This window comes from Petromyzon marinus, chromosome 44 (assembly GCF_048934315.1).
Source record: "Petromyzon marinus isolate PM22_M1 ecotype Great Lakes invasive population chromosome 44, UKy_Petmar_22M1.pri1.0, whole genome shotgun sequence".
Classification (NCBI taxonomy): domain Eukaryota; kingdom Metazoa; phylum Chordata; class Hyperoartia; order Petromyzontiformes; family Petromyzontidae; genus Petromyzon; species Petromyzon marinus.
The window spans coordinates 11,355,416-11,426,731 of NC_133710.1; the positions used below are offsets into that span (position 1 = coordinate 11,355,416).

General features: G+C 48.8%; 1 protein-coding gene across 2 annotated transcripts; it reads left to right on the forward strand.

The window, feature by feature from the left end:
- The first annotated feature begins 2,204 nt into the window (after window positions 1-2,204).
- On the forward strand, window positions 2,205-33,806 carry LOC116951882 (uncharacterized). 2 transcript variants are annotated; one of them, XM_032970691.2, is made up of 3 exons: window positions 2,205-2,324; window positions 10,132-10,169; window positions 27,951-33,806. In XM_032970691.2, the coding sequence occupies exon 3, from the start codon at window positions 27,957-27,959 to the stop codon at window positions 29,298-29,300; it is 1,344 nt and encodes a 447-aa protein (XP_032826582.1). In that variant the 5' UTR covers window positions 2,205-2,324; window positions 10,132-10,169; window positions 27,951-27,956; the 3' UTR covers window positions 29,301-33,806. The 2 variants fall into 2 exon arrangements, with proteins under 2 accessions (XP_032826582.1, XP_032826583.1); XM_032970692.2 differs by lacking the exon at window positions 10,132-10,169 and having other exon boundaries at window positions 2,220-2,324.
- The last annotated feature ends 37,510 nt before the right edge of the window (window positions 33,807-71,316 follow it).

Here is a 71,316-nt window from a genome sequence, read left to right on the forward strand (position 1 = left end):
TAATACACAAAGGGGTAACTGCCCCTTTACCAGATACAGCCTATCTGGTAAAGGGGCAGTTACAGCTACGAAGGGTCGGACCCTCACTCGGGTCCCGGCCACGTGTTGATGCCTTGTAGAGCTTCCAGCTTGTAGAAAGAATCGACCCCGGTCCCTCTCAGGGACCCACCTTATATGCTCCGGGGTCGGGGCTGCCTCCGCCCAGGCCGCACCCGCCTTCTCGAGCGTTCTAGCTCCCTCTCGGTCCCTCTCAAGAGCTCTCCTCAGACACGTGATCACCCCCTAGCCCCGTCACCTGGGGCCCTCTCTGTGGACACTCCGGATCAAGTGTCTACGGGGTCAACTAGAGTGCCATGGCCCGGGGCAACCCGGTCCCTGGGCTGACACTCTCCCGCTCCCCCTTGTGGAAGCCCGCACTACACGCTATGCACGGTGACCGCACTATCCCAGCGTATCTACGGGGTGTACGCGATGACGGTGCATCGCACGCTGTGCTATAGTAAAGCCGGCATCATACAGCAACCCACCCAGTGCTGTTCGCTATGTAGGAACATCGCACGCCACGACCCTCCCGGGCTGGCACCATCCAGTGACATCCCCGATGTCACTACATATCTGTACCCCACTCACCCCCCTCCCTTCACTCATACCCCCTCCCTTCACCCCCTCCCTTCACTCACCCCCTCTCTCCCTTCACTCCCCCCTTTCACTCACCCACCCTCCCTTCACCCCCCCTCCCTTCACTCACCCCCCCTCCCTTCACCCCCCTCCCTTCACTCACCCCCCTCCCTTCACTCCCCCCCTTTCACTCGGCCTTAAGATTTGCATTGAACTGCCCATATAGGACCCACCACTGTAATCTCTACATTGGGTCAAACTTAACATCTCTTAATGTTCGGCGGCTTGTGCATGAGATCTTATTTATTCACGATGTACTTACAAAAAAATCCGCAGACTACCTGCTGGATCTCCTCTCTGTTTCGAAGAACAAATGTGACCTAAGGTCTTCGCTCATTTACCAGCTTCATATGCCTTATTGACGTACAAATACTGGAGGAAGGGCCTTTGCTATTGATGCCCCCAGGGTCTGGAATGCTATTGCCAATAAACTGCAACTTGAATCACTACCTATGAGATCTTCACTCAAAACTTCTCTAGAGGAGTTGTACACCCCTAGCTGCCACTGCTATTCAGTGGCCTAAAATCAAATGTTTCGCTCCGGATGACCGCTACAAAGTATGATCTTGTGTTTTTATTTAGTGTGCTGATCTTTAAAGGCGCATTGAAAAATGTTGATACTCCTACTGATGCTCCTGCTGTTGTGGAGTGACTCATGTAGCCAGCTATGGCTACAGGGTTTGGTGGTACATGTTGTTTATATCGTTTATTGTGTAATTTCGGTCACAGTTCCTATGATCACTGTTACATTGCTTTTATGGCTTTATTTTGGTGATTTCGAAAATGTTTTTTGGTTTGGCCATGTTTGTTTGTTGTAGTACGGAGCTAAACGGATGGCTTTAATCTAAGTTGTCTTGTTGTTCATAATAAAGGTTTTTGGGTTAGATCGTGTTATTTATAAATGTGTCGTAACCCTCCACTACCCGACACGGACAATCAGCAAAAAAAAGTGTCACGTTGACAATAGACAAATAGTTCACTACTTTAGCCCACCGGTGTGTTGAAGAGTGAATCCACAACATTTACAGTTTGAGTACGACGTTGTCAACGTGACACTTTTTTTTGCTGATTGGCCGTGTCGGGTGCTGGAGGGTTACGACACATTTATAAATAACGCGATGTAACCCAAAAACCTTTATTATGAATAATATTGGTCGCGAAAGCTTACGTGTTAAACTGTCTTGTTGTTTGACTTGCATCCCACTGAGATTTTTGCACACAGCGGTGGTGTACGGTGCTTTTTCTGGAAGATTTTGCTGTTTTTTCCTGGATTTTTCTGTTCATATTTTTGTTATTTGTTTGTTGCGGTTGCACCCGATTCAAGAGCCGAATGGCTCACAGGGCTATACCAAATAAATGAAACTGAAAAAACTGAAATTCACTCCCCCTCCCTTCACCCCCCATCCTTCACTCACCCCCCATCCTTCACTCAGCCCCCTTCCTTCACTCACCCACCCTCCCTTCACCCCCCCTCCCTTCACTCAGCCCTCCACTCACTCCGCCCTCTCAGTCCCTGCGATCACTACTCCGCATGACGTCATCAGCACGAGACGCGCTCAGAGAGCCCCCCCCCCCACGCGCCACCGCACTCGGAAGTGGAGCAGGGTCTCACATCCGTGGCGATGCTCGCCTCAGTTTGATCCGAGGTGAGATGTTTTCACCGTTGTTATTATTACGATTATTTATCCAGTCAAGTATCGCTTCTTTTTCTTCGTAGGGATGTCAATTGAATAGTACAACTTTGCAATCGATTTTCAGGTTGTAATTTCACAATGTGGGGCCGAACCATTGCAGAAATGGCCTGCAGCCCTTGTTTTTATGGTCATTGATCCCCATTTAACATCTTCGCCTGGCTTATCACTTCACCTCAGTGTGGGGCCTAACATGCAGACGTGGGACCTTTCTTGCCAGTGTCAAAGTATAAGAATAGGTTTTGCCCTTTCTTGCCTCGTATATAGGTAAATTGAGGGGCTGTATGGTACGTGATAAGTAAGTCAAATTCATTAAAAAAGTGAATGGGTTCCGAGTCGAAATCTAAATATGATGAGGGGTAGTATAGTGAAACGAAATCCTTAAGAAGATAGTCTCGTGTATAGGTTAATTTAGGGGGCTACATGGTCAAGAATGTGGTACCACAAACAGGAAATTAACGGGATAAGACATGAGACTCGTGACCTGTGGACACTGACAGCACCACTGAGTGAAGAGACCCCCAGCCCCTACAGCTATCGTGGTTGTGACGTGAAGTGTGATCAGTGGATAGCCACGAGGCAGTCCGTTAAGGGAGTTGATGAGGGTTGATGTGCGGTTTAGGTAGTTAATTTGCAGTTAAGGGTAAAGGATTTGAAGGGCAGAAGGGAGTTAACGGAGTTGAAGGGCAGTTAAAATAGGTGGAAGAGAAAGTTAAGAGTGAGTTGAAGGAGTTGAGGGAAGTTAAGAGAGTTGAAGGGCATATAAAGAGGGGATGGAAGGGCGGTTAATGGGGTCGTCCATAAATGGCGTCACGCGATTTTGGCCGATTTTTGACCCCCCTCTGTTGTATATATAGGTGTTATGAAAATTGATGAAAATAATGCAAATTAAATGAAATTTTAGATTTGCATAATGTATCCGAAATTATGTTAATCAGTGTAATTATGCGCATAAATTATGCTGATTCGAGAGATAATCGTATTAATTTATGCGAGTGGACGTGGTTATGATAATACAGGTCGTTATGGATTATCAGGTCGAGCCTCGGTGACGAGGATTGTCTTCTTTGGTTCTTTCGGTAAAGTCACGTAGAATGAGAATAAAATAATAAATTGATAAAATAAAATAACACAATAATATTCTCACGACGTTTCGGCCACAACACAAGCGGCCTTCATCAGGTGAAGGGACGAGACTGTCTGGTAGGACAGCGCTGGAGTGAAAGAGCCACGTTCAGATCACGGCCTTTAAGCTGTGTGAGAGGAACAAAGCGCCTTGACAAAGGAATTAGCATATAATTTAGCATTGAAATGGCTGAATGATTAGCTTGTGACTGGTCACAGAAATAGGTATGTTAAAAGTTAAAGCATACACATCCGCAGAGGCACCCCTTGACAATGGAATTAGCATAGAATTTAGCATTGAAATAGCTGAGTGATTAGCTTGTAACTGCTCACAGAAATAGCTACGTTAAAGTCAGACCATACACATTCACCGAGGCACTTAGTACAAATCAAACAGGAGAATTTAGCATTGAAATAACTAGGCGAATTTAGCATTGAAATAACTGAGTGATTAGCTAGTGACTGGTCACAGAAATGACTATGTTGAAGTCAAGGCCTACATATCTGAGCTATTCACAGTACTATATAGTGAACCAATAAAAACTAAAATATAAATTACCTTAATGTTATCAATAAACTCTATATTCTCCAATCAGCTAAGCTACCAACAATAAGTCGTTATATATCACAATGCTATATGGCGAAAAAATGGGTGGATTCTTACCCTCAACTTTAGCACCACGGATAGCTACGGGCCCCGTTCAGACGGACGAGTTCGTCCATGGTCGGAACAGAGGAGGGGGAGAGAGACAGCTGCGAGGCCCTAGTATACTCCATGTTGTAAAACCATACCATTAACCGTGGTGTGAGAGGTATTAAGAGGCAATGCTGGCGAAAGAGCTGCGGTCTGAAGGTCATCGTAAAAATACAATTAATTAAGAAGAGAAATTATTTAAAACATCTTTCCAGTGGTTACTAAGCCAGAATCCATCTTCTCGGTTGAAATTGTCTCTGTGCTTGTATATGTGTATGGCCTCATGAACGAATCTCTCATGGTAGCCGGTTGGTTTGCAAAGAACCTCCGTCTTGGAGAAGTCAATGTCATGTGAGCCCACTGAATTATAACAGTGATCTGCCACGGCAGAGGAGTTCGTCCTACCGTGTTTCAAGTCTGCTTTATGTTCGCGGATGCGAACATAAAGCAGACTTGACATTGACTTCTCCAAGATGGAGGTTCTTTGCAAACCAACTGGCTACCATGAGAGAATCGTTCATGAGGCCATTCACATATACAAGCACAGAGACAATTTCAACCGAGAAGATGGATTCTAGCTTAGTAACCACTGGAAAGATGTTTTAAATAATTTCTCTTCTTAATTAATTGTATTTTTACGATGACCTTCAGACCGCAGCTCTTTCGCCAGCATTGCCTCTTAATACCTCTCACCACGGTTAATAGTATGGTTTTACAACATGGAGTATACTAGGGCCTCGCAGCTGTCTCTCTCCCCCTCCTCTGTTCCGACCATGGACGAACTCGTCCGTCTGAACGGGGCCCGTAGCTATCCGTGGTGCTAAAGTTGAGGGTAAGAATCCACCCATTTTTTCGCCATATAGCATTGTGATATATAACGACTTATTGTTGGTAGCTTAGCTGATTGGAGAATATAGAGTTTATTGATAACATTAAGGTAATTTATATTTTAGTTTTTATTGGTTCACTATATAGTACTGTGAATAGCTCAGATGTGTAGGCCTTGACTTCAACATAGTCATTTCTGTGACCAGTCACTAGCTAATCACTCAGTTATTTCAATGCTAAATTCGCCTAGTTACTTCAATGCTAAATTTTCCTGTTTGATTTGTACTAAGTGCCTCGGTGAATGTGTACGGTCTGACTTTAACGTAGCTATTTCTGTGAGCAGTTACAAGCTAATCACTCAGCTATTTCAATGCTAAATTCTATGCTAATTCCATTGTCAAGGGGTGCCTCTGCGGATGTGTATGCTTTAACTTACCTATTTCAATGCTAAATTCTATGCTAATTCCATTGTCAAGGGTTGCCTCTGCAGATGTGTATGCTTTAACTTTTAACATACCTATTTCTGTGACCAGTCACAAGCTAATCATTCAGCCATTTCAATGCTAAATTATATGCTAATTCCTTTGTCAAGGCGCTTTGTTCCTCTCACACAGCTTAAAGGCCGTGATCTGAACGTGGCTCTTTCACTCCAGCGCTGTCCTACCAGACAGTCTCGTCCCTTCACCTGATGAAGGCCGCTTGTGTTGTGGCCGAAACGTCGTGAGAATATTATTGTGTCATTTTATTTTATCAATTTATTATTTTATTCTCATTCTACGTGACTTTACCGAAAGAACCAAAGAAGATGAATCATTGCGGTCACGAAAGCTTTAAGACGAGGATTGTGTTATGAATTGGAATAACGCAATTAATCGTAGGCAGTGACGCAGGCGTTGTGAGCGTGAATGAGAGAGAGTCGATTCGACTCTGCTCTTTAATTCCGTATTATCGATAAGGATACGATTACTCTCGATTGAACATTATGAATTATGTGTGTTATGGATTATGTGTGGTGATAGTGTGCTTATGATAGGTCTCCAGGATTCAGATCTCATACGCAGAACAATATTATGCAGAATTTCAGGAAGAATCACACACAAACCTTCTGCTTTGATCAATTTTATTTCTAGCTAACTTAAATTTTTGGATAATATGAAAACTCAATCTCGGGATTTTGGAATTTCAACACAGCGTTAACATGCTACCATCACGATTGCGTTGTTTCACCTCGATAGCGGCACCTGTGGTTAATTCCCGACGCGTAACGCAATCGATTGGTTGTTGAGAGAGAGATTAAAAACATGCAAACTATTCTAACAAACCTTAACTTAATAATATGCAAACTCATATACTTGAATTGTTACACAACACGGCACTTGGTCTTTGATTCGTATCCAATCCTTAATACATTCTGATATACGAAGTTATTATGCTTGAAATCGTCAGCACAGTACCACGTTGATGTTCGTTCATTGATTCATAACGATTATGAATTTAAAGCGTTCGACTGAAATACTTCTAATTGCCTTATCAACACCACTCGATGGCCGCAATGCTTCGTTACTTGAATTGTCACACAACACAGCATTCGGTCGTTGATCATGCGCGGCCCTTAATGCAATTATTGTCACGTTGTTAACAATAGGATGACTGATTATTATGCAACGCTACTCGTTGAAAGGGCACTCCAACCAGTATTATTCTTGGAGGCACAAATATGCGTTTGAATTCGTTATTTCATTCGTGGATACCAGCAAGATTATGTAGAAAGAAAAATATTAACGAACGACTCAAGTATTTCTAATCGACTTAACGCGACTCAATGGGTGGCGATGTTTCCTTTTGAGATCCTTATCTCGGGCCAATCTTTTAATTAATTGTGGCCAGACCCCTGACAGGGAACCGGTTGAACACGCTCTTCACCCCGCGAGCGGCGCTCCGTGGTGAGGTGCCAAGAATTAATCCTTGTTAATGGGTCAGTTGGTAATTTATGCGGTTAGAAGTACAGCCCCAGCACAATATTACAGAGGAAAATTATGAACACTCTTAAAAACGATGGATTATTCACTCGGTCGTTGCGATGTTTCCACAATCACGGATGGTTCAATGGCTTGAGGTTTTAGGCTTTGTTAATGACCCGTGTGTGTGTGTTGAATGGTATGAGTGGTGAAAGAGTAGGCCAATGTTCGGAATCGATTCTTTGCGTCAAGCAGACGTCTGGTTTGTCGTGTAGTGGGGGGCAGTGTATCATACGTATCAGTTGATTCTTCTTTCAGTAGTTGGTTCGGACTCGACGGACGTTGGTGAACGAGTAGATACGTTGTTGTAGCTGCGGTGACCGTCTGCTGGTAGATGGCGTTAGAAGCACGCCCGCAGCGGCGCGGTTGTACGCGGATGGTAGGTAATGCGCACAGTGCGTCTGCGAGCAGCTGGCACGCTGGTGCTCCGTCGTCGGCGGTTGTAGATTGCAGGCTCACGATTCGCTCGTGGTGGCGCTGGCCGCTAACAGCGGCAGCGGGTCGCCAATCGGCGACACTCGCCAATTCGGCGAGTTGTAGAGGCGTCTCCGGCGTCGGTGATGGCTGCTCTTCTGCTGAGATGAGTTGAGCGGGTCTTCTGCTGAGATGAGTTGAGATGAGTCTTCTTCTGTTGAGCTGAGTTGAGATGAGTCTTCTTCTGTTGAGCTGGCCCCGAGGGCTGATGAGTTTTCTTCTGTTGAGCTGGCCCCGAGGGCTGATAAGTCTTCTTCTGTTGAGCTGGCCCCGAGGGCTGATGAGTCTTCTTCTGTTGAGCTGCCCCCGAGGGCTGATGAGTTGATTTCAATGCTGAAACGGCTCCTTTTTATGCCAAAAATCTCTCTCCTTCTCGGCTCCTCCTCACGAGGCGGAGCTATCTTTGATCTGATCGTATGTCGGTGGGGGGGGTTCGTGTGTCAGTGTGTATGTTTGTGTGTGTGTCATTTATGACACGGTTCTGTTCGGGTCTTTCCTTAAGCCATAAACATCAAGACAACAGACACTTCGATTCATCTCCAAGGCGTCTGTCTGTCTACGCTGTTCATCCAGAGAGAGGGGCGGGTCCCCCCCCCCGACCTTTTTCATACACATTTCCGACGCACAAAGAAATGGTTAAGATTTTTAAAGTTTAACATTTCACATCACAGTTGGTATCTTATCATACACAGTTATGATCCTGCTTGTGATTCATAGTATTTGATTTATTTCCAAGTGAAGATGCTCTTCCGAGCGTATGCATTTTATCACGTGCTGCAGGGAGAGACAAAGGTGGTCGGGAGTGCCTCTCTTTATACTTTCGACTTTATATTTCTCAAATACCATTTGGTCCCATGTTCGCCAAGACTCGTGTTTGTAACTACGTCCTCCCGACACCTCTCGGTTTCCCGAGGTTCGCATTGTTATGATGGAATTATTAAAGAGAAAAATAATTTTCATTCTGAGTTTAAGAGGTCCGTTTCCAGATTGTTGGAATCCATAGCCCTTGGTTCTGTAAGGTTCTATAATGGAATATCGTTTAAGGTTAACACGTTATTATTAATGTTATATTGCAATTTCTTTAAAACTTGTTTGTCTGGTTGCCGTGTGTGGGGTGGGGTGTGTCTCCTCATCAAACCCGGCTGGCTTTTCCAGATGGCCCCTTGTGATAAGGTGTAATTCCTGCTTCTCCGCGCTGTGAGAGAGACAAAGGTGGTCGGGGTTGCTTGGGATATTGTTTAAACTCTTTCGTAAGTTTGCCCGTTGTCTCATTCCTTCTCGAAAACCTTTGATGTGACTCTGTATTTTGTCTCCAAGCTTTGTTTTAACAGTAAAAGTATTAAAGGTGAAAATCATTTGATAGCGAATTAATTATTGGATAATAATTCACTGATGTATCTGGTGGCCTGGTCTTAATTGGAGTGAGCACGAGGACAGCTCACTTTAGCTTATTCTTGTTATTGCATTTTAAATTTTAACCGTTGTTTAAAAAAACAATGGTTTAACCCGTGGGCGTCCTCATTTCTGGCTTGCGGAGGGCTTCCCTCTGCGTGACCTCCCTTAGGGCACATCAAACTCTTGTTAATCTGGAGATCTTCGCAGATAGCTGCTAACATCCTCGCCTCGAGAGTTTTATTATTTATTTATTAATGGCCTGTTTATGACCGACATCTGGTTTTTCGTATGCCTGGCTTACGGGTTTTATTGATTATTTTTTTCTTTGAAAAAAAAAAAGATATATATATAACGGCAAATATTATTGTTAATATCAATTTTGGAAAAGGCTCATATACAACACCTCCCCCCCTCGTCACACGGCGTCACAAAAAATATGACGTCACAAAGCTCTGCCCACCCCCAAAACCATATTTCCATTTTAAAAATAAAACATGCTTCAAATTGTCATTGTAGTGCGTATTTAATGTGGCGCTGCGCTCTGATGTTGTAGGGGAAAACACGTATTAAAAAGGACGCGTTGGAAAGCTGAAATTTAGCATAACATTTACTTGAAAATATTCAACGTCTAACTAAAGCTGCAGATGTTCAGAATATTATATTGAAATTGTCTTATAATTATAAAATATAAGTAATTGAGACTATAAAAAATACTTGAAACTTTGTTGTAGAACGAAGCAAAATGAATACTACAATTATAACAATCACATATTCATTCAACAATTGAAAGCCCTGGTATAATCATTCGAATCAAAATATTTAATAACAATCATTAAAAAAAATTACAACATTTATGCTTACTCATTGTTTTTTTCGGTAAAGTCATGTATGTAGAAATACCATAAAATTATATTAATATAATTTAAAATTAAAAACCAATGTGTAATTTATGCAGTCACGAAAGCTTTAATTCTTTATTAACATTTACGCTTCTCCATTCTCCCAAGGAGAAGCAAAATGCTCCATGGAATAAATAAAAGGTGACCTTAGTCAATTTAAATAATCAAATAGTTGATAATGAAAATTAATCAAAGTTAGTGTTGTTATAACAATTCTATTTAAGAAATATTTAAAGTTGTGCATTTTTATGTGACGTCACATTTCTCAAACCCCCCCTCCCCCCCTTGTCACACATCGTCACAAATGTCTGACCCCCCTCCCCCCCTAGGTGCGTGACGTAATTTATGGACGGCCCCTAAGACGGAGGTAAGCCTGGAGAAGCAGAGAGAGTGACTGGGTTGTGAGAGCTTCTACATCAAGTATAATAACAGAAGTGTCACAGTGACAGACTCTTTCGATTTAAAGCTTTCGTGACTGCAGGGATTCATATTCTTGGTTCTTTCGGTAAAGTAACGTAGAAAGTAAATAATAAAACAATAAAAATTAAACATAACCAATACAATTCTCACGACGTTTCGGCCACAACGCAAGCAAGCAGCCGTCCTCAGGTGAAGAACAGAGCTTTCGGAAAGACAGCGTCCTAATGAACACTGCTAAGCTTGGCAGCGTATTTTAAGCTGGGTGAGAGGAGGAGAGTGCCTTGACAAAGGAGTTTACATATCAACAGAGGAATTTAGCATATTGATGACAAATGCAGATATGGGATTAGTCACTCCTTCTGGAATGTGTAGGCAGTGGGGGGTCTCAAAGTCATTATGCTAGTGTATTATGTAGGATTAGCAGTAATAAAGCGAGGGAATTTTTTTTATAATAAAGAACTGCAACAGCCCAACCCACGCGTATCAAGCTAGTGCATTATGTGGAAAACAAGAAAGGGAGTTTCATACCCTACTACCATACAATAAACCGATGTGAAAAAACGAAATATAAACTACATCAGTATAATCAATGTACTCAATATACTCTCCAATAAGCTGATCTGTTAACATTAAGTAACTGGGTATACACTACACTATATAATGACTACCATATAGTAAACTGATAAAAAACTAAAATATAAACTACATCAATATAATAAATGACCTCAATATACTCTCAATAAGCTGAGCTACTAACAATATAAGTCATTATACATTACACTTCTATGTCGAAAAAAGTGGCGTTTTCTTCTTTAACGTTAGCACCATGGAAAGCGGCGAGCGTTGTTCAGACGGACGAATCCATCTATGCTCGGAACGGAGGAGGGGGGAGATATAGAGAAACAACCACGGTGCGCTACTCTGTCCTGTACTGCGTTACAACTATGCTATAAACTCGACTACTATACATTACAATATTATACCTTCCAATCTAAACGACACTGTATGATATCGTATACACAGCCCAATATAAGCTCTAACATTATGCATTATATTGATATGCCTTCAACTAAACTTTTTTCTACATCACATGACTATACACCGTACTATACACTGCCATAGACAAACCCCAACATTGATTTATACACTGCGTTACTATACACTAACCTTATACTTTTTATTATTATACAATCTACTATACACCATACCATTGACTGTCGCATGAAAGGTACTAAGAGGAAGCAAATAAATATATCAGTGGGAGAGTAGTAGCAGGAAACTTGCAGCGGAGCAAATACCCCGATCCGTGAAGAGAATGCCAGCGAATGGAATGCGGTCTGAAAGTCACCGTAAACGTGAACACAATCAAGACCCGAAATGGTTTATCACGTCCTTCCAATGATTGCTGAGCCAGAATCCATCTTCTCGGTTGAAATTGTCTCTGTGTTTGTATATGTGGATGGCCTCATGAACGAATCTCTCATGGTAGCCGGATGGCTTGCAGAGAACCTCCGTCTTGGAGAAGTCAATATCATGTGAACCCACTGAATTATAACAATGGTCTGCCACGGCTGAGGTCTTGGTCCTACCGTGTTTCAGGTCTGCTTTGTGTTCACGAAAGCGGTCCGAGACGTGTCGTTTGGTTTCTCCAATGTTGCCTCTGCTACTACAGAGGCAACTTAGTTTGTAGACATTAGGGTACTGTATGTCTGGAATCACATCTTTTACAGACGGGACCAGATCACGGATTTTATGTAATGTGTTGAATCGGACCTGGATCTTGTGTTTATTCAGGATTTTGGAGATCTTTTAATGTGACCCCCGCAATGTAGGGTAAGGTGATGGTTTTGAATAGCTCCTCAAGAGGATCCTTCTTCATGGTTGGAGTGATGGCTTTGCGGATTGTGTAGTCGGAGTAACCATTAGCCTTGAGAGCTTGGTGTACGTGCTTGAGTTCACTGGCTATGGGTTCCTGGTCGGATATGCATTGGGCTCTATGGTGCAGAGTCTTGATGAGGGAATTCTTCTGGGATGGATGGTGGTGGGAATCCGGTTTTAGGTAAGCATCCGTATGGGTAGCTTTCTAGTAGACAGAGTGGCTCATTGAACCATCAAGTCTCTTTTTTATTAGGCTATCCAAAAAGGGTAGCTTGCCATCTTTTTTGACTTCCATGGTGAATCTGATGGCTGGGTGTATGGAATTGATGTTGTCGAGGAATTGATCTAGAGCAGGCCGGCCATGTGGCCAGATGACAAAAGTGTCATCCACTTACCTCTTCCATAATGTAGAGTGGCAGTCTGGATGGCGTCAGTCTCAAATTTCTCCATGAAAACGTTGGCTACAACCGGAGATAGGGGGGAGCCCATTGGGGTGCCCTCAGTTTGTAGAAAGATCCATTCCAGGTGAAGTATGTATTGGTTAAGCAGTGTCTCATCAGGGGGGTACCTCAGTATTCAGTCCTTTATGAACCAAGTCTTCAATGATTGCGATGGTGTCAGGTACAGGAACTTTGGTGAATAAGGAAACCACATCAAAACTGACAAGCAGGTCGTCTGGGGACAGGGAAATACCCTTTGTTGTATATGTGGTGTATGAAAATTTTGATGAAAATAATAAAAATGAAATGAAATTTGAAATTTGCATACTTTATCTGAAAGTATGTTCATTTGTGTAAGTATGCGTATAAAGTATGCTAATTCGAGGGATAATCGTATTAATTTATACGAGTGGGTGTGGTTATGTTAATGACAGCCTTTATGATAATCAGGCCCCGCCTCGTTGACGAGGGTCGGTTATCAATCGGAATAATGCAATTAATCGTATGCAGTTATGCTAGTGTCAACTCGGCTTCATTGTCTTCCCTCGTATTATCGATCAGTGTAATGCAATTATTCTCGCTTTAACGTTTATTGAGTGGATTAGTGTGTTTATATTTTAGGTCACCAAGTTCATATCTCATTGCAGGATACAGTCCTTATGCGAAAATTATAGGAAAGAATCACACGACCACTTCTGCATTAATCAATTTTATTTCTAACTAAACTTTAACGCTAGAAGATGCAACTCTCGGCTTGGAGTTACAACACAGTATCAACACAGTCTCATCAATGACTGCGTGGTTTCACTTTGACATTTCCCCCCGCATAATGCGATTGTTGTTAGTGAAAGTCGTTCAAACATGCATGCAAGCTATTCTAAAAAAAACCTTAACATTCTATTATTAATTATTATATTTGAAATCGGCCACACAGTACTCCCGGATGCTCATTCATTGATCCATAGGCAATCCTTATCACGTTGTTAACAGGGCAATTCATTCTTATGCAGCGTAACACGAACGTATGGAAAATATGAATAAAGTCCTTAATATTATGCGACGGTATTCATACAAAAAGACAATCAAAAATTATTATCATTCTCAAAGGCACAAATAATGGATTCGTTGGCAAGATTATGCCGTTGAAAAGAAAATACAAACACGTACGACTGAGTTGTTTTGTAACTCAATGGCAGCAGTGTTTTTCATGAATCAGTTGATATTTAATGTACCACCTTGGAATGGCAACTCTTCTTGAAACCGAAGATAACTTTAGAACAACCTTATTGTTGATTCGGGTTCGGCTGACGCAGCTGACAAGTTGACACGGTCCTGCAGTTGCGGAGCTCGGTCGGTAGATGGCGACCACAGCTCGCTCGCAGCGACCCTCGCCACTCCGGCGGCCGGCAGAGACCTCCTCCGCGTCGGTGTCGGTTGATCTCTTGCAGGGATGCGTTGAGCTGCCAAGCGGGTCTTGCCCGCTTGCTGATGAGCTATCGGCAAGCTGATGAGCCGAGCTGAGCTGAGCTCAGCCGAGCTGAACCGAGCTCCGATGAGCCGGCCGAACTGTTGAGCTGTTGGTGAGCTGAGCTCCGATGAGCTGAGCCCCGATAGGCCGGCTCCGATGAGCCGACCGAACTCAGCTGAGTTCCGGACGAACTGAGTTTTCAATGTTGTAGCGTTCTCTTTTATGCCAAAATCCTTCCTCTTGACTCCTCCCCACAAGGTGGAGCATCTTTTAATTTAGCTGTGTCGTGGTCTGGAGCGCGTGTCCGTATGCGCGTCCGTATGTGTGTCCGTCCGTATGTGTGTCCTTGTGTGCGCTATCTGTTGTCCTCCTCTTTCCATAAACCACCAAAGTAAAACAAACAGATGTTACAAACCGTCTCGAAGGCGTCTCTCTGTCTGCCGGTGTGAGAGGGAGGCGATATTCCCACCTGTGTGACCGACTCTCACCGCTTCCCAGACCCAGGCCTCCTCTTTCCATAAACCATAAAAAACAACAGGTGTTACAAATCGTCTCACAGGCGTCTTTGTCTGTGTTGCACAACCTGGGGGGAGGGGCGGCATTCCCTCCGGTGCGACCTTCACTGATGCACAAAGAAATGGTTAAGGTTTAAAGTTAACACTTATCCCTCACAGTTTGGTATCGCACCACTCGCAGCCATGATTCTGTATGTAACCCAAGGTCTGTTGTCAGCTTTCCATCATGGTGTTTGACTTTATGTCAAGGGAAGGTGCCCCCTTAAGCGTATGCATATTCTTACCCCGCGCTGCGGGGAGACAAAGACGGCCAGGATCTCTTTCTCTCTCTGACCCTGGGTTTAACATCGCTTAAGTCATGTAGTTTATGTTTAACGAAGTTGTGTAAGTGGAGTATAGTTTACGGTGAATAGAATTAACATTAATGTTATGTATGAAATTATGTATTGTGAATTTTTTTTTAACTTAACTTTGCCTGGTGTCTTTGCTGACATGCTGGCATTCCAAGCCCCGGCATCTCTGCTCGCCCCCCATCCTTATCTCTGCTCGCGCGGCGCACGCCACCCGTGGTGAGGAGTGTTGACTTTGGAATGTCAGTTCTGGTCTCTGTCTGCTCTACCACGTTGGCTAGAAGACAAAGACTCTTCCTCCGTTTTATTAATTTTCGTGTCTGTGGGGTTGGGTAACGGCAAGTCATTTTAAGGTGAATGGTGTTAATTACAATGTTTGCCTTGTAAACTCCCCAACTTAATTTATCTGCTGAGGTCTGCTGACGCCTTGTTAGCAAGGAATTTCCCACCTCTCTCTTATCTCTGCTCCCTCACGCTGCGGGAGGACAAGGCGGCTCTTTGGTTTACGTGTTGTTTTCAATCATTATTTCGAGGAGAAAAAAAACCTATGTGTACCGGCAAATTTCTTGTTAATATCAAAGATGGAAAAAGGGCATATATACAACACCTTGATTGTCGATACCAGGTGAGTAGAGTTTAGTACCACAGAGGTGGTTTTTCCAGTGAAAGGCCACAGGATTTCAGACAAAAAACGAGCCAGTTTGTAGGTGGGGGAGTTGATAGTAGAGACGATGGAACGAAGGGGTGTATTTTCTTTACGTATCTTTGGTTAGCCATACAATCTTGGTGACCTGGCCGCAGTGGGTTTCAACAAGAACTGTTTGGATTGATCAATTAATGCGGTTGAATCAGAAATTATTTTGTTGGTTTTAATGATGAGGCTGTTGGTGGGGTCTCTTTTTATTTTTGTATAGCTGCCATCGTTGAGTAGTTATTGAATTTTGTTGTTATATTCTAATTTGTCCATGATGACAGTGGCATTGCCCTTGTCGGCTGAGAGGATGACAATGTTATCCCTCTTTTTTAATTTAGATAATTCAAAACGCTCATCTTTGCTGATGTTGCTAGCTGGCATCTTAGCGTTTTTGTGGGTTGCAGCGATTTCAGATCTTGCTACGTCTGCAGCAATGTTACCCAGGCCCCTGAGAGCCACGTCTACTTGGGTAATGATATCATTAACTGGTATGTGTCTAGGTGTAACTGCAAAGTTTAGCCCTTTAGCTAAAACGGATTTCAGACCATTGGAAATAGAACTGTTACTGCGATTAATTACGACTTTGTTAACGTCTAGCTTTTTGGTCTGTGGGTCCGGTCTCTTGTTGGAGAGGTTAAATTTGGAAATCAAGTTGTCCTTACATTTTGTCGACATGGTGGCAGCTGAAGAGGCAGTCATTGTCTACATGTTTCCAATCCAATGTGGACATTGTTGCCGTCAATGATAAGTGTGATTTGTAGAGTGTCTTGTCTAACTGATCTAGTTCGGTGCGCGTAAGTCTGATTGTCTCTGAGATAAGAACTAAGCTAGTTCTAGACAGAATTCGTCTCGCATTAGAAGAAGTTACAGCAGCAGAGGTTAGTGTAAATGCGATTGGTATTACCTTAGAGTCGCGGCATCTCTTCAGAAAGGTGAGAGACTCGATTAGCTGAGCCTTCTTATCCCGGAGTTTGTTGAAGGATCTCAAAGTTATGTGGAATCCCTCCCCGTAGAGGCAGTACATTTCGATTTAAAGCTTTCGTGAATGCAGGGATTCATATTCTTGGTTCTTTCGGTAAAGTCACGTAGAAGGGAAATAATAAAATAATAAAAATGAAACAAAATCAAATTCTCACGACGTTTCTGTTGATATGTAAAGTGAGGGAAAAAAGTATTTGATCCCCTGCTGATTTTGTACGTTTGCCCACTGACAGAGAAATGATCAGTCTATAATTTTAATGGTAGGTTTATTTGAACAGTGAGAGACAGAATAACAACAACAAAAAATCCAGAAAAGCGCATGTCAAAAATGTTATAAATTGATTTGCATTTTAATGAGGGAAATAAGTATTTGACCTCTCTGCAAAACATGACTTAGTACTTGGTGGCAAAACCCTTGTTGGCAATCACAGAGGTCAGACGTTTCTTGTAGTTGGCCACTAGGTTTGCACACATCTCATAAGGGATTTTGTCCCACTCCTCTTTGCAGATCTTCTTCAAGTCATTAAGGTTTAGAGGCTGACTTTTGGTAACTCGAACCTTCAGCTCCCTCCACATATTTTCTGTGGGATTAAGGTCTGGAGACTGGCTAGGCCACTCCAGGACCTTAATGTGCTTCTTCTTGAGCCACTCCTTTGTCGCCGTGGCCGTGTGTTTTGGGTCATTGTCATGCTGGAATACCCATCCACGACCCATTTTCAATGCCCTGGCTGAGGGAAGGAGGTTTTCACCCAAGATTTGACGGTACATGGCCCCGTCCATCGTCCCTTTGATGCGGTGAAGTTGTCCTGTCCCCTTAGCAGAAAAACACCCCCAAAGCATAATGTTTCCACCTCCATGTTTGACGGTGGGGATGGTGTTCTTGGGGTCATAGACAGCATTCCTCCTCCTCCAAATACGATGAGTTGAGTTGATGCCAAAGAGCTCCATTTTGGTCTCATCTTACCACAACACTTTCACCCAGTTGTCCTCTGAATCATTCAGATGTTCATTGGCAAATTTCAGACAGGCATGTATATGTGCTTTCTTGAGCAGGGGGACCTTGCGGGTGCTGCAGGATTTCAGTCCTTCACGGCGTAGTGTGTTAGCAATTGTTTTCTTGGTGACTATGGTCCCAGCTGCCTTGAGATCATTGACAAGATCCTCCCGTGTAGTTCTGGGCTGATTCCTCACCGTTCTCATGATCATTGCAACTCCACGAGGTGAGATCTTGCATGGAGCCCCAGACCGAGGGAGATTGACAGTTCTTTTGTGTTTCTTCCATTTGCGAATAATCGCACCAACTATTGTCACCTTCTCACCAAGCTGCTTGGCAATGGTCTTGTAGCCCATTCCAGCCTTAATTCTCGATTTGAAGCTTTCATGACTGCAAGGATTCATACTCTTTGGCTTTTTCGGTAAAGTCACGTAGGTAAAATAAAATTTAAAATAAAAGTAAACTAAATTAAATCACGACGTTTCGGAGGCAACACAAGCTTCCGTCTTCAGGTGGAACAGTCACAGCAAGATAGCTGCAACTACAGCTACAGCTATCTTGCTTTCTTTTATTTAATATTTAATTTTACCTACGTGACTTTACCGAAAAAGCCAAAGAGTATATTCCAGCCTTGTGTAGGTCTACAATCTTGTCCCTGACATCCTTGGAGAGCTCTTTAGTCTTGGCCATGGTGGAGAGTTTGGAATCTGATTGATTGATTGATTGCTTCTGTGGACAGGTGTCTTTTGTACAGGTAACAAGCTGAGATAAGGAGCACTCCATTTAAGAGTGTGCTGCTAATCTCATCTCGTTACCTGTATAAAGGACACCTGGGAGCCAGAAATCTTTCTGATTGAGAGGGCGTCAAATACTTATTTCCCTCATTAAAATGCAAATCAATTTATAACATTATTGACATGCGTTTTTCTGGATGTTTTTGTTGTTATTCTGTCTCTCACTGATCAAATAAACCTACCATTAAAATTATAGACTGATCATTTCTTTGTCAGTGGGCAAACGTACAAAATCAGCAGGGGATCAAATACTTTTTTCCCCTCACTGTAAACTCCTTGATACGCGGTGGTTTGGGCTGTTGCAGTTCTTTATTATTAAAATTTCCCTCGCTTTATTACTGCTAATCCTACATAATACACTAGCATAATGACTTTGAGACCCCCCACCGCCTACACATTCCAGAAGGAGTGACTAATCCCATATCTGCATTTGTCATCAATATGCTAAATTCCTCTGTTGATATGTAAACTCCTTTGTCAAGGCGCTCTCCTCCCACCCAGCTTAAAATACGCTGCCAAGCTTAGCAGTGTCATTAGGACGCTGTCTTTCAGACTGCTCTGTTTCTTCACCTGAGGACGGCTGCTTGCGTTGTGGCCGAAACGTCGTGAGAATTTTATTTTTTATGTTTTATTTTTATTACTTCATTATTTCCCTTCTACATGACTTTACCGAAAGAACCAAGAATATAGTGACAAACTCGCTACGACTTGTTCCAAGTTTCAAACAGTATCTAACCTATACAACTAATTTTTTGTCTCTCTGTCTGTCCGTCTGTGTACGCTCGCTTGTGAGGGATTTGGCTCTCGGACCACGGGGTTCGTGTAGAATTTTTTTTGCCGGGCAGCACGCGCCCTTGGCATAGGCTATTCCGTTTTGCCATCCGTCACCTTTAAAGTGGTTTAATGAACGATTGAGGGCGATTTTTATTTATTTACTTACTTTTGCTGACCGGATCGCTGCTGCGCATGCGCGAAACGCCGATGCGAGTTGCCCCTGGCAACGCACTCATGCCGTCGCTGTGTAGGGTGGACGCCATTTCTCATTCGCGTTCAAAATGCAAAAAGTTTACACGCAACGCTGAGGTAAATTCATCAAAGTGTCACGTCTTCTTCTCTACCCCTCCACCCCAATGTGTGCACTTACTATTATAGGCTCGGTAAATACTAAAATTACAGCGATTAAATAGTATTATTGTAGCGCGGGGGGGGGGGGTAGCAGCCCAGGCCCCAGCCTCGGCCGGCCGGGCAATCTAGGCGAGGCCGGAGGCTCAGCGCGGGACTAGGCCTCGTCACGGCAATCTGTCAGGTGAATACTTTGTGCTATAGAGTCGATATATACTGCTACTAGCGGGGAAATATATTTAAAAACGTCTGAAAACTTAAAAAACAACATAAAAATGAAAAGATAACTCATTAATTTAAAATAAAACCCGAGTGCGCCAAGAATCGATTCTTTAAATCGCGCAAAAGAATTGAAGGTTGTAGATTACTTTAGAATTGTCTTGAAGCGACAACGCGCAACAGAAACATCCTAGATAAACCAACATATCTAAAAAAAACGTATTACAACGCTGTGTGCTCAAATCCTAGTGTGATGCAAGTCAAACAATACTAACCATAAGATAGATTAACCATATGTTTTCTAAATCACCAAAAAAAAGCTTCAAAAACAATGTAACAACAGTAATCATAGGAACTATGATTCTCATTTGACAATAAACGATATAAATAATATGTACGACCAAACTAGCAGCTACAGCTGGCAGCATGACACTCTCAGTGTATGATGTGTGAGTGAGTCAGCGTATGATGAGTGAGTTAGCATATGATGAGTGAGTGTATGAAGAGTGAATGGGGGTCATTGGTTGTGTGAGTGAGTGTGTGATAATATAAGTTGGTTGCATGTCGGCAAGAATGCTAAACATTTCGAACAGACACATTCACAAATTTTCCCTTCATATATACGATAGATAGAGTCAGTATGTACTACTGTAGTGAAAGCTGCAATCATAGCAGGAACCACCATAGTCGGTATGCACTGTTGTAGTCATAGCAGGATACCACCACAGTCAGCATGCAATGCTGTAGTGAAAGCAGGATACCACCACAATCAGCATGCAATGCTGTAGTCATAGCAGGATACCACCACAATATGCACTGCTGTTATCAAAGCAGGTACCACCCCAGCAGTATGCAATGCTTTAGTTTAGTGAAAGCAGGTACCACCACAATATGTACTGCTGTAATCATAGGAGGTACCACGACAGTCAGTATGCACTGCTGTAATAGCAGGTTCCACCACAGCAGTATGCATTGCTGTAGTGAAAGCAGGTACCACCACAGTCAGTATGCACTGCTGCTATCATAGCAGGTACCACCACAATCAGTATGCACTGCTGTAGTGATAGCAGGTACCACCACAGTCAGTATGCACTGCTGTAGTGAAAGCAGGTACCACCACAGCCAGTATGCACTGCTGTCATCATAGCAGGTACCATCACAATCAGTAAGCACTGCTGTAGTGATAGCAGGTACCACCACAATTAGTAGGCACTGCTGTAGTGATAGCAGGTACCAACCACAGTGAGTATGCACTGGTCTAGGGAAAGCATGTCCCACCAAAAGTAGGTTTGCACTGCTGGTGTCATAGCAGGATACCACCACAGTCAGCATGCACTGCTGTAGTCATCACAGGGTACCACCACAGTCAACATGCACTGCTGTAGTCATAGCAGGATACCACCACAGTCAGCATGCACTGCTGTAATCATAGTAGGTACCACCACAATTTGTATGCACTGCTGTAGTCATAGCAGGATACCGCCACAGTCAGCATGCAATGCGGTAGTCATAGCAGGATACCACCACAGTCGGCATGCACTGCTGTAGTCATAGCAGGATACCACCACAGTTGGCATGCAATGCTGCAGTCATAGCAGGATACCACCACAGTCAGCATGCAATGCTGCAGTCATAGCAGGATACCACCACAGTCAGCATGCAGTGCTGTAACCATAGTAGGATACCACCACAGTCAGCATGCAATGCTGTAGTCATAGCAGGTACCACCACAGTCAGCATGCAATGTTGTCGTGATAACAGTTACCACCACAATATGCACTGCTGTTATCAAAGCAGGTACCACCACAGCAGTATGCAATGCTGTAGTGAAAGCAGGTACCACAATATATACTGCTGTAATCATAGCAGGTACCACCACAGTCAGTATGCACTGCTGTAACAGCAAGTTCCACCACAGTCAGTATGCACTGCTATATTCATAGGATACCACCACAGTCAGTATCCGCTGCTGTAATCATAGCAGGTATCACCAGTCAGTATGCACTGCTGTAATGATAGCACGTACCACCACAGAATGCACTGCTGTAGTGAAAGCAGGTTCCACCACAGTATCCACTGCTGTATTCATAGCAGGTATCACCAGTCAGTATGCACTGCTGTAATGATAGCACGTACCACCACAGTCAGTATCCACTGCTGTAATCATAGCAGGTATCACCAGTCAGTATGCACTGCTGTAATGATAGCATGTACCACCACAGTATGCACTGCTGTAGTGAAAGCAGGTTCCACCACAGTCAGTATGCTCTGCTGTAATCATAGCAGGTACCACCACAATTAGTATGCACTGCTGTAACAGCAGGTTCCACCACAGCAGTATGCAATGCTGTAGTGAAAGCAGGTACCACCACAATATGTACTGCTGTAATCATAGCAGGTACCACCACAATTAGTATGTACTGCTGTAACAGCAGGTTCCACCACAGCAGTATGCAATGCTGTAGTGAAAGCAGGTACCACCACAATATGTACTGCTGTAATCATAACAGGTACCACCACAGTCCGTATGCACTTCTGTCATAGCAGGTTCCACCACAGCAGTATGCACTGCTGTAATCATAGCAGGTACCACCACATTCAGTATGCACTGCTGTAATAGCAGGTACCACCACAGTCAGTATGCACAGCTGTAGTCATAGGATACCACCACAGTCATTATCCACTGCTGTAATCATAGCAGGTATCATCAGTCAGTATGCACTGCTGTAATGATAGCACGTACCACCACAGTATGCACTGCTGTAGTGAAAGCAGGTTCCACCACAGTATCCACTGCTGTAATCATAGCAGGTATCACCAGTCAGTATGCACTGCTGTCATCATAGCAGGTACCACCACAATTAGTATGCACTGCTGTAGTGATAGCAGGTACCACCACCGTGAGTATGCACTGGTCTCGGGAAAGCATGTCCCACCGAAAGTAGGTATGCACTGCTGTAGTCATAGCAGGTACCACAACAGTCAGTATGCACTGCTGCAATCATCGCAGGTCCCACCACATTCAGTACGCACTGCTGTAATCATAGGTACCACCACAGTCGGTATGCACTGCTGTAATCATAGGTACCACTACAATATGCACTGCTGTAATCATAGCAGGTACCACCACAATATGCACTGCTGTAATCATAGCAGGTCCCAACACGGTATGCACTGCTGTAGTCATAGTAGATACTGCTATTCAGCTGGTAGATCATGCTATATAGAGTTAGTAGATACTAAAACAGTCAGTATATACCACTATGGTCAGTAAATACTGCTACAGTCAGAAAATACGACTACACAATAGATACTACTACGGTCAGTCGTTACTGCTGCAGTCAGTAAATACTACTACACAGTCAGTAGCTACTACTGGCTCAGTAGATACTACTGTACAGTCAGTAGATACAACTACAGAGTCAATAGGTCAATAGATACTACTTCCTCTGTTGTATGTAGGGTGTGTAGGTATATATACCTACGCGGGGATAATGATAATTTTTTGAGCCGGGGGGGTCGACAATTTTCAGAAACCTTTTACATCAACTATTTACCCCACACTTTCTATAACTTTTTGTACTTGTACAAGCCTCTTATAATTTTGTTGGTGGAGGAATGGACAAATGGCCCACCGGGCTTTCACAATAGCTTAGTGTCTGTGTATGTATATGTAAGGTTTTTAAGAAAAGTTTTTAAATATATTTTTCACCCAGGCAACACCGGGTACTTACCGCTAGTAGTTTATAAAATAGTTTACCCATTTGAGTTAAAACGTACACAATGGTTGGAGTCTTCTCTTACTATTTATATGTACAGAGTATAATTTAGGAGACATTACACCTGGATACTATTGGAATATGTATCGTTCCACATGCAAGCAGGTTGGCATATCCAGAGCTAGTGTATGTGCCCATTACAATGTATATATTTTTATAGCTTTTAGAAGAAAGCAAATATTAAAGAGAGAAAAACAACCCGTACTTAACAGGGGAGATCAAATATGAATTTAATGCGCAAAGGTGCCCTGAGTCAGGAATCGAAACCAATTGCTTTTGCTGTAAAACACAATTATTACCACTGTGCCAGCCTTCTGGCCTAGCAGCCGAAGGGTATAAATTGTGTACATTGTTTTAATCTTTAGTTTGGCCAATGGTTAAGGTTGACCAATCCTTTGGCCATTGCTTTAGAACTGTTTGTGTTCCTTCCCTCACATTTGCAATGATCACAGTTAGCTCTGTACAGTGTGAAATAAGTTTTACATACATACATACATAGCGGAAGTTTTAGGGGTTAATGCCCTGCACAACGAACCCGGCGACCCAATTCGATTCCTGCTCACGGCCAAAACCATTGACGATTATCTGAACCGGTCCTGGGCCTCCACTAGGTCGACTCAGCCTCAAATTAGTGCCTGGTGCGGTGTGTAAACATTGTCACTAGGGAGACGAGGGCGACTGGGCGTTGTTGGTCACCCATCCCCTAGTGTGCCATGCCGGCCTTCATAGGTGCTCGTTAATAGCACTTGTCCCGAAAAAGTATGTTAAGGCTATGTGAATTTGTAATGTCTTATGTGAATTTGTAATGTGGCGAGTAGTGGTACAGCAGTTATCATCCTGTGCAATGATTGCTGTAAACACTTAATTTTCTGCTCACAGCCACATATAGTTAGGGATTTTTTTTTTTTATCCCCTGCTGATTTTGTAAATTTGCCCACTGACAAAGAAATGATCAGTCTATATTTTTAATGGTAGGTTTATTTGAACAGTGAGAGACAGAATAACGACAAAAACATCCAGAAAAATGCATGCCAAAAATGTTATAAATTGATTTGCATTTTAATGAGGGAAATAAGTATTTGACCCCTCTGCAAAACATGACTTAGCACTTGGTGGCAAAACCCTTGTTGGCAATCACAGAGGTCAGACATTTCTTGTAGTTGGCCACCAGGATTGCACACATCTCAGGAGGGATTTTGTCCCACTCCTCTTTACAGATCTTCTCCAAGTCATTAAGGTTTCGAGGCTGACGTTTGGCAACTCGAACCTTCAGCTCCCTCCACAGATTTTCTATGGGATTAAGGTCTGGAGACTGGCTAGGCCACTCCAGGACCTTAATGTGCTTCTTCTTGAGCCACTCCTTTGTTGCCTTGGCCATGTGTTTCGGGTCATTGTCATGCTGGAATACCCATCCACGACCCATTTTCAATGCCCTGGCTGAGGGAAGGAGGTTCTCACCCAAGATTTGACGGTACATGGCCCGTCCGTCGTCCCTTTAATGTGGTGAAGTTGTCCTGTCCCCTTAGCAGAAAAACACCCCCAAAGCATAATGTTTCCACCTCCATGTTTGACGATGGGGATGGTGTTCTTGGGGTCATAGGCAGTATTCCTCCTCCTCCAAACACGGCGAGTTGAATTGATGCCAGAGAGCTTCATTTTGGTCTCATCTGACCACAACACTTTCACCCAGTTGTCCTCTGAATCATTCAGATGTTCATTGGCAAACTTCAGACGGGCATGTATATGTGCTTTCTTGAGCAGGGGGACCTTGCGGGCGCTGCAGGATTTCAGTCCTTGACGGCGTAGTGTGTTACCAATTGTTTTCTTGGTGACTATCGTCCCAGTTGCCTTGAGATCATTGACAAAATCCTCCCGTGTAGTTCTGGGCTGATTCCTCACCATTCTCATGATCATTGCAACTCCACGAGGTGAGATCTTGCATGGAGCCCCAGACCGAGGGAGATTGACAGTTCTTTTTGTTTCTTCCATTTGCGAATAATCGCACCAACTGTTGTCACCTTCTCACCAAGCTGCTTGGCAATGGTCTTGTAGCCCATTCCAGCCTTGTGTAGGTCTACAATCTTGTCCCTGACATCCTTGGAGAGCTCTTTGGTCTTGGCCATGGTGGAGAGTTTGGAATCTGATTGATTGATTGCTTCTGTGGACAGGTGCCTTTTATACAGGTAACAAGCTGAGATTAGGAGCACTCCCTTTAAGAGTGTGCTCCTAATTTCAGCTCGTTACCTGTATAAAAGACACCTGGGAGCCAGAAATATTTCTGATTGAGAGCGGGTCAAATCCTTATTTCCCTCAATAAAATGCAAATCAATTTATAACATTTTTGGCATGCGTTTTTCTGGATTTTGTTGTTATTTTGTCTCTCATTGTTCAAATAAACCTACCATTAAAATTATAAACTGATCATTTCTTTGTCAGTGGGAAAACGTATAAAATCAGCAGGGGATCAAATACTTTTTTCCTTCACTGTATGTGACAAATATTTGAAACACCCCAAGACTTTCACTAGGTCGACTCGGCCTAAAATGGGTACCAGGTTTAGTATGTAAAATGAAATCTTGGGATACAAAGTGGCCGGGCTTGGTGCTGGCCCACAACCCCCTCATCTTGTGCTCAGCTTTGATGGATGCTTGCTAACAGCACTTGCTATAACAGTGTGTTGAAGGCTATATGGACAATCTTTGTTTCTGTGTACAGCAAACCCTTGCCCGTCGCGGGGGGTTATGTTCTTGAAAATAGCCGCAATCAGCAAGTCCATTGTGGGGAAATCTCGGGTTTGATTCACGGTTCGTAATACAACATCCCCCTCCGTTTATTTTATGTTATACTACATCAACCCAAACATTAAACAGGATGTATTTTTGATATAAAGTATATTGTTTGGGTCTTTCGGTAAAGCCACGTAGATAGAAAAATGATAAGATTAATAAAAATAATAACAATATCACGACGTTTCAATTGCAACACAAGCAATCGTCATCAGGTGAAAAATATAGCTGGAGAGCTGCTGAGACAGGAAAGAATATACGTCGGGAGCGCTGCTAAGGGTGTAGCCCAAGGGTTAGTGGGTAGGGCAAGAGATGAAATTTGCATGTAAATGTAAGATCGGATAAATCTTGACAAACCAAGCTGTGGGGGTGGCCATTGTATTGTGAGAGATTAGCATGTCAATGTAAGAAATTTGCTTGTAAATGTAAACTCGGAGAGAGCTCGGAACGAGCCATTGCCACATGGAGGTGGAAACGGATGGCAAGCCGCCAATTACTAACACAGCTAACGGTGGCTGTGTAACTCAGAGTCGAAAATAACTGCTCACATAGGTAGGTAGGAAGGGAACAACACCACCAGTTATGACCTTAGCTGGTTAATAACGTCCTTCCAATGATTGCTCAGTTTGTACCCATCTTCTGGTTGAAATTGTGTCTGTGTTTATATATCTGGATGGCTTCATGAACGAATCTTTGCTGATAGCCCCAATGGGTTTACAGAGTACCTTCGTCTTGGCAAAATCAATTTCGTGTGTGCCCACAGCATTAAAATAATGATCATCCACGGCTGAGGTATTGGTCCTACCATGTTTCAGATCTGCCTTATGTTCACAAACCCTGTCCGAGCAAATTTCATCTCTAGCCCCGCCCACTGACCCTTGGGCTACACCCATCTCAAATCTTTAACACTCCCTGCCTTAGCAGCGCTCCCGACGTATTTCTTTCCTGCCTCAGCAGCTCCACCGCTAGATTTTTTACCTGAGGACGATTGCTTGTGTTGCGATCGAAACGTCGTGATAGTGTTATTATTTTTATTAATTTGATTATTTTTCTATCTACGTGGCTTTACCGAAAGACCCAAAGAATATGAATTCCTGCAGTCACGAAAGCTTTAAGTCAAAATGTAAAATATGATTAATATTCGGTAAAGTCACGTAGGTATAAAATAAAATAAATCACGACATTTTGGGCGCAACACAAGCGTCCATCATCAGGTGGGAAAGTCACGAAAGCTTCAAATCAAGAATGATTCATTTTTTCTAGTGCTAAATATAACTTGTGGCTTGGTCTGCATGACTGTACACGTTTTCATCCGCGGCAGCAGCATTGCGAGAAGTACAGTTACAATTTATGTACAGTATTGTACACTAACAGAAAGAAAAATTGCGGGCGGCTGAACGTCATTGTTGGAGAATGGGAACGCCATGTGATCTGGGACTCGCACTAGACTACTTGGGAGACAATATGGAGGACTACAGTTACGATTTGTACACGAATCTTACGGTCAACAGCGAATGGTCAAATCACAGGGGGCGCAATCGGCAAACTGTACCTCAATCAATTTGGGGCAAAACTGCGATAGCTAATCTCACAGAATGGAATGGTTTGCTGCATATACATTGTGATCGATAGTGAGTGATTGAGATTGTGCAATGTACTGTGTGAGTGTGTAATGTGTAGTCATATCGTATGTGATATGTATCTGCAGAATCACATGGAGCAGAGAGACTCGGCACAGACTGGAATTAAAAAGGACCAAAGCGTCCTTTGTTTATACAGCATGGACCAGATGGGAAACATGAAGAAACACCTGCAATCACACACTGGCAAAAAGCCTTTCAAGTGCTCTGTGTGTGGGAAGGCATTTACAAGGTCATCACATCGTGATAGGCATCAGACATCACATACTGGCGAGAAGCTGTTCAAGTGCACAGTGTGTGGAAAAGCCTTTTCACGGGCATCAAACCTTGACAGACATCAGACATTACACACGGGAGAGAAGCTCTTCAAGTGCAGTGTGTGTGTTAAGGAATTTTCACGGGCATCGAATCTTAACAAACATGAGAAAAAACACTTTGGGGAAAACCCATTCAAGTGTATTGTGTGTGGGAAGGGATTTTCACATTCAGGATCTCTTCTGATTCACCAGAGTAAACACACAGGTGAGAAGCCGTTCAAGTGCACAATGTGTGGGAATACATTTACACAGTCGTCACATCTTAACAGACATCAGAAAACGCACACAGGCGAAATGCCCTTCAAGTGCACCGTATGTGGGATGGCATTCTCACGGTCATCGAATCTTGACAGACATCAGAAAACACACTTTGGTGAAAAGCCCTTCAATTGCACTGTGTGTGAGAAGGCATTTTCACGGTCTTCACATCTTGACAGGCATCAGAAAACACATACTCGTGAACATCTCTTTACGTGCACTGTGTGTGGGAAGCCGTTTACAGATTCAGGATCTCTTTATATTCACCAGAAAACTCACACAGTTGAGAAGCTCTTCAAGTGTAATGTGTGTGGCAAGGCATTTACACAGTCGGCATATCTTCCTATTCACCAGAGAACACACACAGGTGAAAAGCCCTTCAGGTGCACAGTGTGTGCGAAGGCATTTTCACGATCATCACATCTTAACAGACATCAGAAAATACACTCAGGTGAAATGCCTTTGACGTACCCTGTGTGGGGAGAGGCATTTCCACGGTCAGAAGTCCGAAACAGTCATGAGAAGATCCACTTGGAGTTGAATGTGAAATCTACACGTCAAAGTGCTTCAATTAACCCATCTCTCATAAAACAGGAACCAGAAGAAAATTCCCCCTTTGAAACGTGGCCAGGAGTTAAACTGGAATGTGACAAAGAGAAGTTTCAATGTGAAGAAGTGACGTTGAAATGTGAAGACGAAGATTTGAATCCAGGACCTAACTTACAGGTCGATGGAGGCATTTTGAAGCAGGAGGAAAATTTGGACTGTGAGGGAAAGCGAGATGACCCCAAAAAGTATTTGGATGTGGAAATTTGGATGGACTTTTTGGACAATGCAAAGTAGGAGTCCAGAAAGATTTGTATACAGGAAAGTGAAACAAAGAATCTCCACAGAGATCACCTTATTTATAGGCTTGTTACAAGAATGCATGCAGCTGTAGGTGTCAATCAGACAGATGAGCTTTTAGTAATTCTGATGGGGTTTTTTTTATTTCAGTGTAGTGTTAATGAAATATTGTCAACTTTTTCATATTCTAGAAATATAATTTGATCATCTTAATTTGAAGCTTTCGGGACTGCAGGAATCCATACTATTTTGTTCTTTTGGTAAAGTCACGTAGGTATAAATTTTATTTTACATTATAGACCTCACTTAAAGCTCAAGATGCATTCTTGGAGAAGTGAGCACAAATCGAATCAGTGTTAAAAGGGGTCATTATACCATTGTATACAACATGGGGATACGTTCCCGACAGCATTATTTTCTGAGTAATATACGAGGGCTTCATTGGGGTATCTGTAATAATGCTAATAATAATGCTAATAATAATGCAGATGGAAAACATTTCATAAATAAAATAAAGTATTATAATAACAGTATTATGTACTATACACACAAGTGCATTCTACTGTACACCTACAAGGCATCAGTGGGAGATTATTGAGGAGCTGCTGCACTCCCAATCCAGTTAATTCTCAGAGAAGAGCTCCAGGACCTTTGTGATCTTAGTGATGCTTTTCGTCAAAATTGTTTTGGTGAGGTTTCTTTTAGGTAGGGCCTGAGATTGTCCTGTTCTCATGATTTATTTAATCGATGGTTTAAAAATGTAATCGTGACTACGAATCATGATAATCGAATGGTGGTTGGCTCAGCATACGTTATTCTCATTGGCTGAGTGAATGATGGGGGCGGATAGCAGTCAGCCCTGCTGCATGTTCTCACTCGCAAGCCCTTTATAGATATTTCGATTGTATTATTCGTTGTAAAATATTTCTCCAGGGCAAAGAGCACCATAACAAATCAGCGTTCGACGGGGTCGCACTAAGCGACCTCCCATGTACTTTTAAAGTGGCTTCTGTGTGGCTTGGTCTGCATGCTCCCCAATCTCTTTTTAAAATAGCTGTTTTAACTGTATACACTATTCACACATCACAACCACTAAACTCACTTCACATACACACATACACATTGCGCACACAGTACACGGTCACCATATAGTCAATCATTTGCGCACAGTAAAACCATCCACAACATACACATCACACCCACATACAATACAGCAAACCCTTACCCATCGCGAAGGTTACATTCTTGAAAATAGCTGCAATCGCCAAATACCCGATCCACAAACTCAAAGGCATTACTAGTCCTTGGGCCAGATCGGTACCACCCAAGGTGGCAACACTTCAATTGTGCCATTTTATTTGTTACACCAACAGAAGTAAAATAATATGTGATAACCTTTCCAAATGAGCAGCGGTTTAATTTTTCTCGCAGCAAACCTGTTTTTGCACCTATCGCAATCACGCCTATTTGCCTGGACTTTACAAATAAAACATTCCAACACCTCTGCGGTTAATTAGGACATATAATTTTCAAAATGAATGTTTGTCCCCAAGGCACGTATTTCATACATTCTTGCATTTATTCACGCTTGTTCTTCAATTTAAGTGACTTAGTTAAGTCTGGAATAGATTGGCGCTATCTGTTTCTTTCTGTTTATAGCAGCTTGTTTGCTCATGATCCTTTACTGGCAGGTGAGGCAATTTCTGTTCAGTAAAGATATCTACAGTGCTAACTTTACCCTCTGTATCGTTCAGGGACTACAGGCAAAAATAATTATTTTTGTTCATATTCTTTGGGTCTTCCGGTAAAGTCACTTAGGTTAAAATAAAATAACAAAAAATTTGCCCTCTTTTTTTCCTGATGACGATTGCTTGTGTTGCGATCGAAACATAGATTTTTGTTATTTTCTTTGAACCTAAGTGACTTTACCGAAAGACCCAAAGAATATGAATTCCTGTAGTCACGCAAGCTTTAAGTCAAGATATTTGTTCAGTTTGTCAATTTTTATATATTTTTTTATATTTTGCTTCTATAAATTGTAAACTTTCATAAATTATTACCATGAACTTTATTGTTATTACCAATAACATTATTATAACTTTGTTATTGGTAGTAATAATTGATTGAAATCATAAAAAACTCACTCTATTTTACAAATAGTTCGTTTTTACGATTTTATACAAATTTCGCCAAGTAAACAAAGCCTTAAATTCGCGTTTTTCAGCATATTTAATCGCAATTTGTCTCAGCATTTTAAGAAATAACCTAGTTGAAATGCATTTGTTTTCATTGAAAAGCTTATTCTCTGAAGATGTCTAGCTTATTCATATATGGCTATTTACTTTGCTGTCATGGCAATAAGAGGGGGAACACAAGTATAACTCTCAAATTTCGTTGCTACTAGCATCACAATGCCAGAAATGGCATTGCGATTTTCTCAAAATGACATTTTACATGCCGAGTTTGACAACTCATGTTTCATAATAGGTAAAGCCACATAAGTCTACATACTACTTCCTACTTGGAATAGCTAGAAATGTTCAGAGGGATTTTTTATATCTTTATTGATAGCCGCAAGTACAACAGGGCAGTGTGACGACACAAACGCCTGTATGAGGCTCTCATGCGACTGACATGGGATGGTTTCCTGTCCTGGTTGGAAGCAACTCATATGAACGACATAGTTCACCTGGATGAGACACTGAGGACCATTGACAAACTTGATTCGGTGCTTTCGTGACTGCAGGAATTACTATTTGTTTTTTTTTCGGTAAAGTCACGTAGAAATAATAAAAAATAAAATTATATAATAGCATACGACGTTTCGATTGGAACACAAGCAATCATCAGGTACAGAAGAGCTAAATTTAAGAGAGAGAGGAAACACAACCGCAGATATATATACAGACCTTAAGTAGAGGGAATTTACACAGACACACCAGGGGACACAGAGAGACGGGGCACACTAAATCAAACAGGGTTTAGCAAAATTTGGAAACTATATCAAGCAACGCAGACGGTCGGTTAAAACACAATTAACGCATGGTCTAGTAGATTACGCTATTTCAAAGATTGCTAAATTGTAAGTTAAGTGTGAATTTTAAGAGAGTGATGGAACACAGACCGTAAAGAGACATGGGGAGAGACAGGCACACAGTGAAGAAGTAAAGCCACATCTCTGTGACGACGCCTTAAATAAACAGAGATGGTGGGGCTGGGGCTCAGAGACAATGGGACAAAAAATTAGCATGAAGAGAGCACATATCAATGGACGGTGCGGGTAGCGGGCAAGAGTTGTCACACAGGGGGCTGCGGAGGCTGTCGCAGCGCCCACTCGGAGACACAAGGCACAAACACAGGCATGGACAACACAGCGATACAAACACCAAGTCAAGACACAAAGGCAGATACACCAGCAGAGAAACACAAAGACAGACTTCATACCTTCCCGTAAAGGTGGTTCGAACTTGATTAGATGCTTTCGTGACTGCAGGAATCACTCTTTGTTTTTTTTCGGTAAAGTCACGTAGACATAATAAAAAATAAAATTATATAATAGCATACGACGTTTCGATTGCAACACAAGCAATCATCATCAGGTACAGTCACGTGATTCTGGACTTGTTTACCTTTGTTAACACCATCTAAGTACACACAGCTTGATAACAACAATGTAACCTTCACATATACCCATTACTAACAATATATAGAATTATATGTATCATTGACTAAGTATATGTTAATGTCAATGTTGATTATATTCAAGTAGTTCCTTACCTCACTATGGTATTCCTTACTATCCTGTATTTTCATTGTGTATTTAAACTAATAAAGACCAGTTTGTGACCTAACTGGCATTGGTCTAGGTAGTTTTTCAGTAATAATGCCCATTTCATCATTCCAGACGCCTAAAGTCATGGTAACTACAACTGAGCTGCCACTTCACAAAGGTTATATCAGAATATGTCCCACACACATGGAGGATTACAAAAATCATTGCCAGACTGCCACCTCAGGTGGTACCAAGAAGTGATTTTTTTTGGTCTGGGCCCATGGAGCATATGGGGAAGACTAGGATTTTGTTCATGATTTATAATATTGTAGAGGAGTAGAATGGGGAAGTGGCGTCACTTGTGCTGTCCAGGGCGATGACGTGACGTCATGCGCTCGGGGCAGCAGAGTGACGTCACGGCTCCTCAAGGATAAAAGGGGGACCCCGTGACGTAAGCGGGGTCGTAGCTGGGGAGTAGGATCGGAGAAGATGGGGAACGGGGAGCGAGGGGCAAGAGGGTAGGGATAGGGGGAGAGCACAGTGCCAGGCGAGATGTGGCTGCGCTCCTCGGTCGGCTGTGTTGGTTGATCCCACGGCCGGCGCAGAGGAGACAGCACAGGGCAGCCGGCTGTGTCGGGACCTAGCCCGGGACCCCTAACCCCTGGGAAGTTGTTCACCCCTGTGTATTGTTAAATATTTGTAATAAACCGTTGGCAGAAGCCCTTAACTTACCTTAGCCTCCGAGTGAGTCGTTGGGAACTCCTTTACAAATGGTGTCAGGAGTGTTTACGCTGCCGTCGCTATGCCTCAATCGGGCGGGCGGCGTAAGAATCCACCAGCGGGACGCCGGGAGAGTGCTGACGACGTCGGGGAAGCTCCGGCTGCGACCCGGGGGCAGTTCGACGCCCCGGAGACGGGCCCCGTGGAGATGGACTCGGCGGGGCAGGTGGTGTCGGCGGCTGGGGGTCCCAGCGCACCACCGCCGGTGGCGGGGGGCGATGCCGAGGGGCGGTCGCAACTGCTCCTGCGGGCGATGGAGCAGCTCACCGCCGCCCTTACAGAGGTGGGAGCGCGGACGCACCCACCCGGCCCACACTCCACGTGGCACCGGCGGATTCCCGCCATTTCGCCGCCCACCAATTTGGAAGTCGGCACCATTTTTCATGCGCCGCCGGAGGTGGCGGACATGTTGGTGGGGCGCCGCAAGCGGACGCAATTTCTGCTGCGACACCGGAAGCGGCGGCCATTGTTGTGGCCGTGGCTGCCACGGATGCTGCCGCGGATGCCACCGCGGATGTCGCCGCCGCACCTCGCCGTTCCGGTGAACGCTGCTGCGGATGCCGCCGTGGCTCCGCACCTCGCCGTGGCTGCGAGCTTGGCCGCGACTGCTGCTGCGGATGCTGCCGCGGATGCCGCCGCGGCTCCGCACCTCGCCGTGGTTGCGAGCTCGGCCACGGAGGCTGCCGCGGATGCTGCCGCGGATGCCGCCGCGGATCCGCACCTCGCCGTACCAGCGAGCCGGGCCGCGGATGCCGCCGCAATTGCGGGGTGGCTCGCGGGCACTGCTGCGGCTCCTCACCTCGCCGCGTCTGCAGCGTGGCCTGCGGGGACCGCAACGCCGCCGCACCTCGCCACGTCAGCGGGATGGGCCGCGGGCGCCATGGACGCCGCGGCGCCCCCCCACGCTGACGCTATTGCAAGGTGGGTCGCGGGCGCTGCGGATCCATATGCCGCCGCATTTGCGAGGTCGCTCGCGGGCGCTGCTGCGCCTCCTCACCTCGCTGCGTCTGCGGCGTGGCCCACGGGGGCCGCAACGCCGCCGGCCCTCATCGCGTCTGTGGGAGGGGCCGCGGGGGCTGCTGCGGCTCAGCACGTGGGCGGGGCCTAGGTGCTTGCCATTGGCGATGCCACGGGCCCGCACCTCATCGCGCCTTCAAGGTCGGTCACGGGCGCTAATGCGCCTCCACATCCCGCCGCGCCTGCGGGGTGGGATGCGGCCACTGCTGCACCTCCGCACCTCACCGCGTCTACGGCGTGGCCCGGGGGGGCCGCAACACTGCCGCACCACGCCGCGTCTCCGGCGTGGCCCATGGGGGCCGCAACGCTGCCGCACCACGCCGCGTCGCGGGAGGTTGCCGCGGCTGCGGAGGCCACCGCGGTCACGCACGCTGGCACCGCGGCTCCGTACGGCGCCGTGTACAGGTGGGTCGCGGGCGCTGTGGTGCCTCCACACCTCGCGGCGTCTACGGCGTGGCCCGGGGAGGCCGCAATGCCGCCGCCCCTCGCCGCATCGCGGGAGGTTGCCGGGGCTGCGGCTGCAGCTCCATCCGTCGCCGCACCTGCGGGGTGGCCCGCAGGGGCCACCGCGAGGCCGTATTATACCGCCGCGTCTCCGGCGTGGCCTACGGGGGCCGCAGCGCCGCCGCACCTTGCCGCATCTCCGGCGTGGCCTACGGGGGCCGCAGCGCCACCACACTTTGCCGTGTCTTTGGCATGGCCTACGGGGGCCGCAGCGCCACCACACCTTGCCACGTCTTCAGCGTGGCCTACAGAGGCCGCAGCGCCACCGCACCTTGTCGCGTCCTCGGCGTGGCCTACGGGGGCCGCAGCGCCACCGCACCTTGCCACGTCTTCAGCGTGGCCTACGGGGGCCGCAGCGCCACCACACTTTGCCGTGTCTTTGGCATGGACTACGGGGGCCGCAGCGCCACCGCACCTTGCCGCATCCTCGGCGTGACCTACGTGGGCCACAGCGCCACCGCACCTTGCCGTGTCTTTGGCATGGCCTACGGGGGCCGCAGCGCCACCACACCTTGCCACGTCTTCAGCGTGGCCTACGGGGGCCGCAGCGCCACCACACTTTGCCGTGTCTTTGGCATGGCCTACGGGGGCCGCAGCGCCACCACACCTTGCCACGTCTTCAGCGTGGCCTACGGGGGCCGCAGCGCCACCGCCACCCACCGCGTCTCCGGCGTGGCCTACGGGGGCTGCAGCGCCACCGCATCTTGTCACGTCTTTGGCGTGGCCTACGGGGGCTGCAGCGCCACCGCACCTTGCCACATCTTCGGCGTGGTCTACGGGGGCCGCAACGCTGCTGCACCATGCCGTGGTTGCAGGGTGGCCCGCGGGGGTTGGGGGGCTTCCATACCTCGCCACGCCGCGCCGCGCGGCATAGGGCTGCGCTGCTCTGACAAGGCAGGGCGGGGTCTGGAGGGAAACCCTCTGCTCCAATAAGGCAGGGCAGGGGGTCTGGAGGGAAACCCTCTGCTTTGGCAAGGCAGGCGGGGTCTGGAGGGAAACTATCTGCTCTGGCAAGGCAGGGGGGTCTCGAGGAAAACCCTCTGTTCTGACAAGGCACGGCACGTCTTAGGGAAATCCTCTGCTCTGGCAAGGCGGGGGGGGGTGGGTTCTGAAGGGAAACCCTCTGCTCTGGCAAGGCAGGGGGAGTATGGAGGGAAACTCTCTGCTCTGACAAGGCAGGCGGGGTCTGGAGGGAAACGCTCTGCTTTAACAAGTTAGGGAGAGTCTAGAGGGAAACCCTCTGCTCTGACAAGGCAGGGCGGGGCCTGGAGGGAAACCCTCTGCTCTGACAAGGCAGGGCGGGGCCTGGAGGGAAACCCTCTGCTCTGACAAGGCAGGAGGGGTGGGGTTCTGGAGGGAAACCCTCTGCTCAGCCAAAGTAGGGGGGGTCTGGAGGGATCCCCTCTGCTCTGGTAAAGCAGGGGGTTCTCGAGGGAAACCCTCTGCTCCGACAAGGCAGGGGAGCGGGTCTGGAGGGAAACCCTCTGCTCTGGCAAGGCAGGGTGGGGGTCTGGAGGGAAACCCTCTGCTCTGACAAGGCAGGCGGGGTCTGGAGGGAAACGCACTGCTTTAACAAGTCAGGGAGAGTCTAGAGGGAAACGCTCTGCTCTGAGAAGGCAGGAAGGGGCCTGGAGGGAAACCCTCTGCTCTGACAAGGCAGGAGGGGTTGGGGGTCTGGAGGGAAACCCTCTGCTTTAGCAAGTCAGGGAGAGTCTAGAGGGAAACCCTCTGCTCTGGCAAGGCATGGGGGACTGGAGGAAAACCCTCTGGTCTGACAAGGCAGGGAGGGTCTGGAGGGAAACCCTCTGTTTTGGCAAGGCAGGGAGAGTCTGGAGGGAAACCGTCTGCTCTGACAAGGCAGGGCAGGGGTCTGGAGGGAAACCCTCTGCTCCAATAACGCAGGGGAGGGGGTCTGGAGGGAAACCCTCTGCTTTGCCAAGTCAGGGGGGATCTGGAGGGAAACCATCTCCTCTGCCAAGGTAGGGGGGGTCTCGAAGAAAACCTTCTGTTCTGACAAGGCACGGCGCGTCTTAGGGAAACCCTCTGCTCTGGCAAGGCAGGGGGAGTCTGGAGGGAAACCCTCTGCTTTAGCAAGTCAGGGAGAGTCTAGAGGGAAACCCTCTGCTCTAGAAAGGCATGGGGGACTGGAAGAAAACCCTCTGGTTTGACAAGGCAGGGAGGGTCTGGAGGGAAACCCTCTGTTTTGGCAAGGCAGGGAGAGTCTGGAGGGAAACCGTCTGCTCTGACAAGGCACGGCGGGGGTCTGGAGGGAAACCCTTTGCTCCAATAAGGCAGGGGAGGGGGTCTGGAGGGAAATCCTCTGCTTTGGCAAGGCAGGGGGGATCTGGAGGGAAACCATCTGCTCTGGCAAGGCAGGGGGCGTCTCGAGGAAAACCCTCTGTTCTGACAAGGCACGGCGCGTCTTAGAGAAATCCTCTGCTCTGACAAGGCGGGGGGGGGGGGGGTCTGGAGGGAAACCCTCTGCTCTGGCAAGTCAGGGGGAGTCTGGAGGGAAACCCTCTGCTCTGACAAAGCAGGAGGGGTGGGGGTCTGGAGGGAAACCCTCTTCTTTGGCAGGGCAGGGGGGGTCTGGAGGGAAAACTTCTCCAGTGCTGTCTTCCAGACAGTCTCGTCCTTTCACCTGATGAAGGCCGCTTGTGTTGTGGCCGAAACGTGGTGAGAATTTTATTGTGTTATTTTATTTTATCAATTTATTTTTTTATTCTCATTCTACGTGACTTTGCCGAAAGAACCAAAAAATAGGAACCGTCTGCTCTGGCAAGGCAGGTAGAGTCTGGAGGGAAAACCTCTGCTTTAGCAAGTCAGGTAGAGTCTAGAGGGAAACCCTCTGCTCTGGCAAGGCATGGGGGACTGGAGGAATACCCTCTGGTCTGACAAGGCAGGGAGGGTCTGGAGGGAAACCCTCTGTTTTGGCAAGGCAGGGAGAGTCTGGAGGGAAACCGTCTGCTCTGACAAGGCAGGGCAGGGGTCTGGAGGGAAACCCTCTGTTCCAATAAGGCAGGGGAGGGGGTCTGGAGGGAAACCCTCTGCTTTGCCAAGGCAGGAAGGGGCCTGGAGGGAAACTCTCTGCTCTGACAAGGCAGGAGGGGGTGGGGGTCTGGAGGGAAACCCTCTGCTTTAGCAAGTCAGGGAGAGTCTAGAGGGAAACCCTCTGCTCTAGAAAGGCATGGGGGACTGGAAGAAAACCCTCTGGTCTGACAAGGCAGGGAGGGTCTGGAGGGAAACCCTCTGTTTTGGCAAGGCAGGGAGAGTCTGGAGGGAAACCGTCTGCTCTGACAAGGCACGGCGGGGGTCTGGAGGGAAACCCTCTGCTCCAATAAGGCAGGGGAGGGGGTCTGGAGGGAAATCCTCTGCTTTGGCAAGGCAGGGGGGATCTGGAGGGAAACCATCTGCTCTGGCAAGGCAGGGGGCGTCTCGAGGAAAACCCTCTGTTCTGACAAGGCACGGCGCGTCTTAGAGAAATCCTCTGCTCTGACAAGGCGGGGGGGGGGTCTGGAGGGAAACCCTCTGCTCTGGCAAGTCAGGGGGAGTCTGGAGGGAAACCCTCTGCTCTGACAAAGCAGGAGGGGTGGGGGTCTGGAGGGAAACCCTCTTCTTTGGCAGGGCAGGGGGGGTCTGGAGGGAAAACTTTTCCAGCGCTGTCTTCCAGACAGTCTCGTCCTTTCACCTGATGAAGGCCGCTTGTGTTGTGGCCGAAACGTCGTGAGAATTTTATTGTGTTATTTTATTTTATCAATTTATTTTTTTATTCTCATTCTACGTGACTTTGCCGAAAGAACCAAAAAATAGGAACCGTCTGCTCTGGCAAGGCAGGTAGAGTCTGGAGGGAAAACCTCTGCTTTAGCAAGTCAGGGAGAGTCTAGAGGGAAACCCTCTGCTCTGGCAAGGCATGGGGGACTGGAGGAAAACCCTCTGGTCTGACAAGGCAGGGAGGGTCTGGAGGGAAACCCTCTGTTTTGGCAAGGCAGGGAGAGTCTGGAGGGAAACCGTCTGCTCTGACAAGGCAGGGCAGGGGTCTGGAGGGAAACCCTCTGTTCCAATAAGGCAGGGGAGGGGGTCTGGAGGGAAACCCTCTGCTTTGCCAAGGCAGGAAGGGGCCTGGAGGGAAACTCTCTGCTCTGACAAGGCAGGAGGGGGTGGGGGTCTGGAGGGAAACCCTCTGCTTTAGCAAGTCAGGGAGAGTCTAGAGGGAAACCCTCTGCTCTAGAAAGGCATGGGGGACTGGAAGAAAACCCTCTGGTCTGACAAGGCAGGGAGGGTCTGGAGGGAAACCCTCTGTTTTGGCAAGGCAGGGAGAGTCTGGAGGGAAACCGTCTGCTCTGACAAGGCACGGCGGGGGTCTGGAGGGAAACCCTCTGCTCCAATAAGGCAGGGGAGGGGGTCTGGAGGGAAATCCTCTGCTTTGGCAAGGCAGGGGGGATCTGGAGGGAAACCATCTGCTCTGGCAAGGCAGGGGGCGTCTCGAGGAAAACCCTCTGTTCTGACAAGGCACGGCGCGTCTTAGAGAAATCCTCTGCTCTGACAAGGCGGGGGGGGGGGGGGGTCTGGAGGGAAACCCTCTGCTCTGGCAAGTCAGGGGGAGTCTGGAGGGAAACCCTCTGCTCTGACAAAGCAGGAGGGGTGGGGGTCTGGAGGGAAACCCTCTTCTTTGGCAGGGCAGGGGGGGTCTGGAGGGAAAACTTCTCCAGCGCTGTCTTCCAGACAGTCTCGTCCCTTCACCTGATGAAGGCCGCTTGTGTTGTCGCCGAAACGTCGTGAGAATTTTATTGTGTTATTTTATTTTATAAATTTATTTTTTTATTCTCATTCTACGTGACTTTACCGAAAGAACAAAAAAATAGAAACCGTCTGCTCTGGCAAGGCAGGTAGAGTCTGGAGGGAAACCCTCTGCTTTAGCAAGTCAGGGAGAGTCTAGAGGGAAACGCTATGCTCTGACAAGGCAGGGCGGGGCCTGGAGAGAAACCCTCTGCTTTGGCAAGGCAGGGAGGGTCTGGAGGGAAACCCTCTGTTTTGGCAAGGCAGGGAGAGTCTGGAGGGAAACCGTCTGCTCTGACAAGGCAGGGCAGTGGTCTGGAGGGAAACTCTCTGCTCCAATATGGCAGGGAAGGGGGTCTGGAGGGAAACCCTCTGCTTTCGCAAGGTTGGGGGGATCTGGAGTTAAACCATCTGCTCTCGCAATGCAGGGGCGGTCTCGAGGAAAACCCTCTGTTCTGACAAGGCACTGCGCGTCTTAGGGAAATCCTCTGCTCTGGCAAGGCAGGGGGGGGGTCTGGAGGGAAACCCTCTGCTCCAATAAGGCAGCGGGAGTCTGGAGGAAAACCCTCTGCTCTGACAAGGCAGGCGGGGTCTGGAGGGAAACCCTCTGCTCTGACAAGGCAGGAGGGGTGGGGGTCTGGAGGGAAACCCTCTGCTCAGCCAAAGCAGGGGGGGTCTGGAGGGAAACCCTCTTCTTTGGCAGTGCAGGGGGGGTCTGGAGGGAAAACTTCTCCAACACTGCCCTCCAGACAGTCTCGTCCCTTCACCTGATGAAGGTCGCTTGTGTTGTGGCCGAAACGTCGTGAGAATGTATTGTGTTATTTTATTTTACCAATTTATTATTTTATTCTCATTCTACGTGACTTTACCGAAAGAACCAAAGAAGAGGAACCGTCTGCTCTGGCAAGGCAGGGAGGGTCTGGAGAAAAACTCTTTGTTTTGGCAAAGCATGGAGAGTCTGGAGGGAAACGCTCTGCTCTGCCAAGGCAGGGCGGTGCCTGGAGGGAAACCCTCTGCTCTGACAAGGCAGGGGGGTTTGGAGGGAAACACTCTGCTCTGGAAAGGCAGGGGGAGTCTGGAGGAAAACCCTTTGCTCTGACAAGGCAGGGGGGGTCTGGAGGGAAACGCTCTGCTTTAGCAAGTCAGGGAGAGTCTAGAGGGAAACGTTCTGCTCTGACAAGGCAGGGCAGGGCCTGGAGGGAAACCCTCTGCTCTGATAAGTCAGGAGATGTGGGGGTCTGGAGGGAAACCCTCTGCTCATGCAAAGCACGGGGGGTGTGGAGGGAAACCCTCTTCTTTGGCAAGGTAGGGGGGGGGGTCTGGAGGGAAAACTTCTCCTCTCATGAGGCGGGGGGAGTCTAGATCGGAATTGCGTGCTCTGGCAAGGCATGGGGGGTCTGGAGGAAAACCCTCTGTTCTGACAAGGCAGGCGGGCGGCTGGAGGGAAACGCTCTCCTTTGGCAAGGCAGGTAGAGTCTGGAGGGAAACCCTCTGCTTTAGCAAGTCAGGGAGAGTTTAGAGGGAAACGCTCTGCTCTGACAATACAGGGCGGTGCCTGGAGGGAAACCCTCTGCTCTGGCAAGGCAGGGGGGGGGGTCTGGAGGGAAACACTCTGCTCTGGCAAGGCAGGGGGAGTCTGGAGGAAAACCCTCTGCTTTGACAATGCAGGCGGGTTCTGGAGGGAAACGCTCTAATTTTGCAATGCAGGGAGAGTCTGGAGGGAAACCCTCTGCTTTAGCAAGTCAGAGAGAGTCTAGAGGGAAACGCTCTGGCTCTGACAAGGCAGGCCGGGGATCTAGAGGGAAACCCTCTGCTCTGACAATGCATGGCGGGGGTTTGGAGGGATCCCTTCTGCTCTGGTAAGGTAAGGGGGTTCTGGAGTTAAACCCTCTGCTCCGATAAGGCAGGGGAGCGGGTCTGGAGGGAAACCCTCTGCTCTGGCAAGGCAGGGTGGGGGTCTGGAGGGAAACCCTCTGCTTTAGCAAGTCAGGGAGAGTCTAGAGGGAAACCCTCTGCTCTGGCAAGGCATGGGGGACTGGAGGAAAACCCTCTGGTCTGACAAGGCAGGGAGGCTCTGGAGGGAAACCCTCTGTTTTGGTAAGGCAAGGAGAGTCTTAAGGGAAACCGTCTGCTCTGACAAGGCAGGGCGGGGGTCTGGAGGGAAACCCTCTGCTCAAATAAGGCAGGGGAGGGGGTCTGGAGGGAAATCCTCTGCTTTGGCAAGGCAGGAGGGATCTGGAGGGAAACCATCTGCTCTGTCAAGGCAGGGGGGGTCTCGAGGAAAACCCTCTCTTCTGACAAGGCACGGCGCGTCTTAGGGAAATCCTCTGTTTTACTATGCGCGGGGGGGGGGGGGGGGTCTGGAGGGAAACCCTCTGCTCTGGCAAGGCAGGGGGAGTCTGGAGGGAAACCCTCTGCTCTGACAAGGCAGGGCGGGGCCTGGAGGGAAACCCTCTGCTCAGCCAAAGCAGGGGGGGTCTGGAGGGAAACCCTCTTCTTTGGCAGGGCAGGGGGGGTCTGGAGGGAAAACTTCTCAAGCGCTGTCCTCCAGACAGTCTCGTCCCTTAACCTGATGAAGGCCGCTTGTGTTGTGGCCGAAACGTCGTGAGAATTTTATTGTGTTATTTTATTTTATCAATTTATTATTTTATTCTCATTCTACGTGACTTTACCGAAAGAACCAAAGAAGAGTATCCGTCTGCTCTGGCAAGGCAGGGAGGGTTTGGAGGAAAACCCTTTGTTTTGGCAAAGCATGGAGAGTCTGGAGGGAAACGCTCTGCTCTGACAAGGCTTGGCGGTGCCTGGAGGGAAACCCTCTGCTTTGGCAAGGCAGGGAGGGTCTGGAGGGAAACCCTCTGTTTTGGAAAGGCAGGGAGAGTATGGCGGGAAACCGTCTGCTCTGACAAGGCAGGGCGGGGGACTGGAGGGAAACGCTCTGATTTGGCAATGCAGGGAGAGTATGGAGGGAAACCCTCTGCTTTAGCAAGTCAGAGAGAGTCTAGAGGGAAACGCTCTGCTCTGACAAGGCAGGGCAGGGATCTAGAAGGAAACCCTCTGCTCTGACAATGCATGGCGGGGGTCTGGAGTGATCCCCTCTGCTCTGGTAAGGCAGTGGGTTCTGGAGGGAAACCCTCTGCTCCGACAAGGCAGGGGAGCAGGTCTGGAGGGAAACCCTCTGCTCTGGCAAGACAGGGTGGGGGTGTGGAGGGAAACCCTCTGCTCTGACAAGGCAGGCGGGGTCTGGAGGGAAACGCTCTGCTCTAGCAAGTCAGGGAGAGTCTAGAGGGAAACGCTCTGCTCTGAAAAGGCATGAAGGGGCCTGGAGGGAAACCCTCTGCCCTGACAAGGCAGGAGGGGTGGGGGTCTTTAGGGAAACCCTCTGCTTTAGCAAGTCAGGAAGAGTCTAGAGGAAAACCCTCTGCTCTGGCAAAACATTGGGGTCTGGAGGAAAACCCTCTGTTCTGACAAGGCAGGGAGGGTATGGAGGGAAACCCTGTGTTTTGGCAAGGCAGGGAGAGTCTGGAGGGAAACCGTCTGCTCTGACAAGGCAGGGCGGTGTCTGGAGGGAAACCCTCTGCTCCAATAAGGCAGGGGAGGGGGTCTGGAGGGAAATCCTCTGCTTTGGCAAGGCAGGGGGGATCTGGAGGGAAACGCTTGCTCTGACAAGGCAGGGCGGGGATCTAGAGGGAAACCCTCTGCTCTGACAATGCATGGCGGGGGTCTGGAGGGTTCCCCTCTGCTCTGGTAAGGCAGGGGAGTCTGGAGGGAAACCCTCTGCTCTGACAAGGCAGGGGGGTCTGGAGGGAAACGCTCTGCTTTAGCAAGTCAGGGAGAGTCTAGAGGGAAACGTTCTGCTCTGACAAGGCAGGGCAGGGCCTGGAGGGAAACACTCTCCTCTGAAAAGTCAGGAGGGGTGGGGGTCTGGAGGGAAACTCTCTGCTCATGCAAAACACGGGGGGTGTGGAGGGAAACCCTCTTCTTTGGCAAGGTAGGGGGGGTCTGGAGGGAAAACTTCTCCTCTCATGAGGCAGGGGGGGGGGGAGTCTAGATCGAAACTGCCTGCTCTGGCAAGGCAGGGGGAGTCTGGAGGAAAACCCTCTGCTTTGACAAGGCAGGCGGGTTCTGGAGGGAAACGCTCTAATTTTGCAATGCAGGGAGAGTCTGGAGGGAAACCCTCTGCTTTAGCAAGTCAGAGAGAGTCTAGAGGGAAACGCTCTGGCTCTGACAAGGCAGGCCGGGGATCTAGAGGGAAACCCTCTGCTCTGACAATGCATGGCGGGGGTTTGGAGGGATCCCCTCTGCTCTGGTAAGGTAAGGGGGTTCTGGAGTTAAACCCTCTGCTCCGATAAGGCAGGGGAGCGGGTCTGGAGGGAAACCCTCTGCTCTGGCAAGGCAGGGTGGGGGTCTGGAGGGAAACCCTCTGTTCTGACAAGGCAGGCGGGGTCTGCAGGGAAACGCACTACTTTAACAAGTCAGGGAGAGTCTAGAGGGAAACATTCTGCTCTGAAAAGGCAGGAAGGGGCCTGGAGGGAAACCCTCTGCTCTGACAAGGCAGGAGGCGGTGGGGGTCTGGAGGGAAACCCTCTGCTTTAGCAAGTCAGGGAGAGTCTAGAGGGAAACCCTCTGCTCTGGCAAGGCATGGGGGACTGGAGGAAAACCCTCTGGTCTGACAAGGCAGGGAGGGTCTGGAGGGAAACCCTTTCTTTTGGTAAGGCAAGGAGAGTCTGGAGGGAAACTGTCTGCTCTGACAAGGCAGGGCGGGGGTCTGGAGGGAAACCCTCTGCTCAAATAAGGCAGGGGAGGGGGTCTGGAGGGAAATCCTCTGCTTTGGCAAGGCAGGGGGGATCTGGAGGGAAACCATCTTCTCTGTCAAGGCAGGGGGGGTCTCGAGGAAAACCCTCTCTTCTGACAAGGCACGGCGCGTCTTAGGGAAATCCTCTGCTTTTACAAGGCGCGGGGGGGGGGGTCTGGAGGTAAACCCTCTGCTCTGGCAAGGCAGGGGGAGTCTGGAGGGAAACCCTCTGCTCTGACAAGGCAGGGCGGGGCCTGGAGGGAAACCCTCTGCTCAGCCAAAGCAGGGGGGGTCTGGAGGGAAACCCTCTTCTTTGGCAGGGCAGGGGGGGTCTGGAGGAAAAACTTCTCCAGCGCTCTCCTCCAGACAGTCTCGTCCCTTAACCTGATGAAGGCCGCTTGTGTTGTGGCCGAAACGTCGTGAGAATTTTATCGTGTTATTTTATTTTATCAATTTATTATTTTATTCTCATTCTACGTGACTTTACCGAAAGAACCAAAGAAGAGTATCCGTCTGCTCTGGCAAGGCAGGGAGGGTTTGGAGGAAAACCCTTTGTTTTGGCAAAGCATGGAGAGTCTGGAGGGAAACGCTCTGCTCTGACAAGGCTTGGCGGTGCCTGGAGGGAAACCCTCTGCTTTGGCAAGGCAGGGAGGGTCTGGAGGGAAACCCTCTGTTTTGGAAAGGCAGGGAGAGTCTGGAGGGAAATCGTCTGCTCTGACAAGGCAGGGCGGGGGACTGGAGGGAAACGCTCTGATTTGGCAATGCAGGGAGAGTATGGAGGGAAACCCTCTGCTTTAGCATGTCAGAGAGAGTCTAGAGGGAAACGCTCTGCTCTGCCAAGGCAGGGCAGGGATCTAGAAGGAAACCCTCTGCTCTGACAATGCATGGCGGGGTTCTGGAGTGATCCCCTCTGCTCTGGTAAGGCAGTGGGTTCTGGAGGGAAACCCTCTGCTCCGACAAGGCAGGGGAGCGTGTCTGGAGGGAAACCCTCTGCTCTGGCAAGACAGGGTGGGGGTGTGGAGGGAAACCCTCTGCTCTGACAAGGCAGGCGGGGTCTGGAGGGAAACGCTCTGCTCTAACAAGTCAGGGAGAGTCTAGAGGGAAACGCTCTGCTCTGAAAAGGCATGAAGGGGCCTGGAGGGAAACCCTCTGCCCTGACAAGGCAGGAGGGGTGGGGGTCTTTAGGGAAACCCTCTGCTTTAGCAAGTCAGGAAGAGTCTAGAGGAAAACCCTCTGCTCTGGTAAAACATGGGGGTCTGGAGGAAAACCCTCTGTTCTGACAAGGCAGGGAGGGTATGGAGGGAAACCCTGTGTTTTGGCAAGGCAGGGAGAGTCTGGAGGGAAACCGTCTGCTCCGACAAGGCAGGGCGGGGTCTGGAGGGAAACCCTCTGCTCCAATAAGGCAGGGGAGGGGGTCTGGAGGGAAATCCTCTGCTTTGGCAAGGCAGGGGGGATCTGGAGGGAAACGCTCTGCTCTGACAAGGCAGTGCGGGGATCTAGAGGGAAACCCTCTGCTCTGACAATGCATGGCGGGGGTCTGGAGGGATCCCCTCTGCTCTGGTAAGGCAGGGGAGTCTGGAGGGAAACCCTCTGCTCTGACAAGGCAGGGGGGTCTGGAGGGAAACGCTCTGCTTTAGCAAGTCAGGGAGAGTCTAGAGGGAAACGTTCTGCTCTGACAAGGCAGGGCAGGGCCTGGAGGGAAACCCTCTCCTCTGAAAAGTCAGGAGGGGTGGGGGTCTGGAGGGAAACCCTCTGCTCATGCAAAACACGGGGGGTGTGGAGGGAAACCCTCTTCTTTGGCAAGGTAGGGGGGGGGGTCTGGAGGGAAAACTTCTCCTCTCATGAGGCGGGGGGGGAGTCTAGATCGAAACTGCCTGCTCTGGCAAGGCAGGGGGAGTCTGGAGGAAAACCCTCTGCTTTGACAAGGCAGGCGGGTTCTGGAGGGAATTGCTCTAATTTTGCAATGCAGGGAGAGTCTGGAGGGAAACCCTCTGCTTTAGCAAATCAGAGAGAGTCTAGAGGGAAACGCTCTGGCTCTGACAAGGCAGGGCGGGGATCTAGAGGGAAACCCTCTGCTCTGACAATGCATGGCGGGGGTTTGGAGGGATCCCCTCTGCTCTGGTAAGGTAAGGGGGTTCTGGAGTTAAACCCTCTGCTCCGATAAGGCAGGAGAGCGGGTCTGGAGGGAAACCCTCTGCTCAGCCAAAGTAGGGGGGGTCTGGAGGGATCCCCTCTGCTCTGGTAAAGCAGGGGGTTCTCGAGGGAAACCCTCTGCTCCGACAAGGCAGGGGAGCGGGTCTGGAGGGAAACCCTCTGCTCTGGCAAGGCAGGGTGGGGGTCTGGAGGGAAACCCTCTGCTCTGACAAGGCAGGCGGGGTCTGGAGGGAAACGCACTGCTTTAACAAGTCAGGGAGAGTCTAGAGGGAAACGCTCTGCTCTGAGAAGGCAGGAAGGGGCCTGGAGGGAAACCCTCTGATCTGACAAGGCAGGAGGGGTTGGGGGTCTGGAGGGAAACCCTCTGCTTTAGCAAGTCAGGGAGAGTCTAGAGGGAAACCCTCTGCTCTGGCAAGGCATGGGGGACTGGAGGAAAACCCTCTGGTCTGACAAGGCAGGGAGGGTCTGGAGGGAAACCCTCTGTTTTGGCAAGGCAGGGAGAGTCTGGAGGGAAACCGTCTGCTCTGACAAGGCAGGGCAGGGGTCTGGAGGGAAACCCTCTGCTCCAATAACGCAGGGGAGGGGGTCTGGAGGGAAACCCTCTGCTTTGCCAAGGCAGGGGGGATCTCGAGGGAAACCATCTCCTCTGCCAAGGCAGGGGGGGTCTCGAAGAAAACCTTCTGTTCTGACAAGGCACGGCGCGTCTTAGGGAAACACTCTGCTCTGGCAAGGCAGGGGGAGTCTGGAGGGAAACCCTCTGCTTTAGCAAGTCAGGGAGAGTCTAGAGGAAACCCCTCTGCTCTAGAAAGGCATGGGGGACTGGAAGAAAACCCTCTGGTCTGACAAGGCAGGGAGGGTCTGGAGGGAAACCCTCTGTTTTGGCAAGGCAGGGAGAGTCTGGAGGGAAACCGTCTGCTCTGACAAGGCACGGCGGGGGTCTGGAGGGAAACCCTTTGCTCCAATAAGGCAGGGGAGGGGGTCTGGAGGGAAATACTCTGCTTTGGCAAGGCAGGGGGGATCTGGAGGGAAACCATCTGCTCTGGCAAGGCAGGGGGCGTCTCGAGGAAAACCCTCTGTTCTGACAAGGCACGGCACGTCTTAGAGAAATCCTCTGCTCTGACAAGGCGGGGGGGGGGGGGTCTGGAGGGAAACCCTCTGCTCTGGCAAGTCAGGGGGAGTCTGGAGGGAAACTCTCTGCTCTGACAAAGCAGGAGGGGTGGGGGTCTGGAGGGAAACCCTCTTCTTTGGCAGGGCAGGGGGGGTCTGGAGGGAAAACTTCTCCAGCGCTGTCTTCCAGACAGTCTCGTCCTTTCACCTGATGAAGGCCGCTTGTGTTGTGGCCGAAACGTCGTGAGAATTTTATTGTGTTATTTTATTTTATCAATTTATTTTTTTATTCTCATTCTACGTGACTTTACCGAAAGAACCAAAAAATAGGAACCGTCTGCTCTGGCAAGGCAGGTAGAGTCTGGAGGGAAAACCTCTGCTTTAGCAAGTCAGGGAGAGTCTAGAGGGAAACCCTCTGCTCTGGCAAGGCATGGGGGACTGGAGGAAATCCCTCTGGTCTGACAAGGCAGGGAGGGTCTGGAGGGAAACCCTCTGTTTTGGCAAGGCAGGGAGAGTCTGGAGGGAAACCGTCTGCTCTGACAAGGCAGGGCAGGGGTCTGGAGGGAAACCCTCTGTTCCAATAAGGCAGGGGAGGGGGTCTGGAGGGAAACCCTCTGCTTTGCCAAGGCAGGGGGGATCTGGAGGGAAACCATCTGCTCTGCCAAGGCAGGGGGGGTCTCGAAGAAAACCTTCTGTTCTGACAAGGCACGGTGCGTCTTAGGGAAACCCTCTGCTCTGGCAAGGCAGGGGGAGTCTGGAGGGAAACCGTCTCCTCTGACAAGGCAGGAAGGGGCCTGGAGGGAAACTCTCTGCTCTGACAAGGCAGGAGGGGGTGGGGGTCTGGAGGGAAACCCTCTGCTTTAGCAAGTCAGGGAGAGTCTAGAGGGAAACCCTCTGCTCTAGAAAGGCATGGGGGACTGGAAGAAAACCCTCTGGTCTGACAAGGCAGGGAGGGTCTGGAGGGAAACCCTCTGTTTTGCCAAGGCAGGGAGAGTCTGGAGGGAAACCGTCTGCTCTGACAAGGCACGGCGGGGGTCTGGAGGGAAACCCTCTGCTCCAATAAGGCAGGTGAGGGGGTCTGGAGGGAAATCCTCTGCTTTGGCAAGGCAGGGGGGATCTGGAGGGAAACCATCTGCTCTGGCAAGGCAGGGGGCGTCTCGAGGAAAACCCTCTGTTCTGACAAGGCACGGCGCGTCTTAGAGAAATCCTCTGCTCTGACAAGGCGGGGGGGGGGGGTCTGGAGGGAAACCCTCTGCTCTGGCAAGTCAGGGGGAGTCTGGAGGGAAACCCTCTGCTCTGACAAAGCAGGAGGGGTGGGGGTCTGGAGGGAAACCCTCTTCTTTGGCAGGGCAGGGGGGGTCTGGAGGGAAAACTTCTCCAGCGCTGTCTTCCAGACAGTCTCGTCCCTTCACCTGATGAAGGCTGCTTGTGTTGTGGCCGAAACGTCGTGAGAATTTTATTGTGTTATTTTATTTTATCAATTTATTTTTTAATTCTCATTCTACGTGACTTTACCGAAAGAACAAAAAAATAGAAACCGTCTGCTCTGGCAAGGCAGGTAGAGTCTGGAGGGAAACCCTCTGCTTTAGCAAGTCAGGGAGAGTCTAGAGGGAAACGCTATGCTCTGACAAGGCAGGGCGGGGCCTGGAGAGAAACCCTCTGCTTTGGCAAGGCAGGGAGGGTCTGGAGGGAAACCCTCTGTTTTGGCAAGGCAGGGAGAGTCTGGAGGGAAACCGTCTGCTCTGACAAGGCAGGGCAGTGGTCTGGAGGGAAACTCTCTGCTCCAATATGGCAGGGGAGGGGGTCTGGAGGGAAACCCTCTGCTTTCGCAAGGTTGGGGGGATCTGGAGTTAAACCATCTGCTCTCGCAATGCAGGGGCGGTCTCGAGGAAAACCCTCTGTTCTGACAAGGCACTGCGCGTCTTAGGGAAATCCTCTGCTCTGGCAAGGCAGGGGGGGGGGTCTGGAGGGGAACCCTCTGCTCCAATAAGGCAGTGGGAGTCTGGAGGAAAACCCTCTGCTCTGACAAGGCAGGCGGGGTCTGGAGGGAAACCCTCTGCTCTGACAAGGCAGGAGGGGTGGGGGTCTGGAGGGAAACCCTCTGCTCAGCCAAAGCAGGGGGGGTCTGGAGGGAAACCCTCTTCTTTGGCAGTGCAGGGGGGGTCTGGAGGGAAAACTTCTCCAACGCTGCCCTCCAGACAGTCTCGTCCCTTCGCCTGATGAAGGTCGCTTGTGTTGTGGCCGAAACGTCGTGATAATTTATTGTGTTATTTTATTTTATCAATTTATTATTTTATTCTCATTCTACGTGACTTTACCGAAAGAACCAAATAAGAGGAACCGTCTGCTCTGGCAAGGCAGGGAGGGTCTGGAGAAAAACCCTTTGTTTTGGCAAAGCATGGAGAGTCTGGAGGGAAACGCTCTGCTCTGCCAAGGCAGGGCGGTGCCTGGAGGGAAACCCTCTGCTCTGACAAGGCAGGGGGGTTTGGAGGGAAACACTCTGCTCTGGAAAGGCAGGGGGAGTCTGGAGGAAAATCCTTTGCTCTGACAAGGCAGGGGGGGTCTGGAGGGAAACGCTCTGCTTTAGCAAGTCAGGGAGAGTCTAGAGGGAAACGTTCTGCTCTGACAAGGCAGGGCAGGGCCTGGAGGGAAACCCTCTGCTCTGATAAGTCAGGAGATGTGGGGGTCTGGAGGGAAACCCTCTGCTCATGCAAAGCACGGGGGGTGTGGAGGGAAACCCTCTTCTTTGGCAAGGTAGGGGGGGGGTCTGGAGGGAAAACTTCTCCTCTCATGAGGCGGGGGGGGGGGGGGGAGTCTAGATCGGATTTGCGTGCTCTGGAAAGGCATGGGGGGTCTGGAGGAAAACCCTCTGTTCTGACAAGGCAGGGGGGGTCTGGAGGGAAACCCTCTGCTCTGACAAGGCAGGCGGGTGGCTGGAGGGAAACGCTCTCCTTTGGCAAGGCAGGTAGAGTCTGGAGGGAAACCCTCTGCTTTAGCAAGTCAGGGAGATTAACACGTAGGCTTTCGCGACCAATATTATTCATAATAAAGGTTTTTGGGTTAGATCGCGTTTATTTATAAATGTGTCGTAACCCTCCACCACCCGACACGGCCAATCAGCAAAGATAAGTGTCACGTTGACAAAAGACAAATAATTCACTACTTCAGCCCACCGGTGTGTTGAAGAGTTAATCCACATTTACAGTTTGAGTACGACGTTTCGCTGGTAAATACTTCCAGCATCATCGGGCAATTCGCCAGAATGGTAAAGCCCTCGCTTGCTCCCGGTTTTATATAGAGCAGAAGAGTGACGTCATCACTTAACTCATCAGGTGCAGTGATTAGAGGCGGAGGGGGGGGGTAATGTAATTATATAATCGATTAGTAATCAGTCATTGGTTATGATTAGTAATGAGTTGTAGATTAGTAATTCTTTAAATCAAAATGTAATGTGTATTATTTAATAATACGCTTCCAGGCCGCACTGAGCCGGTAGCTGTCAGAGCGATTAAAGTTATTCTTGTTCCTCTCAATTTCAATGGATTCTCTAATTAGTCTTTGCCAGTAATAATTAGTTTTACACACCACTGCAACATTGTCAAAATCAATTGAGTGTCCTTGTTGACAAGCATGTTCTGCCACTGCCGACAGTTGTGTTTGAGATAATTTAATATTTCTCTGATGTTCTTTTAGTCTTACGCTGATGTTACGTCCCGTCTGCCCAATGTAGCAGCTGCCACATGAACAATTAATCCGATATACACCTTCTGTTGATAGTTTAGGTAATGCGTCTTTAGTGCAAGATACTAGTTTTTGAATTTTGTGTACTGTACCAAATCTTACTGTAATGTTTTGCTTTTGCAAAACGCGGGCTAATTTGTCAGTTACTCCTGAGATATATGGAATTTTTATTGTTTTAACAATCTGGTCGCTTTCAGTAGTATTGCTTTGCGATCGTGATGTGGCATTCAGTGCTCTGTTAATTTGAGCATTATTGTAGCCATTCTGTCGTAGTGCGTCTTTAACGTGTTTAATCTCTCTCACTAGACTCTCACCATCTGACACTGTTTTCGCCCGATGCACGAGCGTCTTAATAAGAGAGGATTTTTGAGCTGGATGATGATGTGATTCTGCATTCAGATAGGCATCAGTGTGCGTTTGCTTTCTGTAAACGCTGTGTGTTATTTTACCGTTTAGGCCATGTCCAAGCAAAATATCTAGGAATGGGAGTGTATTATTCACCTCCATTTCCATGGTGAACTGGATGGCCGGGTTTTGTGCATTGAGATGATTTAGAAAATCATTAAGTGTATCTTTACCATGTGGCCAGACAACCAAAGTGTCATCCACATACCTAAACCAAAAGGATGGTTTTAATGTGCTCGAGGCAAGTGCTCTTATTTCAAAGTTTTCCATGTACAAATTTGCTATAGCAGGGGATAAAGGAGAACCCATTGCTGCTCCTTCCTTTTGTTTAAAGAAATCCCCTCTCCATAAGAAGTAAGTGTTATTTAAGCAATGGCCAGCAAGTTTCGGAATATCTTTTTGTAAACCGGTATTCTTTACTAGTGTATCAAGTAATTTAAGCGATTCGTCCACTGGAACCTTAGTGAATAGAGAAATCACATCAAAGCTTACCAGAATATCATCAGGAGTAAGTTTAATATCTTTAATCACATTCACAAGATGTTCTGAATTTTTTTATGAATGAAGATGTCTTACCGATGTAGGGCTGTATTTGTTTGGTTATATATTTTGCTAATTGATATGTGGCAGAGCCAATTGTACTGACTATGGGTCGTAATGGGATGCCGATTTTATGAATCTTTGGTAGCCCATAGAGTCTAGGTGGTTTTGAGGCCCTTGGCTTAATTAGGTATTGCTCATTTTTAGGGATTAATGAATTTGCAATTATTGCAGTGGTCTTACGTTCTAAAGTATTAGTTGGATCTCGTTTAATTTTAATGTAGGTACTTTCCTCTAGTAAATTTCTAATTTTATTATCATAATCGGCTCGTGACATCAGTACAGTAGTGCGGCCTTTATCAGCTGCTAGGATTTGGATATCCTTATTTACACGCAGCTCTCTTAAGGCTTTTGCCTCGTTAGAGCTAATATTTACTTTTGGAACTTTGCTATTCTCAATTATTTTAGCAACCTCATGTCTAGTCATCTCTGCCTCATTATGTGGAAGGAGTCTAACTGCTGATTCTACCTCAGCAATTATCTCATCCACTGGAATTGTGCGTGGGGTAACGGCAAAGTTAAGGCCTTTAGAAAGGATAGAGACCATGTCACCGGTTAATACAGTGTTGGTCAAGTTCAGTACAGTTTTGTTTTTACGTTTTTGGTTTTCAGTAGGGATTTGTTTATTATGTAGTCTAGAAAATTTATTAATTTGGTTAGTTTTTGTTAGTTTAAACACATTATCAGCCGATTGTTGTGTTATGTTATCGATTATATTCCAATAATGCATAGATACACTATTGCTTATATCTAAGTGTAACTGCTTTAGCGATTCCGAAATGTAAGATAATTCACTCCTATTGTGCTGTATTCTCTCTATTAATAATAATTCGCTAGCTTTGTGTAGTATTTGGTTAGCTTTAGAAGACTTTATGTGATGTGTTATTTTAACTGCGTTTGGTATTACCTTTGAATCTCTGCACCTTTTGAGGAACGTCAGTGAAGATATCAATTTCATCCGCTTAATGCGAAGCTTCTCCAATTTTCTGGTTTTAAGAAAAGTATCCTCCCCATAGAGGTTAGTCAGTTTAACACGTAGGCTTTCGCGACCAATATTATTCATAATAAAGGTTTTTGGGTTAGATCGCGTTTATTTATAAATGTGTCGTAACCCTCCACCACCCGACACGGCCAATCAGCAAAGATAAGTGTCACGTTGACAAAAGACAAATAATTCACTACTTCAGCCCACCGGTGTGTTGAAGAGTTAATCCACATTTACAGTTTGAGTACGACGTTTCGCTGGTAAATACTTCCAGCATCATCGGGCAATTCGCCAGAATGGTAAAGCCCTCGCTTGCTCCCGGTTTTATATAGAGCAGAAGAGTGACGTCATCACTTAACTCATCAGGTGCAGTGATTAGAGGCGGAGGGGGGGGGTAATGTAATTATATAATCGATTAGTAATCAGTCATTGGTTATGATTAGTAATGAGTTGTAGATTAGTAATTCTTTAAATCAAAATGTAATGTGTATTATTTAATAATACGCTTCCAGGCCGCACTGAGCCGGTAGCTGTCAGAGCGATTAAAGTTATTCTTGTTCCTCTCAATTTCAATGGATTCTCTAATTAGTCTTTGCCAGTAATAATTAGTTTTTACACACCACTGCAACATTGTCAAAATCAATTGAGTGTCCTTGTTGACAAGCATGTTCTGCCACTGCCGACAGTTGTGTTTGAGATAATTTAATATTTCTCTGATGTTCTTTTAGTCTTACGCTGATGTTACGTCCCGTCTGCCCAATGTAGCAGCTGCCACATGAACAATTAATCCGATATACACCTTCTGTTGATAGTTTAGGTAATGCGTCTTTAGTGCAAGATACTAGTTTTTGAATTTTGTGTACTGTACCAAATCTTACTGTAATGTTTTGCTTTTGCAAAACGCGGGCTAATTTGTCAGTTACTCCTGAGATATATGGAATTTTTATTGTTTTAACAATCTGGTCGCTTTCAGTAGTATTGCTTTGCGATCGTGATTTGGCATTCAGTGCTCTGTTAATTTGAGCATTATTGTAGCCATTCTGTCGTAGTGCGTCTTTAACGTGTTTAATCTCTCTCACTAGACTCTCACCATCTGACACTGTTTTCGCCCGATGCACGAGCGTCTTAATAAGAGAGGATTTTTGAGCTGGATGATGATGTGATTCTGCATTCAGATAGGCATCAGTGTGCGTTTGCTTTCTGTAAACGTTGTGTGTTATTTTACCGTTTAGGCCATGTCCAAGCAAAATATCTAGGAATGGGAGTGTATTATTCACCTCCATTTCCATGGTGAACTGGATGGCCGGGTTTTGTGCATTGAGATGATTTAGAAAATCATTAAGTGTATCTTTACCATGTGGCCAGACAACCAAAGTGTCATCCACATACCTAAACCAAAAGGATGGTTTTAATGTGCTCGAGGCAAGTGCTCTTATTTCAAAGTTTTCCATGTACAAATTTGCTATAGCAGGGGATAAAGGAGAACCCATTGCTGCTCCTTCCTTTTGTTTAAAGAAATCCCCTCTCCATAAGAAGTAAGTGTTATTTAAGCAATGGCCAGCAAGTTTCGGAATATCTTTTTGTAAACCGGTATTCTTTACTAGTGTATCAAGTAATTTAAGCGATTCGTCCACTGGAACCTTAGTGAATAGAGAAATCACATCAAAGCTTACCAGAATATCATCAGGAGTAAGTTTAATATCTTTAATCACATTCACAAGATGTTCTGAATTTTTTTATGAATGAAGATGTCTTACCGATGTAGGGCTGTATTTGTTTGGTTATATATTTTGCTAATTGATATGTGGCAGAGCCAATTGTACTGACTATGGGTCGTAATGGGATGCCGATTTTATGAATCTTTGGTAGCCCATAGAGTCTAGGTGGTTTTGAGGCCCTTGGCTTAATTAGGTATTGCTCATTTTTAGGGATTAATGAATTTGCAATTATTGCAGTGGTCTTACGTTCTAAAGTATTAGTTGGATCTCGTTTAATTTTAATGTAGGTACTTTCCTCTAGTAAATTTCTAATTTTATTATCATAATCGGCTCGTGACATCAGTACAGTAGTGCGGCCTTTATCAGCTGCTAGGATTTGGATATCCTTATTTACACGCAGCTCTCTTAAGGCTTTTGCCTCGTTAGAGCTAATATTTACTTTTGGAACTTTGCTATTCTCAATTATTTTAGCAACCTCATGTCTAGTCATCTCTGCCTCATTATGTGGAAGGAGTCTAACTGCTGATTCTACCTCAGCAATTATCTCATCCACTGGAATTGTGCGTGGGGTAACGGCAAAGTTAAGGCCTTTAGAAAGGATAGAGACCATGTCACCGGTTAATACAGTGTTGGTCAAGTTCAGTACAGTTTTGTTTTTACGTTTTTGGTTTTCAGTAGGGATTTGTTTATTATGTAGTCTAGAAAATTTATTAATTTGGTTAGTTTTTGTTAGTTTAAACACATTATCAGCCGATTGTTGTGTTATGTTATCGATTATATTCCAATAATGCATAGATACACTATTGCTTATATCTAAGTGTAACTGCTTTAGCGATTCCGAAATGTAAGATAATTCACTCCTATTGTGCTGTATTCTCTCTATTATTCAGAACATCTTGTGAATGTGATTAAAGATATTAAACTTACTCCTGATGATATTCTGGTAAGCTTTGATGTGATTTCTCTATTCACTAAGGTTCCAGTGGACGAATCGCTTAAATTACTTGATACACTAGTAAAGAATACCGGTTTACAAAAAGATATTCCGAAACTTGCTGGCCATTGCTTAAATAACACTTACTTCTTATGGAGAGGGGATTTCTTTAAACAAAAGGAAGGAGCAGCAATGGGTTCTCCTTTATCCCCTGCTATAGCAAATTTGTACATGGAAAACTTTGAAATAAGAGCACTTGCCTCGAGCACATTAAAACCATCCTTTTGGTTTAGGTATGTGGATGACACTTTGGTTGTCTGGCCACATGGTAAAGATACACTTAATGATTTTCTAAATCATCTCAATGCACAAAACCCGGCCATCCAGTTCACCATGGAAATGGAGGTGAATAATACACTCCCATTCCTAGATATTTTGCTTGGACATGGCCTAAACGGTAAAATAACACACAGCGTTTACAGAAAGCAAACGCACACTGATGCCTATCTGAATGCAGAATCACATCATCATCCAGCTCAAAAATCCTCTCTTATTAAGACGCTCGTGCATCGGGCGAAAACAGTGTCAGATGGTGAGAGTCTAGTGAGAGAGATTAAACACGTTAAAGACGCACTACGACAGAATGGCTACAATAATGCTCAAATTAACAGAGCACTGAATGCCAAATCACGATCGCAAAGCAATACTACTGAAAGCGACCAGATTGTTAAAACAATAAAAATTCCATATATCTCAGGAGTAACTGACAAATTAGCCCGCGTTTTGCAAAAGCAAAACATTACAGTAAGATTTGGTACAGTACACAAAATTCAAAAACTAGTATCTTGCACTAAAGACGCATTACCTAAACTATCAACAGAAGGTGTATATCGGATTAATTGTTCATGTGGCAGCTGCTACATTGGGCAGACGGGACGTAACATCAGCGTAAGACTAAAAGAACATCAGAGAAATATTAAATTATCTCAAACACAACTGTCGGCAGTGGCAGAACATGCTTGTCAACAAGGACACTCAATTGATTTTGACAATGTTGCAGTGGTGTGTAAAACTAATTATTACTGGCAAAGACTAATTAGAGAATCCATTGAAATTGAGAGGAACAAGAATAACTTTAATCGCTCTGACAGCTACCGGCTCAGTGCGGCCTGGAAGCGTATTATTAAATAATACACATTACATTTTGATTTAAAGAATTACTAATCTACAACTCATTACTAATCATAACCAATGACTGATTACTAATCGATTATATAATTACATTACCCCCCCCTCCGCCTCTAATCACTGCACCTGATGAGTTAAGTGATGACGTCACTCTTCTGCTCTATATAAAACCGGGAGCAAGCGAGGGCTTTACCATTCTGGCGAATTGCCCGATGATGCTGGAAGTATTTACCAGCGAAACGTCGTACTCAAACTGTAAATGTGGATTAACTCTTCAACACACCGGTGGGCTGAAGTAGTGAATTATTTGTCTTTTGTCAACGTGACACTTATCTTTGCTGATTGGCCGTGTCGGGTGGTGGAGGGTTACGACACATTTATAAATAAACGCGATCTAACCCAAAAACCTTTATTATGAAGTCAGGGAGAGTTTAGAGGGAAACGCTCTGCTCTGACAATACAGGGCGGTGCCTTGAGGGAAACCCTCTGCTCTGGCAAGGCAGGGGGGGGGGTCTGGAGGGAAACACTCTGCTCTGGCAAGGCAGGGGGAGTCTGGAGGAAAACCCTCTGCTTTGACAAGGCAGGCGGGTTCTGGAGGGAAACGCTCTAATTTTGCAATGCAGGGAGAGTCTGGAGGGAAACCCTCTGCTTTAGCAAGTCAGAGAGAGTCTAGAGGGAAACGCTCTGGCTCTGACAAGGCAGGGCGGGGATCTAGAGGGAAACCCTCTGCTCTGACAATGCATGGCGGGGGTTTGGAGGGATCCCCTCTGCTCTGGTAAGGTAAGGGGGTTCTGGAGTTAAACCCTCTGCTCCGATAAGGCAGGGGAGCGGGTCTGGAGGGAAACCCTCTGCTCTGGCAAGGCAGGGTGGGGGTCTGGAGGGAAACCCTCTGTTCTGACAAGGCAGGCGGTGTCTGCAGGGAAACGCACTGCTTTAACAAGCCAGGGAGAGTCTAGTGGGAAACATTCTGCTCTGAAAAGGCAGGAAGGGGCCTGGAGGGAAACCCTCTGCTCTGACAAGGCAGGAGGTGGTGGGGGTCTGGAGGGAAACCCTCTGCTTTAGCAAGTCAGGGAGAGTCTAGAGGGAAACCCTCTGCTCTGGCAAGGCATGGGGGACTGGAGGAAAACCCTCTGGTCTGACAAGGCAGGGAGGGTCTGGAGGGAAACCCTCTGTTTTGGTAAGGCAAGGAGAGTCTGGAGGGAAACCGTCTGCTCTGACAAGGCACGGCGGGGGTCTGGAGGGAAACCCTCTGCTCAAATAAGGCAGGGGAGGGGGTCTGGAGGGAAATCCTCTGCTTTGGCAAGGCAGGGGGTTCTGGAGGGAAACCATCTGCTCTGTCAAGGCAGGGGGGGGTCTCGAGGAAAACCCTCTCTTCTGACAAGGCACGGCGCGTCTTAGGGAAATCCTCTGTTTTACAAGGCGCGGGGGGGGGGGGGGGGGGTCTGTAGGGAAACCCTCTGCTCTGGCAAGGCAGGGGGAGTCTGGAGGGAAACCCTCTGCTCTGACAAGGCAGGGCGGGGCCTGGAGGGAAACCCTCTGCTCAGCCAAAGCAGGGGGGGTCTGGAGGGAAACCCTCTTCTTTGGCAGGGCAGGGGGGGTCTGGAGGGAAAACTTCTCAAGCGCTGTCCTCCAGACAGTCTCGTCCCTTAACCTGATGAAGGCCGCTTGTGTTGTGGCCGAAACGTCGTGAGAATTTTATTGTGTTATTTTATTTTATCAATTTATTATTTTATTCTCATTCTACGTGACTTTACCGAAAGAACCAAAGAAGAGTATCCGTCTGCTCTGGCAAGGCAGGGAGGGTTTGGAGGAAAACCCTTTGTTTTGGCAAAGCATGGAGAGTCTGGAGGGAAACGCTCTGCTCTGACAAGGCTTGGCGGTGCCTCGAGGGAAACCCTCTGCTTTGGCAAGGCAGGGAGGGTCTGGAGGGAAACCCTCTGTTTTGGAAAGGCAGGGAGAGTCTGGAGGGAAACCGTCTGCTCTGACAAGGCAGGGCGGGGGACTGGAGGGAAACGCTCTGATTTGGCAATGCAGGGAGAGTATGGAGGGAAACCCTCTGCTTTAGCAAGTCAGAGAGAGTCTAGAGGGAAACGCTCTGCTCTGACAAGGCAGGGCAGGGATCTAGAAGGAAACCCTCTGCTCTGACAATGCATGGCGGGGGTCTGGAGTGATCCCCTCTGCTCTGGTAAGGCAGTGGGTTCTGGAGGGAAACCCTCTGCTCCGACAAGGCAGGGGAGCGGGTCTGGAGGGAAACCGTCTGCTCTGGCAAGACAGGGTGGGGGTGTGGAGGGAAACCCTCTGCTCTTACAAGGCAGGCGGGGTCTGGAGGGAAACGCTCTGCTCTAACAAGTCAGGGAGAGTCTAGAGGGAAACGCTCTGCTCTGAAAAGGCATGAAGGGGCCTGGAGGGAAACCCTCTGCCCTGACAAGGCAGGAGGGGTGGGGGTCTTTAGGGAAACCCTCTGCTTTAGCAAGTCAGGAAGAGTCTAGAGGAAAACCCTCTGCTCTGGCAAAACATGGGGGTCTGCAGGAAAACCCTCTGTTCTGACAAGGCAGGGAGGGTCTGGAGGGAAACCCTGTGTTTTGGCAAGGCAGGGAGAGTCTGGAGGGAAACCGTCTGCTCTGACAAGGCAGGGCGGGGTCTGGAGGGAAACCCTCTGCTCCAATAAGGCAGGGGAGGGGGTCTGGAGGGAAATCCTCTGCTTTGGCAAGGCAGGGGGGATCTGGAGGGAAACGCTTGCTCTGACAAGGCAGGGCGGGGATCTAGAGGGAAACCCTCTGCTCTGACAATGCATGGCGGGGGTCTGGAGGGATCCCCTCTGCTCTGGTAAGGCAGGGGAGTCTGGAGGGAAACCCTCTGCTCTGACAAGGCAGGGGGGTCTGGAGGGAAACGCTCTGCTGTAGCAAGTCAGGGAGAGTCTAGAGGGAAACCCTCTGCTCTGGCAAGGCATGGGGGACTGGAAGAAAACCCTCTGGTCTGCCAAGGCAGGGCGGTGCCTGGAGGGAAACCCTCTGCTCTGACAAGGCAGGGGGGTTTGTAGGGAAACACTCTGCTCTGGAAAGGCAGGGGGAGTCTGGAGGAAAACCCTTTGCTCTGACAAGGCAGGGGGGGTCTGGAGGGAAACGCTCTGCTTTAGCAAGTCAGGGAGAGTCTAGAGGGAAACGTTCTGCTCTGACAAGGCAGGGCAGGGCCTGGAGGGAAACCCTCTGCTCTGATAAGTCAGGAGATGTGGGGGTCTGGAGGGAAACCCTCTGCTCATGCAAAGCACGGGGGGTGTGGAGGGAAACCCTCTTCTTTGGCAAGGTAGGGGGGGGGGTCTGGAGGGAAAACTTCTCCTCTCATGAGGCGGGGGGGGGGGGGAGTCTAGATCGGAATTGCGTGCTCTGGCAAGGCATGGGGGGTCTGGAGGAAAACCCTCTGTTCTGACAAGGCAGGGGGGGTCTGGAGGGAAACCCTCTGCTCTGACAAGGCAGGCGGGCGGCTGGAGGGAATCGCTCTCCTTTGGCAAGGCAGGTAGAGTCTGGAGGGAAACCCTCTGCTTTAGCAAGTCAGGGAGAGTTTAGAGGGAAACGCTCTGCTCTGACAATACAGGGCGGTGCCTGGAGGGAAACCCTCTGCTCTGGCAAGGCAGGGGGGGGGGTCTGGAGGGAAACACTCTGCTCTGGCAAGGCAGGGGGAGTCTGCAGGAAAACCCTCTGCTTTGACAAGGCAGGCGGGTTCTGGAGGGAAACGCTCTAATTTTGCAATGCAGGGAGAGTCTGGAGGGAAACCCTCTGCTTTAGCAAGTCAGAGAGAGTCTAGAGGGAAACGCTCTGGCTCTGACAAGGCAGGCCGGGGATCTAGAGGGAAACCCTCTGCTCTGACAATGCATGGCGGGGGTTTGGAGGGATCCCCTCTGCTCCGGTAAGGTAAGGGGGTTCTGGAGTTAAACCCTCTACTCCGATAAGGCAGGGGAGCGGGTCTGGAGGGAAACCCTCTGCTCTGGCAAGGCAGGGTGGGGGTCTGGAGGGAAACCCTCTGTTCTGACAAGGCAGGCGGGGTCTGCAGGGAAACGCACTACTTTAACAAGTCAGGGAGAGTCTAGAGGGAAACATTCTGCTCTGAAAAGGCAGGAAGGGGCCTGGAGGGAAACCCTCTGCTCTGACAAGGCAGGAGGTGGTGGGGGTCTGGAGGGAAACCCTCTGCTTTAGCAAGTCAGGGAGAGTCTAGAGGGAAACCCTCTGCTCTGGCAAGGCATGGGGGACTGGAGGAAAACCCTCTGGTCTGACAAGGCAGGGAGGGTCTGGAGGGAAACCCTCTGTTTTGGTAAGGCAAGGAGAGTCTGGAGGGAAACTGTCTGCTCTGACAAGGCAGGGCGGGGCCTGGAGGGAAACCCTCTGCTCAGCCAAAGCAGGGGGGGTCTGGAGGGAAACCCTCTTCTTTGGCAGGGCAGGGGGGGTCTGGAGGGAAAACTTCTCAAGCGCTGTCCTCCAGACAGTATCGTCCCTTAACCTGATGAAGGCCGCTTGTGTTGTGGCCGAAACGTCGTGAGAATTTTATTGTGTTATTTTATTTTATCAATTTATTATTTTATTCTCATTCTACGTGACTTTACCGAAAGAACCAAAGAAGAGTATCCGTCTGCTCTGGCAAGGCAGGGAGGGTTTGGAGGAAAACCCTTTGTTTTGGCAAAGCATTGATAGTCTGGAGGGAAACGCTCTGCTCTGACAAGGCTTGGCGGTGCCTGGAGGGAAACCCTCTGCTTTGGCAAGGCAGGGAGGGTCTGGAGGGAAACCCTCTGTTTTGGAAAGGCAGGGAGAGTCTGGAGGGAAACCGTCCGCTCTGACAAGGCAGGGCGGGGGACTGGAGGGAAACGCTCTGATTTGGCAATGCAGGGAGAGTATGGAGGGAAACCCTCTGCTTTAGCAAGTGAGAGAGAGTCTAGAGGGAAACGCTCTGCTCTGACAAGGCAGGGCAGGGATCTAGAAGGAAACCCTCTGCTCTGACAATGCATGGCGGGGGTCTGGAGTGATCCCCTCTGCTCTGGTAAGGCAGTGGGTTCTGGAGGGAAACCCTCTGCTCCGACAAGGCAGGGGAGCGGGTCTGGAAGGAAACCCTCTGCTCTGGCAAGACAGGGTGGGGGTGTGGAGGGAAACCCTCTGCTCTGACAAGGCAGGCGGGGTCTGGAGGGAAACGCTCTGCTCTAACAAGTCAGGGAGAGTCTAGAGGGAAACGCTCTGCTCTGAAAAGGCATGAAGGGGCCTGGAGGGAAACCCTCTGCCCTGACAAGGCAGGAGGGGTGGGGGTCTTTAGGGAAACCCTCTGCTTTAGCAAGTCAGGAAGAGTCTAGAGGAAAACCCTCTGCTCTGGCAAAACATGGGGGTTTGGAGGAAAACCCTCTGTTCGGACAAGGCAGGGAGGGTCTGGAGGGAAACCCTGTGTTTTGGCAAGGCAGGGAGAGTCTGGAGGGAAACCGTCTGCTCTGACAAGGCAGGGCGGGGTCTGGAGGGAAACCCTCTGCTCCAATAAGGCAGGGGAGGGGGTCTGGAGGGAAATCCTCTGCTTTGGCAAGGCAGGGGGGATCTGGAGGGAAACGCTTGCTCTGACAAGGCAGGGCGGGGATCTAGAGGGAAACCCTCTGCTCTGACAATGCATGGCGGGGGTCTGGAGGGATCCCCTCTGCTCTGGTAAGGCAGGGGAGTCTGGAGGGAAACCCTCTGCTCTGACAAGGCAGGGGGGTCTGGAGGGAAACGCTCTGCTTTAGCAAGTCAGGGAGAGTCTAGAGGGAAACGTTCTGCTCTGACAAGGCAGGGCAGGGCCTGGAGGGAAACCCTCTCCTCTGAAAAGTCAGGAGGGGTGGGAGTCTGGAGGGAAACCCTCTGCTCATGCAAAACACGGGGGGTGTGGAGGGAAACCCTCTTCTTTGGCAAGGTAGGGGGGGGGTCTGGAGGGAAAACTTCTCCTCTCATGAGGCGGGGGGGGGGGGAGTCTAGATCGAAACTGCCTGCTCTGGCAAGGCAGGGGGAGTCTGGAGGAAAACCCTCTGCTTTGACAAGGCAGGCGGGTTCTGGAGGGAAACGCTCTAATTTTGCAATGCAGGGAGAGTCTGGAGGGAAACCCTCTGCTTTAGCAAGTCAGAGAGAGTCTAGAGGGAAACGCTCTGGCTCTGACAAGGCAGGCCGGGGATCTAGAGGGAAACCCTCTGCTCTGACAATGCATGGCGGGGGTTTGGAGGGATCCCCTCTGCTCCGGTAAGGTAAGGGGGTTCTGGAGTTAAACCCTCTACTCCGATAAGGCAGGGGAGCGGGTCTGGAGGGAAACCCTCTGCTCTGGCAAGGCAGGGTGGGGGTCTGGAGGGAAACCCTCTGTTCTGACAAGGCAGGCGGGGTCTGCAGGGAAACGCACTACTTTAACAAGTCAGGGAGAGTCTAGAGGGAAACATTCTGCTCTGAAAAGGCAGGAAGGGGCCTGGAGGGAAACCCTCTGCTCTGACAAGGCAGGAGGTGGTGGGGGTCTGGAGGGAAACCCTCTGCTTTAGCAAGTCAGGGAGAGTCTAGAGGGAAACCCTCTGCTCTGGCAAGGCATGGGGGACTGGAGGAAAACCCTCTGGTCTGACAAGGCAGGGAGGGTCTGGAGGGAAACCCTCTGTTTTGGTAAGGCAAGGAGAGTCTGGAGGGAAACTGTCTGCTCTGACAAGGCAGGGCGGGGGTCTGGAGGGAAACCCTCTGCTCCAATAAGGCAGGGGAGGGGGTCTGGAGGGAAATCCTCTGCTTTGGCAAGGCAGGGGGGATCTGGAGGGAAACCATCTGCTCTGTCAAGGCAGGGGGGGTCTCGAGGAAAACCCTCTCTTCTGACAAGGCACGGCGCGTCTTAGGGAAATCCTCTGCTTTTACAAGGCGCGGGGGGGGGGGGGTTTGGAGGGAAACCCTCTGCTCTGGCAAGGCAGGGGGGGTCTGGAGGGAAACCGTCTTCTTTGGCAGGGCAGGGGGGGGTCTGGAGGGAAAACTTCTCCAGCGCTGTCCTCCAGACAGTCCCGTCCCTTAACCTGATGAAGGCCGCTTGTGTTGTGGCCGAAACGTCGTGAGAATTTTATTGTGTTATTTTATTTTATCAATTTATTATTTTATTCTCATTCTACGTGACTTTACCGAAAGAACCAAAGAAGAGTATCCGTCTGCTCTGGCGAGGCAGGGAGGGTTTGGAGGAAAACCCTTTGTTTTGGCAAAGCATGGAGAGTCTGGAGGGAAACGCTCTGCTCTGACAAGGCTTGGCGGTGCCTGGAGGGAAACCCTCTGCTTTGGCAAGGCAGGGAGGGTCTGGAGGGAAACCCTCTGTTTTGGAAAGGCAGGGAGAGTCTGGAGGGAAACCGTCTGCTCTGACAAGGCAGGGCGGGGGACTGGAGGGAAACGCTCTGATTTGGCAATGCAGGGAGAGTATGGAGGGAAACCCTCTGCTTTAGCAGGTCAGAGAGAGTCTAGAGGGAAACGCTCTGCTCTGCCAAGGCAGGGCAGGGATCTAGAAGGAAACCCTCTGCTCTGACAATGCATGGCGGGGGTCTGGAGTGATCCCCTCTGCTCTGGTAAGGCAGTGGGTTCTGGAGGGAAACCCTCTGCTCCGACAAGGCAGGGGAGCGGGTCTGGAGGGAAACCCTCTGCTCTGGCAAGACAGGGTGGGGGTGTGGAGGGAAACCCTCTGCTCTGACAAGGCAGGCGGGGTCTGGAGGGAAACGCTCTGCTCTAACAAGTCAGGGAGAGTCTAGAGGGAAACGCTCTGCTCTGAAAAGACATGAAGGGGCCTGGAGGGAAACCCTCTGCCCTGACAAGGCAGGAGGGGTGGGGGTCTTTAGGGAAACCCTCTGCTTTAGCAAGTCAGGAAGAGTCTAGAGGAAAACCCTCTGCTCTGGCAAAACATGGGGGTCTGGAGGAAAACCCTCTGTTCTGACAAGGCAGGGAGGGTCTGGAGGGAAACCCTGTGTTTTGGCAAGGCAGGGAGAGTCTGGAGGGAAACCGTCTGCTCTGACAAGGCAGGGCGGGGTCTGGAGGGAAACCCTCTGCTCCAATAAGGCAGGGGAGGGGGTCTGGAGGGAAATCCTCTGCTTTGGCAAGGCAGGGGGGATCTGGAGGGAAACGCTCTGCTCTGACAAGGCAGGGCGGGGATCTAGAGGGAAACCCTCTGCTCTGACTGCATGGCGGGGGTCTGGAGGGATCCCCTCTGCTCTGGTAAGGCAGGGGAGTCTGGAGGGAAACCCTCTGCTCTGACAAGGCAGGGGGGTCTGGAGGGAAACGCTCTGCTTTAGCAAGTCAGGGAGAGTCTAGAGGGAAACGTTCTGCTCTGACAAGGCAGGGCAGGGCCTGGAGGGAAACCCTCTCCTCTGAAAAGTCAGGAGGGGTGGGGGTCTGGAGGGAAACCCTCTGCTCATGCAAAACACGGGGGGTGTGGAGGGAAACCCTCTTCTTTGGCAAGGTAGGGGGGGGGTCTGGAGGGAAAACTTCTCCTCTCATGAGGCGGGGGGGGGGGGAGTCTAGATCGAAACTGCCTGCTCTGGCAAGGCAGGGGGAGTCTGGAGGAAAACCCTCTGCTTTGACAAGGCAGGCGGGTTCTGGAGGGAAACGCTCTAATTTTGCAATGCAGGGAGAGTCTGGAGGGAAACCCTCTGCTTTAGCAAGTCAGAGAGAGTCTAGAGGGAAACGCTCTGGCTCTGACAAGGCAGGGCGGGGATCTAGAGGGAAACCCTCTGCTCTGACAATGCATGGCGGGGGTTTGGAGGGATCCCCTCTGCTCTGGTAAGGTAAGGGGGTTCTGGAGTTAAACCCTCTGCTCCGATAAGGCAGGAGAGCGGGTCTGGAGGGAAACCCTCTGCTCTGGCAAGGCAGGGTGGGGGTCTGGAGGGAAACCCTCTGTTCTGACAAGGCAGGCGGGGTCTGCAGGGAAACGCACTGCTTTAACAAGTCAGGGAGAGTCTAGAGGGAAACATTCTGCTCTGAAAAGGCAGGAAGGGGCCTGGAGGGAAACCCTCTGCTCTGACAAGGCAGGAGGTGGTGGGGGTCTGGAGGGAAACCCTCTGCTTTAGCAAGTCAGGGAGAGTCTAGAGGGAAACCCTCTGCTCTGGCAAGGCATGGGGGACTGGAGGAAAACCCTCTGGTCTGACAAGGCAGGGAGGGTCTGGAGGGAAACCCTCTGTTTTGGTAAGGCAAGGAGAGTCTGGAGGGAAACCGTCTGCTCTGACCAGGCAGGGCGGGGGTCTGGAGGGAAACCCTCTGCTCAAATAAGGCAGGGGAGGGGGTCTGGAGGGAAATCCTCTGCTTTGGCAAGGCAGGGGGGATCTGGAGGGAAACCATCTGCTCTGTCAAGGCAGGGGGGTCTCGAGGAAAACCCTCTCTTCTGACAAGGCACGGCGCTTGTTAGGGAAATCCTCTGCTTTTACAAGGCGCGGGGGGGGGGGTCTGGAGGGAAACCTTCTGCTCTGGCAAGGCAGGGGGAGTCTGGAGGGAAACCCTCTGCTCTGACAAGGCAGGGCGGGGCCTGGAGGGAAACCCTCTGCTCATCCAAAGCAGAGGGGGTCTGGAGGGAAACCCTCTTCTTTGGCAGGGCAGGGGGGGTCTGGAGGGAAAACTTCTCCAGCGCTGTCCTCCAGACAGTCTCGTCCCTTAACCTGATGAAGGCCGCTTGTGTTTTGGCCGAAACGTCGTGAGAATTTTATTGTGTTATTTTATTTTATCAATTTATTATTTTATTCTCATTCTACGTGACTTTACCGAAAGAACCAAAGAAGAGTATCCGTCTGCTCTGGCAAGGCAGGGAGGGTTTGGAGGAAAACCCTTTGTTTTGGCAAAGCATGGAGAGTCTGGAGGGAAACGCTCTGCTCTGACAAGGCTTGGCGGTGCTTGGAGGGAAACCCTCTGCTTTGGCAAGGCAGGGAGGGTCTGGAGGGAAACCTTCTGTTTTGGAAAGGCAGGGAGAGTCTGGAGGGAAACCGTCTGCTCTGACAAGGCAGGGCGTGGGACTTGAGGGAAACGCTCTGATTTGGCAATGCAGGGAGAGTATGGAGGGAAACCCTCTGCTTTAGCATGTCAGAGAGAGTCTAGAGGGAAACGCTCTGCTCTGACAAGGCAGGGCAGGGATCTAGAAGGAAACCCTCTGCTCTGACAATGCATGGCGGGGGTCTGGAGTGATCCCCTCTGCTCTGGTAAGGCAGTGGGTTCTGGAGGGAAACCCGCTGCTCCGACAAGGCAGGGGAGCGGGTCTGGAGGGAAACCCTCTGCTCTGGCAAGACAGGGTGGGGGTGTGGAGGGAAACCCTCTGCTCTGACAAGGCAGGCGGGGTCTGGAGGGAAACGCTCTGCTCTAACATGTCAGGGAGAGTCTAGAGGGAAACGCTCTGCTCTGAAAAGGCATGAAGGGGCCTGGAGGGAAACCCTCTGCCCTGACAAGGCAGGAGGGGTGGGGGTCTTTAGGGAAACCCTCTGCTTTAGCAAGTCAGGAAGAGTCTAGAGGAAAACCCTCTGCTCTGGCAAAACATGGGGGTCTGGAGGAAAACCCTCTGTTCTGACAAGGCAGGGAGGGTCTGGAGGGAAACCCTGTGTTTTGGCAAGGCAGGGAGAGTCTGGAGTGAAACCGTCTGCTCTGACAAGGCAGGGCGGGGTCTGGAGGGAAACCCTCTGCTCCAATAAGGCAGGGGAGGGGGTCTGGAGGGAAATCCTCTGCTTTGGCAAGGCAGGGGGGATCTGGAGGGAAACGCTCTGCTCTGATAAGGCAGGGCGGGGATCTAGAGGGAAACCCTCTGCTCTGACAATGCATGGCGGGGGTCTGGAGGGATCCCCTCTGCTCTGGTAAGGCAGGGGAGTCTGGAGGGAAACCCTCTGCTCTGACAAGGCAGGGGGGTCTGGAGGGAAACGCTCTGCTTTAGAAAGTCAGGGAGAGTTTAGAGGGAAACGCTCTGCTCTGACAATACAGGGCGGTGCCTGGAGGGAAACCCTCTGCTCTGGCAAGGCAGGGGGGGGGTCTCGAGGGCAACACTCTGCTCTGGCAAGGCAGGGGGAGTCTGGAGGAAAACCTGCTTTGACAAGGCAGGCGGGTTCTGGAGGGAAACGCTCTAATTTTGCAATGCAGGGAGAGTCTGGAGGGAAACCCTCTGCTTTAGCAAGTCAGAGAGAGTCTAGAGGGAAACGCTCTGGCTCTGACAAGGCAGGGCGGGGATTTAGAGGGAAACCCTCTGCTCTGACAATGCATGGCGGGGGTTTGGATGGATCCCCTCTGCTCTGGTAAGGTAAGGGGGTTCTGGAGGGAAACCCTCTGCTCCGATAAGGCAGGGGAGCGGGTCTGGAGGGAAACCCTCTGCTCTGGCAAGACAGGGTGGGGGTGTGGAGGGAAACCCTCTGCTCTGACAAGGCAGGCGTTGTCTGGAGGGAAATGCTCTGCTCTAACAAGTCAGGGAGAGTGTAGAGGGAAACGCTCTGCTCTAAAAAAGCATGAAGGGGCCTGGAGGGAAACCCTCTGCTCTGACAAGGCAGGAGGGGTGGGGGTCTTTAGGGAAACCCTCTGCTTTAGCAAGTCAGGAAGAGTCTAGAGGAAAACCCTCTGCTCTGGCAAGACATGGGGTTCTGGAGGAAAACCATCTGTTCTGACAAGGCAGGGAGGGTCTGGAGGGAAACCCTGTGTTTTGGCAAGGCAGGGAGAGTCTGGAGGGAAACCGTCTGCTCTGACAAGGCAGGGCGGGGTCTGGAGGGAAACCCTCTGCTCCAATAAGGCAGGGGAGGGGGTCTGGAGGGAAATCCTCTGCTTTGGCAAGGCAGGGGGGATCTGGGGGAAACGCTCTGCTCTGACAAGGCAAGGCGGGGATCTAGAGGGAAACCCTCTGCTCTGACAATGCATGGCGGGGGTCTGGAGGGATCCCCTCTGCTCTGGTAAGGCAGGGGAGTCTGGAGGGAAACCCTCTGCTCTGACAAGGCATGGGGGTCTGGAGGGAAACGCTCTGCTTTAGCAAGTCAGGGAGAGTCTAGAGGGAAACGTTCTGCTCTGACAAGGCAGGGCAGGGCCTGGAGGGAAACCAACTCCTCTGAAAAGTCAGGAGGGGTGGGGGTCTGGAGGGAAACCCTCTGCTCATGCAAAGCACTGGGGTGTGGAGGGAATCCGGTTTCAAGTAAGCATCTGTATGGGTAGCTTTCCTGTAGACAGAGTGGCTCATTGAACCATCATGTCTTCTTTTAATTAAGACATCCAAAAAGGGTAGTTTGCCATCTTTTTCGACCTCCATGGTAAATCTGATGGCTGGGTGTATGGAATTGATGTGGTCGCGGAATTGGTCTAGAGCAGGCTGGCCATGTGGCCAGATGACAAAGGTGTCATCAACGTACCTCTTCCATAAGGTCGGGCGTAGAGTGTCAATCTGGATGGCATCAGTTTCAAATTTTTCTATGAATACGTTGGCTACAACCGGAGATAGGGGGGAGCCCATTGGGGTGCCCTCAGTTTGTTTGTTTGTAGAAAGTTCCATTCCAGGTGAAGTAAGTGTTGGTTAAGCAATGTCTCACCAGGGGGGGTACATCAGTATGCAGTCCTTGATGAACCAGGTCTTCAATGATAGCGATGGTGTCAGGTACAGGGACTTTGGTGAACAAGGACACCACATCAAAACTGACAAGCACGTCGTTTGGGGACAGGGAAATGCCTTTGATTGTCGATACCAGGTGAGTAGAATTTAGTACCACAGAGGTGGTTTTTCCAGTGAAAGGTCGCAGTATATCAGCAAGAAAACGTGCCAGTTTGTAGGTGGGGGAGCTGATAGTAGAGACGATGGGACGAAGGGGTGTATCTTCTTTGTGTATCTTTGGAAGGCCATATAATCTTGGTGGTCTGGCAGCAGAGGGCTTCAACGAGAACTGTTTGATCTCATCAATTAATGCTGTTGAATCAGAGATTATTTTGTTCGTTTTGGTGACCAGGCTGTTGGTGGGATCTCTTTTTATTTTTGTGTAGCTGCCATCGTTGAGTAGTTCTTGAATTTTGTTGTTATATTCTGTTTTGTCCATGATGACAGTGGCATTGCCTTTGTCGGCTGAGAGGACGACAATATCATCCCTATTTTTTAATTGAGATGATTCAAAACGTTCGTCTTTGCTGATGTTGCTGGGTGGCAACTTAGCGTTTTTGAGGGTTGCAGCGATTTCAGATTTTGCTACGTCTGCAGAGATGTGACTCAAGCCCTTGAGTGCAACGTCGACATTGGCAATGATATCATTAACCGGTAAGTGTCTCGGTGTGACAGCAAAAGTTTAGACCTTTAGCTAAAACGGATTTCAGACCATCAGAAATGGAACTGTTACTGCGATTAATTACGACTTTGTTGACGTCTATCTTTTCGGTGTGTGGATCCGATTTTTTGCTGGAGAGGTGATTGAATTTGGAAATCAAATTGTCCCTACATTTGTTCGACATAGTGGCAGCCGAAGAGGTAGTCATATTGTCTACATGTTCCCAATCCGATGTAGACATTGTTGCTGTCAATTTTAAGTGTGATTTGTAGAGTGTCTTGTCTAACTGATCGAGTTCGGTGCGTGTAAGTC

What these genes read in the sequence shown, in the direction of transcription:
- LOC116951882 (XM_032970691.2), top strand. Translation starts at nt 27,957, where the DNA reads ATGGAGCAGAGAGACTCGGCACAGACTGGAATTAAAAAGGACCAAAGC.